The sequence below is a fragment of the Rutidosis leptorrhynchoides genome, chromosome 1 (assembly GCF_046630445.1).
Source record: "Rutidosis leptorrhynchoides isolate AG116_Rl617_1_P2 chromosome 1, CSIRO_AGI_Rlap_v1, whole genome shotgun sequence".
Lineage (NCBI taxonomy): Eukaryota > Viridiplantae > Streptophyta > Magnoliopsida > Asterales > Asteraceae > Rutidosis > Rutidosis leptorrhynchoides.
In genome coordinates, this window is record NC_092333.1 from 545,217,691 (window position 1) to 545,289,779 (window position 72,089).

A 72,089-nucleotide genomic window follows, 5' to 3' on the forward strand; every position below is an offset into this window, starting at 1 on the left:
AATCGAATAAGCAAGAGACATAAGAATTGTTGAGAAGAAACGTACCCGTGACTAGTTCAGTGTCATCCCGGACTTCCTCGGTGTTTATGTTGAAAGCTCGGCCGCGCGTATTGGGGTTATCTTTCTTCTTTGGGCATGCATTTCTAAAATGACCCGTTTGGCCACATTCGTAACAAGTGCCCGTCTTTGGTGCATTGGGCCACTTTCGAGCGACGGGAGTGGCACTTTTACAATCGTTGGCCTTATGACCAACTCCTTGGCACCGGTGGCAAATTAACTTACTACATTCGCCAAAGTGATGTTTGTTGCATTTGTTGCAAAGAGGTAGGTTCCCGGCATAACCTTTCTTGCCGTCGGAGGTGTAAGGCTTCTTAGCAAAGTTGTTGTTGCTTGATTGGGAGGGTTCCCACTTTCTTTTGTTGCCGCCCGATTTATCCTCGGCCTTAGGTGCCGGAACTACGATTTCGTCAACCGTTTCAATTAGTTGGCGAGCCATGTTCATAGCGGCTTGATGAGTAGTGGGTTTGGATGACATCACCCCTTGTTTGATGCTTTTTGGGAGACCGAGCATGTAGAGCTCAATCCTTTGAGATTCGGGGTTAACAAGATTAGGACACATCAAGGATAGTTCGGCGAAGCGTTGATTATAAGCTTTAAGATCGTTTCCGACCGCTTTCAAAGCTCTTAATTCTTCCTCAAGCTTTCGGGTTTCTTCGCGCGGAAAATATTCAACAATCATCTTTTCCTTTAGATCGGCCCAAGAGAGGGCATGAGCTTCATCGGTACCCACCGATTGAACATAGGTGTTCCACCATGTTAGAGCGATTCCGGAGAAAGTGTGAGTGGAGTATTTGACCTTGTCTTGATCCCGGCAACCGCTTATGCTAAAGACGGCCTCGGTTTGTTCAAACCAACGAGTAAGCACAACCGGTCCCCCGGTTCCATCATAAGTGTGGGGTTTGCACCCCATGAAAGCTTTGTAGGAGCACCCTTCGCTAGAGTTACCGGCTCCTTGGTTGTTGTTGTTGTTGTTGTTGTTGTTGTTGTTGTGGTTGTTATTATTATTGTTGTTGGATGAGTGACCGGCCATGGCCGCATCTACGGCGGTGGCTATCATCCGTTCGAGAGCTTGTTCGGGAGTTTCATTGCGGCGTACACGACGAGGAGCCATTGTTCCTTCAAGACACAAGAATATCATTGATTAGTATTCTCAATAATACTAACCGTGATATAGAATAAAGATAAAGAGAAGTTTTTCCTCGACTCGCCTTAAATTCTTTATGTCATAATGTCGAAACGTTCATATGAGTCACCGTAATATAATCCCGGAAATTATATTACCCTGATTCATATGTGCATTCGACATCATTTCATATAGTCAAGGTGGCGTGTCAATCAAATTAAACAACGTGAGATTAAGATGAACTAAGAGTAGATATGAGTAGAAGCGTTCGAGTATAAATGCACAAGTAGTCAAGTAATTCCTACTTCAAGTCTATATGCCGGTTGTAGTCTAGACTCATCAATGTACCCTATGACTCGAGGTTGACACCAATGAACTCTAAATCCCTACAACCAACACTCTGATACCATCTGTAGCGACCCGACCAAATCATCATTGACGGCGCCGTCTACTTAGGTCCCGTTACGTGGTCATAAGTCTTTAAAACAACGTTTGACCAAAAGATATGTCGCATTCATTTCAAATGTAAAGGTTGTTCAAGTTTTACAAGAATAGTTCCACCACAAGTTACGATACAATGTTTTAAGTACAAATGAAACTTATGCGACACAATTTAAAAGTATCCAAAAGACGCTCCATGTATGCATATATACTCGACATCCAATGCAAGTATCAAAATAATGAGCGGAAGCATGTATCATGTATCGTTCAAGGACCTGAGAAAAACATAGAAATCTGTCAACGAAAACGTTGGTGAAATCATAGGTTTAAGTAAGTAAGTACAAGTGAACCACAAGATTTGCATCAATGAAATAATAGTAATACATTCCAAAAGTTTATTTCACGAGCACCCAATTATCAATGCTTAACATTTCCTTCCATTGAACCCCATCACTTAGTGCTAGAATATACACTGTTTCTCGAAAATATATTTCATTCGTAAACGGTAGCGAACCGTTTGAATGAGGGTTTGTCAAACCCATATGGATCCATACAACATAAGTTCTCGCTTACACCCGGCAAGTGTAACTAATGATGATCGAATTGAGGATTTGGTTCTAAACTCGTATGTAGAATGTTTGTTTTCCTGTACTTGTGTTCACTTAGTTAAAGAAATGTTTATGTTTTCTCATCCCAAATGTAAGTTCAAAAAGAGTAAAAGTGGGACTATGATCTCACCTTGAGTGCACGTATGAAAAGTACTTCACAAAGTAACGTGTGCGAAGGATAGTGCTAGTCTTGACCTAAACAAATAGGTCGTATCAATAACGGTAAACACGATAAGTCAAGGATGTTCAATTAGTCCTATGGCTCGTTACGACTCGATTATTTAACATGTGAAATCAAATTGTCAAGTTTCATGCAAGATACAAGTATATAAACAAGTTAGGAAGGTTACATAATCATTTGGTTAAGTTTGACAAAAAGTCAAACTTTGGTCGGTCAAAGTCAACGAAAAAGTCAACACGTTCGGGTCGTGTCCCGAACTATTTTTCTGAGGTTTTTAATCATGTATGAGCATGTTAGGACAAGTTACATGTGAATCGGAGGTGCGTAGCATAGCAAACATTATTCAAAAATTGACCAAGTTGGACAGACCCAAATGGCGCGCCGCGCGGGTATATGGCGCGCCGCGCCATTACCTGTGCAGAGAAATCTGACAGTTTTTAAGTTTTATGCACGAACCTAACTTCAAACAATCACCATTTATGATCCGCAAACAATCAATACAAGTATCTTATACCGTTGGGAAGGTAATTTGACGAGGAAAACAACTAAACACATTTCATCAATCAATCTACCTATTACAACAACCAAAACCGCATCTAATGCTTAACATTAACCGCATACAAGTTCATAAATGCAATTCAATGATTCGGGCAACCAATTTACATGAATGATATGCCGTTTCGAAGGTAATCAAGCATACAATCCAACTAAACACTTACCAATAATAATCCATGGCATTCAATGCATCAAAAGTCCATTTCAAATTCATCAAACCCTAACCCAAATTCACCAAAATCAATCATCAAGTTCATGAAGTTTTCTAAGGCAACCTACACATCAAATTGAAGCTAGTGATACAAGGAACACAATTAGAACATGAACTTTTAACATCTAACAACATATGATCATCCAAAATTCAAGAACAACACACCAAAATTCAAGTTCATGCTAGTTACACTAAAACAACGAGATCGAGCATATAAATCATATATTCATGTTAGACTTGAGCCATAGACACTAATTAACACTTTTATAAGTTAAAAAACATCAAGAACACAAAATCTAGTGATTTTAGAAAGTTACCCAAATGAGATGAAGTTGGTACCAAAATGAAGAGGATGAAGAGAGGATCACGAATATGTAATTTATTTGGTTGCTAGCCCCTTAATCCGGATTTAGATGATGAATGAATGAATTTGGAAATTGGGTGTGTTCTTGCTAGAGAGAAAGAGAGAGAGAGTGAGAGATGGTTGAATGGTGGTAATTGGGGTAGACTAGGTGACCTAGTCAACTAGTTTGCCCCGTGTCAATTTTAGTCCCTCGAGTTTGTAGTCGGGTGCGGAAAATACCTAAACGGAATATTTTAAAACGCGTATTAACGGGAGATGTTGTAAACATATAACGGAGTTTAAATTAGTATAACGGAAAAGTAAATGGAAAAAGGCGGGATGTTACATCACCCACCTACTTTTGAGGGCGAAAGAGACCCGTTAAAGAGTGCCCGGTGGATCTCCGACATGGAGGGGGCCTTTCGAACTTGCGAATGCCCTCTTGATAAAAAGACGAGGTATGGTTGTAGCATGTTAAGAGGTGATGCTAAGCTATGGTGGGATGCGAAAATCCAAGTTTATGATGAAGAACAATGCATGGATTTTACTTGGAATGAATTCAAGGTGGAGTTTTTTGATGAGTACCGAACTTCGGCCGATCTTACTAGGCTCAAGGACGAGTTACGTTCCTTGAGGCAAGGGTCGATGGATTTGAACACTCTCAAATCCGTGTTTTTGTCCAAGACCCAATTTTGCCTGGAGTATGTCGGGAATGATAAGATGTTGAAGGAAGATTTCTATCGAATCTTGAATGATAGTTATCAAGAGAAGATAACTGTGAATGTGGTGAAGAGCTTTGACGAGTTGTTCAATATGGCCAAAGGTTTTGAGGCGCTCGTGTTAAGAAAGAGTAGTTTTACTTTTGGAAAGAGGAAGTTCGAGAATTCGAGTCAACCGAGCTTTTCCAACAAAAAGAACAAGAAGGGCTCCGAAAGTGCTAATAGTGTGAAGAAAGGTGGCTCCGGTGGTCATGTAACCACTTGCTATACTTGTGGGCAAAAAGGTTACATCTCTCGTGATTGCCCCAACTCACCTTCCTCACCCAAATTTACTTGTTTCAATTGTGGTAAAGAAGGGCACAAGAGGCCTGAGTGTCCCGAGTTGCGCAATGATAATGTTAAGCGGCTAGAGAAGGTGGTGGGTACGGCTAGGGGTCGAAATTATTTGATGACCAATGATGAAGCCAAGCTATCGAACGAAGTTGTCTCAGGTACCTTCATGGTTAACTCTAATCTAGCAAGGATATTATTTGATAGCGGTGCTAACTTGTCGTTTGTGTCTCCAAGATTTGTGCCTAAGTTGAATAAACCGCTAGCTAAATTAAGTCATCCGGTAGAAGTCGAAATAGCGGATGGTAAAACGGTGCTAGGGGTTGTTGTTTGTAAAAATTGTAATGTTGTGTTTGGTACCGAAAACTTTAAAATTGATCTCATCCCTATGACTTTGGGCGATTTTGATATCGTTGTTGGTATGGATTGGCTCGATCGAAATAGAGCCGATATCGCATGCCATGAAAAATCTATTCGAGTGAAGACCTCAAGTGGGGGAGAGTTAATTATTCACGGTGATAAGCGTAGGAGACTTGTGCCGATATGCACTTTTGCACGGGCATGTCGTTCTTTTGTTAGTGGTGGCATGGCTTTTCTTGCCCATGTTGTTGATACTCGTGATGAGCCACCACCTATACGTGAAATTCCGGTGGTGAGTGAGTTCGAAGATGTTTTTCCGAATGAGTTACCGGGGGTTCCGGAGGAAAGACAAGTAGAATTTCGCATTGAGTTGGTTCCGGGAGCTACTCCCATTGCTAAAACTCCTTATCGTTTAGCGCCAACGAAAATGCAAGAGTTGTTAAATCAAACCCAAGAGTTGCTTGAAAAGGGTTTCATTCGACCGAGTTCCTCGCCATGGGGTGCTCCGGTTTTGTTTGTGAAAAAGAAATATGGAAGTATGCGGATGTGCATCGATTATAGGGAGTTGAATAAAGTGACGATCAAGAATCGTTATCCATTGCCTCGTATTGACGATTTGTTTGATCAACTCCAAGGTGCGACGTATTTTTCTAAGATCGACTTACGGTCCGGCTATCATCAAGTGCAGGTCCGTGAGGAAGACATAGAGAAAATGGCTTTTCGAACGCGTTATGGGCATTTTGAGTTTGTAGTTATGCCTTTTGGTCTTACAAATGCACCGGCGGCATTCATGGATCTTATGAACCGAGTGTGCCAACCTATGTTGGACAAGTCGGTAATTGTGTTCATTGACGACATACTTGTTTATTCTAAGAGTATGAAGGAACATGAACACCATTTGCGTGAAGTGTTGAAGACGTTGCGAAAGGAGAAATTGTATGCTAAGTTCTCCAAATGTGAATTCTGGCTAAGGGGAGTTCAATTCCTTTACCATATTGTGAATCAAGAAGGTATTCAAGTAGATCCGGGGAAGATTGAGACGGTAAAGAGTTGGAGACAACCGAATACGCCTACGAAAATCCGAAGTTTTCTCGGATTGGCCGGTTATTATCGTCGGTTTATCCAAGACTTTTCTAAGATCGCTTCTTCATTGACGAAATTGACGAGAAAGAACGCGAGGTTTGTTTGGGAGAACGAACAAGAAATTGCTTTTCAATTATTAAAGGAGAAGTTGTGTCAAGCTCCGGTGTTGGTGTTGCCGGAAGGTGTGGAAGACATGACGGTTTATTGTGATGCTTCTCTAAATGGGCTCGGGTGTGTTCTTATGCAAAGGGGTAAAGTCATCGCTTATGCCTCTCGACAATTAAAGGAACACGAGACGAGATATCCGACTCACGATCTTGAGTTGGTGGCAGTTGTACATGCGTTGAAAATTTGGCGCCATTACTTGTATGGTGTCAAAAGTAAGATTTATTCGGATCATAAGAGTTTGAAACATCCCTTTAATCAACGAGATTTGAATTATCGTCAACGTAGGTGGATGGATGTGGTAAAAGACTATGATTGTGAGATACTTTATCATCCGGGCAAGGCAAATGTGGTAGCGGATGCGTTAAGTCAAAAGAGTCATCACCCGCATTATGATTGGGATTGTTACGTATGATTATTACTAACGATTTTCTTGAAAAATTTGGTGTGATTCAAATAGAGGCTTATGTTCACAAAAAGCATGCGGAACGAATTGTGGGGCAATCGGAATTCATTATTATGGGTTCGCGTGGGTTGTTGTCTTTTCAAGGAAGAGTGTGGGTGCCTAGGATGGGTGATTATCGACAAGTGCTACTTGATGAAGCACATAAGTCAAAGTATTCCATTCATCCGGGCGTGACGAAAATCTATCATGATTTAAGGAAAGATTATTGGTGGTCGGGCATGAAACGTGATGTTGTGAAGTATGTGGAGCAATGTGTCACGTGTTTGCAAGTTAAGGCCGAGCACCAAAAGCCGTATGGTAAGTTACAACCGTTAGAAATCCCGAAATGGAAATGGGAGCACATTACCATGGATTTCATTACAAAGTTACCTAAAACGGCGAGAACCTAATTTGATTTAATTTGGGTGATTGTTGATCGATTGACGAAAAGTGCTTTGTTTCTTCCCATTCGGGAAGCGATATCGTCAGAGACCTTGGCTAAGTTGTTTATCAAGGAAGTCATCTCTCGACACGGTGTTCCTATATCTATTATTTCGGATCGGGATACCCGTTTTACATCTCAGTTTTGGGATAAATTTCATGAAGATATGGGTACGCAATTAAAATTAAGCACGGCGTATCATCCTCAAACGGACAGTCAAACCGAACGTACAAATCAAACTTTGGAAAATATGTTACGAGCGTGCATTATTGATTTCGGTGGTAGTTGGGATGAGCATTTGCCTTTGGTGGAATTCTCGTACAATAATAGTTATCACACTAGTATCGGGATGCCACCATATGAGATGCTTTATGGGCGTAGGTGTCGAACCCCGATTTGTCGGGGTGAAGTGGGACAAAAGGAGATCGGGAGTACCGATTTGGTTTTAGAGACGAATAGCAAGATCGATACGATTCGAGAGCATTTGAAAAAGGCTCAAGATAGGCAAAAGTCATATGCCGACAAACGTAGATGAACGATCGAATTTCAAGAAGGCGACATGGTGATGCTTAAGGTTTCGCCATGGAAAGGTATTATTCGATTTCGAAAACGGGGAAAGTTAGCTCCTCGGTTTATTGGACCATTTAAAGTTGTAGCTCGTGTTGGTGAAGTCGCGTATCGTTTGGAATTACCCGAAGAGCTTGCGGGGATCCATAATACATTTCATGTTTCCCATCTCCGTAAGTGTCTTACGGATGATTCATCTTGGGTGCCATTAGACGAGATCGAGCTAAACAATAAGTTAGAGTATATTGAGGAGCCGATTGCTATACTCGATAAGAAGGTCAAAAGGTTGAGACATAAAGAGGTAAGGACTTTTAAAGTCCAATGGCATCGTAGTAAAGGTTCCGAGTTTACTTGGGAGCCCGAAGAATTCGTGTTGGTTTATCTTCCTTCTTGTCATGAGGCTTGGATCGCGAGGACATGCTCCGATTCAAGTGGGGGAGAGTTGTAACATCCCGTTTCCCCGTACACGTCTAAAGGTACATACTTAATCATTTGTACATTTATAACTCGTTAGCTTATGCGTAAATGTATGAATATATGTGTATATATATATATATATATATATATATATATATATATATATATATATATATATATATATATATATATATATATATATATATATATATATATATATATATATGTATGTATATATATATATATATATACATATATGGATACTTGACAATGTGTGCATGTATAAGTTTATACATGAGTTTTGATAGCGTTAAGTCTTGTGAGACTATTGTTGAGGGTTAGGCGAATATATGAAGCGGGAATGGAGTGTACAATTAAATAAAATCGAAATTTGTTTAAGTTGGTCGAGCTGTTCAGATACAGCCTTAGGCCGCGCCGCGACAATTGGGTTCGCGCCGCGGCATATCAAACAAATCTGGATCAGAAGTTGGGTTAAAAGGGGTCATTTTTCCTTCGATAAGTCGCGCCGCGACAAATTGGCCGCGCCTCGGCATCTCTGCTGTTCTGACTCCGATTTCTACTCAATTTAAAAGGGTTTTAGGGGTAATTTGGTCTTTTTGCTTGTAGATCAGATTGGGGCATTAAATCACAGCCACTTGTTCATTTAATTCATTTCCTTTTCTATTTTCTTTCATTTTCTCTCCCAAAACTTAAAACTCATTTGAATTAAAAGTGAGATTAGAGAGTGAAGGATTGAGGGTTGATCTTTGGAGCAAGAATTAAAGTTGTTCCTTGTGTCTTTAGCTACACGTTGATAGTCTCGGTAAGTTCTAACTTTATGTTTTAAGTTTTAATTGGTTAATGGCTAGGGTTTTGGTTACTAGAGACTTGTATGACCCATTTGAGGGTAAAATGGGTGAATTTGGGTTATGTTATTGTAATGAAACCCTAATGGCCACAAACTAGGGTTTTGGTCTTGTGATTTGAGGTTGTAAGTGTCAAATGGTATTGCTAGTCACTAATACACTTTTGGATTTATGAAAGAAGTGTTAATGGGTAAGTTTGACTTGATTGTGTGGCTAAGTATTTAAAATGGGTCAAATGGGTACTAGTTGACCTAATTGGGTGAAATGGGTATGAATTACCCTAAGTTATGTTAATTAATGTTAGTAGACTTTAAATCACTAGCCTTACTGATTTAATATGAGTCTTGGCCATTTATGGGCGGTTGTGGTGTAATTGAGTCATTTAATGCAAATTGGGTCATTAAATGCTCAAGTGTAAGTATTGTGGTTAATTCCACTAGTTGTGTGATTGAATGTGTACTTAATGAACTAGGTACATTGCCTTGAAGTTCGGACGTGCATAATCATCATCCTTGTGTCAAGGTGAGTGGAATAAGTATACTTGTACGTATATGATGTGCTATGTGTTGTCCTAGTTAGTGATATATGTGTTGTACACTAACGATTTATGAACGGATATGTGTTGTCTAATTTTAGCAATAAATGTGTTGTACGCTAACGGTTTATTAAATGGATATGTGTTGTCCAAGTTGGTGATATATGTGTTGTACACTAACGATCTTATGAACGGATATGTGTTGTCCAAGGGTTGGTGATATATGTGTTGTGCACTAACGGTTGTTATAAACACCGATGGGAAATTTGAGTACCATTCCTTTTTGCTATTGGTTAACCATGGTTGTGTGAAATTGGTATTAGCATATCTAATATTGAACTATATGCTATTGGTATTGCTAGCTTCTTATAAATTGTGGATAGTAGTTTATGCATGAGGTTTGCATGGTTGTTGTATTGCTAGCTTGTATGCGGTGTTATGTAAGTGTTTGTAAATGAGTAGGTTATATATGAACATCTATAATTATTACACTCACTAAGCATTAGCTTACCCCTCTCGTTGTTTATCTTTTTAGTTGCAGGTGTGGATAAGGGCAAAGGGGTTATCGGGCATTAGGTGGCCTTTGATGATGTTTTGTTGAAGTTTGAAAGTTGGCCTAACGTTTTGGGTAGCTTAGTCCCAAATCATGCTCAAAGTGTCGTTTGGATTATAAACTATCGTTGTAGTGGATCAAACTTGTATTGAACTTAATTAATGGCCTTCGTGCCTTTTGTAAACATTTAAATTGTTGTACGTTTAAATGGAACTTGTGGAACAGTTTACATATTTAATTGGCTCGTAAATGTGTATTAATAAAAAAAAAATTATCGTATGGAATACGGGTTGGGTTGTTTCAAAGCAGTAGCATGCAGTAGTAGTAAGCAGTGACAAGTAAACGAGCAAGTTTTAGATTAGTCCTATTAGCGAATCCTACTCGGCTCAGTCAAGACTCACTAATGCAACCTAATTCCCTACAACCGATGCTCTGATACCAAATGTGACGCCCCGTACAAAACCATCATGTACGAATCGTCAACAACAGGTCCATTACACGGTATAATACTACATGCTATTTTAAAACAAGTTTTGTATTCAAAAAGGATAACATTTTACAAGAGATAACGTGACACAAAGGTCGTTACAAGCCATTATTCAAATAACATAAGTTGTGAATACAAGATAAAAGTTCCATGATTGAGACATCTCTAAGTAATGCAGCGGAAGTCTAACACAGCGAGTCTGAAACAACAAGTCTAAAACACCAAGACAGCAAGTCTAACAGCGAAAGCAACAACGTATAAGCACCTGAGAAATACACGCTTAAAAGTCAACACGAATGTTGGTGAGCTATAGTTTGTATTCAGTAATGTAATGTAGACCACGAGATTTCGTATTTCAAAATAGTATGAAAAGTAAATGCTTATTCGTGGGCACCCGGTAACTAACTTAACGTAATAGTAATACCCCCTAAAAGTACACTTGGCGAGTGTGTATGTCCTTGAAGTATCAAACACCCGTTAAATGCTAGCGCGACTAGCCCGAATGGGGATGTCAAACCCTATGGATCCATATCTAATATTCGCGTTCACCGGTTCAAAAACCAATGATTAAACGTTACCGTGCTAAGGGGAATCTTTGTGCTGTTATATCACCCACACATATATAAAGTTTAAGTACTCGTGTCTAGTATGTAAAACATAAAAAGCGCATGTATTCTCAGTCCCAAAAATAGTAAAGTAAAAAGGGAAGCTATAACTCACAGTGAATAAGCAGTAAAAGTCGATATGAAAAGTATGCAGGTAGTAAGTCGGTCCGAAAGGTCGTCAACCTAATTTAAAGGTCACTAAGTCAGTATATTGTCCCAAAAGGTTTAAAAGTATGTAAGTAAAGTCCTAGTCATCATCATTCGCAAAAGATAAAGTAAGTTTTCAAAAAGAAAAGAGATCAAAACAAGAGGCTGATTTCGGACAGCTGCTACGACCTCTATACAAAAAGAAAAGACATGTGGTTAGTGTCCAAGGCTCTGTATGTGAGTCCTCTAATAGCTCTCCAATTTTCAGAACCTAACTCGTCTTCTTTTGACCATGGCGACAGTTTAAGTGCGAGTAGGTCAGAATTTTTCAGCACGTCTTTACAAAGGCGTAGTGACTTTCGGAAGGCTATATATCCTAAACCATATATCGGATTTAGGCGAGGCCTAAATGAAAATTTATCTACTCGAAACGAACTATCTGAAAATCAATTTTCCAGAAGTCTAGGAGTCTGAACAGACCCCAAAAAACAGCAAACAAGTGCTCCGGTGGGTTTCTTGGTGCTTGATGCTCATCACGGTTCTCATCCTTGATGCGTGTAAGCTTCAAGTGTACAACTCTTTGATGTTTTAGCATCACTTTGACCAAGTTTCAACCATCAACACACAACGAAGAGTAAAATCTATCATTCTACAAGTTTTGAACATCAAGATTGCCTCTTTATTGCATAAATACAATAAAGCTTCAACCTTTGTCCTTTTTACACAAGTTTATGCATCTTCATTTTATGTGATGATGAAGACTTGATCTTTATCATCACAACAAACACAAAAAGGTTCCAAGTAAGTGAGATCTACAATAATAAATTAGATTTCAAGTATTAAGAAAATCCTAAGCTAGAAAGTTTGGATCTTTACAAGATTAATGAGACCATAAGCTAGAAAGCTAAGATCTAATGAAAGTAATGAGACCATAAGCTAAAAAGCTAAGATCTTTAACAAAATAATGAAATCCTAAGCTAGAAAGCTTGGATCTTTAGTGTTCTTGAAGATCCTTAAAGCAAAAGACTAGATCTTCAAGTTACATGAAGATCATAAACACAAGTTTTGATCTTTATAATCAAATAAAGAAATCATAAGCTAGATCTAACAAGTAAATGAAGATTCAAAGCTAGAAAGCTTGAATCTTTCATGTTCTTGAAGGATTCAAACCCAAGTTTGAATCTACAAGATATAACAAGATCAAAAGCTAAAAAGCTAGATCCTTTAAATGATGATGATGATGTCGTGGATATGAAGGGAAGAAGAAGAGAAAGAAAATTTAAAACTTACACTTTTTAGAGTGAGAAAGACTAGAGAGAGAATTAGAGAGTAGGTGTGTGTAATTTGTGAATGAAATCAAGTGTGAAATGTGAGGAATTAGCATGGTATTTATAGGAGGTGATGGGGTGGTATGGTGGTGGTGGCCGTGGGGTTTAGGGGAGACAAGGGGGACAAACTTTTGCTTTTTGGTTAATGGTTGTCTAAAGTTGGTGCTTATCTTGGGATCCCATGCAACAATTGTGATTATGGTTAACAAAAATGCTAGTATGTTCCCTCTAATAAATGGGCATTTGTCTCACATTTATATGGGTCATAAACTTATTAAAATTGGGCTAATTAAATAGTCCATTAGCTAGAGTAGGGTGGGCTTAAGTCCAACAAGGTGGAAAGTCCAACAAGACTAACTAGTGAGCATAAATAAATTACTAAGCATAATTAAGCAACCAAAAGCCCTAGTAATTGTTATTAGAAAATAACAATTAGTATTTCCTAGTCGTAATATTCCAATTACGACCAAAGTTAAACGTGTACCAAAATACATATAGCTCGTTCTCAACGTCAAGTGACACTAACGGTCGTAAAAGCATTTGAGGATCAAGTAAAGTAACTAAGTACTTAATGGCACGTTGTATGGTATAAACGAAGGTAATTAATCATGAAATAAGATCCCAAAATATAATATAGCTCAGTACGCACAAATACGCAGTTTCGCAGAAAGTAACAAGTACAAAAGCAAGTCGAAAAAGTCGGGTCATTACATTAACCTTTTTGCTTCGACAAAAGGTGAAGAAATATGGATACAAGTGATTGTTAACACTTGCGTATTTATGGCAAAATATCTCTCATCACTTGTATGTTTGTCATCATCAAAAAGGGGAAGAATGTTGGTTGAATGTTGGTTAATGGACTAACCGATAATGTTAAGTATGATGTTTAACCAAAGAATATGTTTTGATGATGACACATACATATGCATAAGTAATGATCGACATCTTAACATAAAACACGCAAGGTCACTAATCCATACTTGATCATGCAAATGACCAAGTCAAACAAAACTTAAAGAATGAAAATAAAGGTCAGCAAAGTACAAGGTCAAAGTACGGTCGACCGCATACCCAGCCGTAGAAGCCCAGACTGAATTGCAACAGTTTTGTGAAAACAATTTGCACGGTCGCCACCACGGTCAACCGCAGTGCGACCGCAGTTTTCTCTGTCACCATTTTTGACCAAATTTAGTTTGACTAGTTCCCAACATCTATAATTCATGAAACCTTTCTCAACACGCTTAGAATAGATGCCCTCTCCATACTCAATTGAGTTTTGGTCATAAAAACACTAATCTTGATTAATTACGCTTAATTACATTTTAATGACAAATTAACCATGATTAGGCATAACACCTAAGTGTTAATCAACAACTTGTGATCTTAAAACTTATCTAGATATCCTTAGTATGATCATCAAGTACCAACACACTTAAGCTAATGTCACTAGAAAGTTAATTATAATTAAAGATGACTTAGTGACTAATTAAGGCTAAATGAAGAACAATGCTCTCAAGTGTAACTATTAAAGACTTGTAATCCAAAACACACTTAGATACATTTAGGATGGTCACCAAGTCCCAACTAGAGATTGTTCTTTCCTTGTGCATGTGTTGGACATTAATGTGTGCTTACACATTAATCATGCAATATGTTACATTGCAAGTAAGCTTGCTAAAAGCTTAAACTATAGTGTTGTGCAAATATCTATATGATTGATTTTAGAATAACTATCTCTTGCTATGTGTGAGTATTACTTGCTACTTGCTAATATGTTTAATACTCATCAATTTGTCAACTTGATTAATATGCTTGCTATGAGCTCACTAGTTAGAATACTAGGATTTAAGTAATTAGTCTACTCCAATGAATTAAGTGTAAAATAGTTCATTAAGGAATAATGGTCAATAATCTATTTGGTCTTGTCTAAGTAACACATTGTGATTACTTGTCAAAATATGACTTAACATTAATGTCTTTACATACTCAATGTTTATTTTAGAAAGACATCATTCAATTAATCTTCGCTAAATCTTAAAATGAATATGACTTGTGATTAATTGAAACTAGGAAGTTAATGACATGTTGACTAGTCTTTAGGATTGAACCAAATGCATTAATGAGCCTAACTAATTCTTGACCAAAACTGAGATTACCCAAAATGTCAATCAAGACACTTCTCCAAGAATGTTGGGTTTACCACATTTGGAGTGTTATGTCATTTTCACTCAATAAGACCAAATCTCACACACTTAATTCATGTAGTACTTGTATAGGATATTGGATTTCTTTTGCAGGTGCTAGAGGGAGTAAAGATTCCAAAATGTGGTGTTCAAATCTGAGTCAAACGGCTATACAACGGATACACATTTTTGGACTGGAGCACGCACGGTCGAACCACGGTATACCGTGTCAGCAACCGTGTGATAACGGCTATTTTTTGAATTTCACTATAAAAGTCAAACATTGAAGAGCATTTGAAGTTGACCCTCTTGCATATTTCAAAAGCTTATTTCCAGAGATCACAAGAGCTCAAATTACTACTCAAATGTGATCAAGCAAGAGAAGATTCTATGATCTTATAAATATAGAATTTGGTTGTTGTAAACTTACTAATTTAAAATCATTTATCTTGTGAGTTTACTTAGTGTAATGTATGTCCTAGTATTGTCTTAGGATCATCATTGCAAAGTGTATAAGTCTTGTAAACTTCAATTAGTAGAAGCATTGGCTAGCTTAGTGATCTACTTCCTTAAAGGGACTTAGGAAGTTGATTAATCTTATTTGGAGATTAATACTTGTCCAAGGTGAAGAAAAGTTGATCTAAGCTGGAGTTGATCTTTCAAAGGGATAGAAAGATTAGGTTTGTTGTCTACCAAAGAAGTTGAAAACTTGTAAATCGGATCTCCACCGGGTTTAGAGAAAAGTGCTTAGTGAAGCAAGAAATCCCGATTAGTGTAATCGGGGAGTGGATTAAGGTGGATTAGCTAACATCCACCCGAACCACTATAAATCCTTGTATTTATGTTCTTTACATTACTTTATTCATCATTTTGAACATATACACCACAGACATCAAGTTTGGGTTGAATTGGTTGATCATAGTTAATCGAATTTGGCGATCAATCGAAAAAGTGTTAAAAACGTATCAAGTAACTATTCACCCCCTCTAGTTATTTACAGGATACAATAGTATATATAAAAAAGGAGAAATCAATTCCTTCCCATGCGGTTCCATCTCCAAGTTAGGAAAAATTCAATCTTTTTTTCGTTTTGGGTTTCAATTTTAGGATTTCTTGATTTTTTGCTTACCTTGATTGTGTTGTGCGTTTCAGAAGGAAATGATGGGTGACGATGAATACGGGAATAATTTTGATCTTTTTTTTTCAATCTATGTATAACTTTTTTTAATTCTAATTGTTTTGCTATTGCTGATTTTTTGATTCTGAATTGTAATTTTGTGTTTTAATAGTTATTTTGAATTTTGAATGAGCTAAGATGGGTGAAGTATTTAATGGTTTTGTACAGTAGTGCTTATTCAAACTGGATCTATCGATTGGATGGCACTTCCTTTTTGCTTGCCATTGTTAGTTATAACACTAATTGAACACATCGTCTATAATGATTTGTATCACCAACTGGTATTGGTTATTAAACTTTGAATATAACAGCTCATGCATCGATATAGTTTATTAAAAGTTACGATTGTGATTCGTTGCATATCATTTTCACATATATTGAATAAAAATTCGATTAACAGCTCTTAAATCGTTATTTCTTTCTCTCTTTCTATTCTTGATTAATTCAGTGTAGATTAACAGAGCGAATCTCTTGCCATTGCTAGTGATATCACAGCCAAAGTGATTAGGTCAGCCAATGCAGAGGTACTTATTATACATAGATGACTGATGGAGAGAAGTCATGCTAATGGGTTTTACTCAGACCATTCACAGTGGTGACGGGTGATGGGGGCGTGATGGAGTGTTTTTGTGGGGTATAGTACTGATTTGGCAAAGGTGATGGCGTGATGGCGTGATGGAGTTTGTAGTGGTGGGCGTGATGGTTATGTGATGAGTTAATTTTAATTTAATTTTTCATTTTATTATTATTATTATTATTATTATTATTATTATTATTATTATTATTATTATTATTGTTGATTAAAATTGTTATATTTATTATTATTATTACAAATATAAATATAAATCACTAATTTTTTTTAAACGGCACTTTTATTATCACAAATTCACGGTTACAATTTTTTAAAACTTAAGATTAAACACAATAACAACGATAATAAAACTAAACAACGATAATACAACAAAACATTTAGAAATCATTGAGATCAGGAGAATCGGACGAATAGAATTTGCCATCCGTGTCGTACTGTGGCCTGGACGGCACGTAGTCCTCCTCATCAGACACAATGTTTTCGCTCTCATCCCTATATACAACTTGATGAATCCAAGATTAACCAAATATAATGAAAATAAAAATCACACCATTTATTAAAATTCAAGATTACACAATTTATTATATACCTATATCTAAAAGGCAAAGTCCAAATGAATAGTGCTATTCTCTTTTCTACTTTTCGCAAACTTAACCCTCCAACTTTTATTAAAATACCAATCGCACCCCCACTTTATACTCTTATTAAAATACAAATCGCACCCCCACTTTATACATACATTTTTCCCCAAATTTCACAAACTTAACCCCCTAACTTTTATTAAAATACAAATCGAACCCCCATTTTACTAACTTTTTTTTTTACTAATATTCAATTTTCACAAACTTAACCCCCTAACTTTTATTAAAATAGAAATCGAACTCCCACTTTATACGTATATTTTTTTCAAATTTCACAAACTTAACCCCCTAATTTTTATTAAAATACAAATCGAACCCCCACTTTACTAACTTTTTTTTTTAATAAAACCCGAACGCTAAAAGAAGCAACTTTCACAAAAGGAACACCCCTTCAATGTTAGATGTCGAAAAAAATTCTTTTTTACAAAATAGATCAAGACTTTTTTTTTTAACTCGCATTCAAAACGGAGCCCCCGGCGCGAAGCGAGGGCTCCACAACTAGTGTATATCTAAAAGCAAAGGCCAAATGAATAGTACTACTTCTTTTTCCACTTTTCGCAAACTTAATCCCACAACTTTTATTACAATACAAATCGCACCCCCACTTTATACTCTTATTAAAATACAAATCGCACCCCCACTTTATACGTATATTTTTCCCTAAATTTCACAAACTTAACCCCCTAACTTTTATTAAAATACAAATCGAACCCCCACTTTACTAATTTTTTTTTTTACTAATATTCAATTCAATCTATATCTAAAACTAAAAGGCAAAGGCAAATGAACAGTAATATTCATTTTTCACTTTTTCGCAAACTTAACCCTCCAACTTTTATTAAAATACAAATCGCACCCCCACTTTATACTCTTATTAAAATACAAATCACACCCCCACTTTATACGTATATTTTTTCCCAAATTTCACAAACTTAACCCCCTAACTTTTATTAAAATACAAATCGAACCCCCACTTTACTAATTTTTTTTTTATACTAATATTCAATTTTCACAAACTTAACCCCTAACTTTTATTAAAATAGAAATCGAACTCCCACTTTATACGTATATTTTTTTCAAATTTCACAAACTTAACCCCCTAACTTTTATTAAAATACAAATCGCACCCCCACTTTACTAACTTTTTTTTTTTTTTTAAATAAAACCCGAACGCTAAAAGAAGTAACTTTCACAAAAGGAACAACCCTTCAATGTTAGATGTCGAAAAAAATTCTTTTTTACAAAATAGATCAAGACTTTTTTTTAACTCGCATTCAAAACGGAGCCCCCGGCGCGAAGCGAGGGCTCCACAACTAGTTATATATATAAGGGTAATAAGGGTAATAATAAAGGGGATGATTCTAACACACCCTTTTTGATCCTCACACACCTATTTTAACCTTTTACTCTTCTAATAATACTACATTTCTTTAAATTGGTGTGTGAGGATCAAAAAATTGTGTGTGAGAATCATCCCCCGATAATAAATGTGCAGCTTTGATTTTTTAAAAATCCCAATTACTAAAATATTCATTAGTTTCACTCATCTCTCTTACAAGCACTATGTCCCTCAAAATTAATCATTTTCACTCCTAAAAAATAACCCTAATTGTTTCCTACTGACGATGTCGGCCTTACACGTTTGCTATTTCGACTCACCCTACTGTTGTACACCAACCATAACCGTCGTCTTTCTCCCACATTGTCGTTAATAGTGATCATCATGTCTCTCATACACAGCCGCTATCTGCTTCTTTTTCGGACGACGGTCCTACACTAACCATCCTTCTATTTTTTTACGGTTTTACTCAGATCTGTGATGTTGCTAGTCGTAGGCGTCGGTGTCAGCTTTTTTCGCCGACCTGTTCTAGTTATAATTCAAAATACAACAATTTATTAAACATAATACATAATGAAAATTAAGCGTTTAAACTTCTAAAGTTCGATGGAAGGGCCCAGATGTGTTCAGCGAGATCATTTCGAAGTTGGTCGTGAATGTTTCTATCTCTTATTTCTTGTTCTCTTACTTCACGACTTCTAGATCGATTCCTTACATAGTTAGGATTAGCTTCATCAGTCCTAAGTAATTCTTCCTCTAACCATGAAATGTTGAAGCCATTATCCTCGACTATCATGTTGTGCAAGAGCACACAACAATACAATATCCGCCTCAACTTGTTGACGGTGTGTGGTCGTCCAGCCATTTGTAAAATATGGAATCTACCTTGAAGAATACCGAATGTTCTTTCGACATCTTTACGTGCACTTTCTTGAAATCTTTTAAATTTTGCACGTGGCTCGTCGGTTGGGGTCGAATATGCCTTCATCAATGTTGACCAATCTGGATAAATACCGTCCGCTAAATAATAACCATTTGTGTATTCATTTCCATTACAGTAAATGGAGCAAATGGTGCATTTCCATTCTTAATGTCATCAAACAACGAAGATTGATTCAAAACATTAACATCGTTGTCTGTACCTGCGGTACCGAAGAATGCATGCCAAATCCATGTATCATATGAAGCAACTGCTTCAAAAACTATGGTCGGATGATCTTGATGGCCACTAGTATATTGCCCTTTCCAAGCATTTGGATAATTCTTCCATTTCCTATGCACGCAATCAATGCTTCCAAGCATTCCCTTAAACCCATGTTTTTCTTCTTGCGCGCTATACAAACGAGCTATATCGCTACTCGTTGGTTTCCTCAAATATTCATCAACATATAGTTCTAACACACATTTACAAAAGCTATTGAGACAGAGAATTGATGTACCTTCAGCCATTTGTAAATATTCGTCAAACATGTCCGCTGTTGTACCGTAAGCCAATTGACGAATCGCGGATGTACATTTCTGTATCGTAGTAAAACCTTGTCGACCAATAGCATCATTTTTTTTGTTTAAAATATTCAAAATGAAGTGGTAATGGATCGACATCGTAATTGATTATATCATTCACGATACGCTTAAATAATCTACTACTCATTCTAAAACGTCTCTTAAATCTAGTTTCAGGATAAACTTGATTATCTTAGAAATAGTGTTTGTATAGATCGACATTTTTTTGTACTTTGTTTGCAGCCTCTTCTGCTGCAGCCTCTTCTGCGTCTAATTCTTCGGCCAATTCTCGTAAAATCATCAAATCATCTTCATCATCCGAATCTCATAAATCAAAAAGTTTAAACAAAGCTTTTGTCATTGAATTTTTTGTTAAGTGTATAAAGTGATATATTGATAAAATTGTGTGAATAATTAAAATGGGAAGAGTGGATATATATATATATATATAAAGAAAAAAAGAAAAGAAAAAAAAACCCGTATTATTCAAACGGCTATATAGCCATTACATCCACGTGTCAGACTCCCATTCGATGTTCGCGTTTTCTTCTCTGGTGATGGAATCATGCGCCGAGCAAAAAATCACTCCATCACGCCGCACAGGGGCGCGATGGAGGCGGGATCAAGGCAAACACGGTTCGATCACGCTGCGATGTAAATGGTCTTAGAGGTTGTGGACCCAAAGGTTGATTGTTGGTTCCACCGACTACACAAAACTGATTTAGTAGGTACAAGCTTATGGTTCACTCTTCGATAATTTATACTATCGGGCAATATCCATATCCATAGACTCCATATTATTTCAAGCTTAAAAGATGAATACTACATTATACAGTATTTTATAATGAATTTATATATTTATATATATATATAAATCGTGGTAAATGGTGTCAAACTATGATTGGTTGACACCATCTGTGAATAGTAATTTTTTTTTTTTCAAAACATGATTCCCCAAACCACTAACCTAATACCATCAGGATCTCCTGACCCGCTCCACCAACCCGACCCGCATATCCGCTACTGTAGCTACAGTACCTTTTTTATTTATTTTTATTTTTCGAAACCAACCCGCAACGATAGCGCGGGCCAAAAAACTAGTTAGTATTCATAATTTATGTTGCATATTTGGTTGCAAATGGTGGGGAAATAATAAAAGAATTTACGAAAATTACTCCATTAAAACAATTACAACGAAGCAAACCAACAGTTAGGACCATTTGCAACCACCAAAGGAGGTTTTTTTATTTTTTTATTTTTTTAATAGCGATTGGAATCACACGAGGGGGACTTTAACAACCCGTTGCGATCATCTCCCGTTTCGACTATGCCGATGCAGTGATAAACCCCGCCCCCATCGGTGCCCGGGAGAAAACCTTGAAACCGATCCAAGGGCACGACCAAGTAAAACTCCCCTCCCCTTTACCGATCCAATGTGCTATGGGTGGATACTTCATGACATGGATGAAATTGTATTTTTAATATGTAGCCAACGAGGGTCGAACTTCTTATGATCATCAACTTATATGCTCTTCTCAGGTGAGTTAATTCATTATTTTGCTAAATGGATATTGCACGACAACGATTATAAATGAACATTTTTAACGTTACATAGTCAATAGGAAGTTAAAGCTATGAATTTTAAAAAAGATGTAGATAGTTTGCTTAATGTTAATGTAGATTTTGGTGTATTGTTTTTGTATGTTAATTAAAAAGACCTATAATCCTTTTTCTTTTGTACCTATGCCAGTGAAGAACATATGTAACATATGGCCAACATATTCAATGGGATTTTGGGTTAATTAGGTGATTTTCTAATAAGTTAGCCTCGTATTTATCTATAACTAGTGATAATTAGGTGTGTTTATCATGGTCTATAAATACAAGTGAATTCGAAGTTTTCTAAGGGGATAGAAAACAATTTAAACTACCAATTTCTTTTTAGTTGTATTCATCCATTAAAGCACCCATTCATGAGTAAATGGGTCTTTGTTGTATTCGTCCGTTAAAACACCCATTCAGAAGTAAATGGGTCTAAATTAGATACCTTCAATATACCCTTTTTTCGACAAGAAATATATTAATTCAGATGGATAGACTTTATATATGAATGCATATGCTTAGTGTGACTCATTAGAGGAATGTAAATATTACTAGTGAAATGACCCGTGGAATCACGGGTTTGTATAAACAAAACAGTTTAATAATATGTTTTAGGTATTAAGTGAATGTAAATGCTAAAGTCATTTAGTTTAATAACCCGTGAAAGCACGAATTCCGACTAAAAAACTTCTCGTTGCTTTTAAAAACATATTAACGTACTTAACTAAATCAGAATAAAATAACTACATTTATTCTCCCACCACCCTCTATCAATTTTCATCATAATTACTATTTTTGTTGTCATAAAAGCATACACTACATCTTTTATTAAGACATGTATTTTGCATATAAATGTCATTAATCTCGTAAAGAGAACTCATACTTGAATAATAATAATAATAATAATAATAATAATAATAATAATAATAATAATAATAATAATAATAATAATAATAATAATAATAATAATAATATAATTATTATGGGATATTATGTAAAAGATTTTATAATTTGTTTTAAAGTTTGTACATATGGTCATAGAGTGTTTTATCATAAAGTTGTACATCATGCTTCAAATATTATAAATATGGTAATGATGGTGTTTTACCATAAAGTTGTACATAAATATCTCAAATATTATACATATGATCGTTGAGTGTTTTTCATAAGGTTGTACATAATGCTTCAAATATTTTACATATGGTCATGAAAGTGTTTTACCATAAAGTTGTACATAATGCCTCAAATATTGTACGTATGGTCATGAAGGTGTTTTATCATAAGATTGTACTTTATGTTTCATATATTAATTAACTTGTTAATATTTTTATTAAATACAATTAATTATTTTAATGACATTACTATGGGAGTTTAAAATTTTTCTCATTACTTTTTTTTTTTTAACTTGGATATCATTATTTATGAGTTCATCATTATAAAGATTTATTGGATACTATATATAGATTTCAACATCAAACTAAATAAATTTAGGAATATTTACATATGTTTATCTTCATTACTTTGTACAAAGTTAAGCATTATATGTTTCATTCGATGATACTATTCTCAGAAATTAAAGAGTTACTAAATGACATAACAAAACTAAATATTCAAACTTTATTCACTCGAGTGATAAAAATAACTAAATATTTAAGATATTTTTAATCAAATAAAATATAAAAAAGAAACATTTTTATATAATATTTACATCGAATAGAAGAGATTCAAACATGTAGCTTTAATAAAAAAAATATTGAATTGATGATTTGTGTGAAGAAGATGATTTAAGTTAATATTATAGGTAAGATTTGAGAACATGTTAAAAATAAGATATTTTTTTCAAAAGAATTATGAAAAATTAATAATTTAATGAAACAAATGGTGTATTTTTTATATAGTTTGATAAAACATTATAATTGGACGATTTGTGTATCCTTAATCCTTATTTGCCCTTTTTATTAAAATAAAGTACGTTCGTTTTTCTTTGTTCTTATTAAATGAACTATTAATGGCATGAATTAATTTTTTGGTAACTTTCTAATCACCATCAAAGTCGTATTTTATTTTTCCCTTTTTTGCATTTTTTTCATTTTTAATAATGTAATTATTAGTGATTTTATTAATTTGGAAAAAATATTTATTGTAAATAAAATATTTATGACATCATCTTATAGCTTAATATAATGACATGTGTCCAGCCTATTATATAAGGTGACATCATCAAGTTAGAGTTTTAATAGATATCTATATCTATATATAACTAAATATTGACTCCCACCTCCATTAATTAGTTTATTAACTCCATGAATTTAACTTTTTTTTACCCATCTTCACCACTTAACTCCATGGTAATTCAATTATATTAAAAAAAATCTATAATACAGGTGGTAAAAGTCACTCGGTAATTGTCAAATTATTTATAATATTAATCAATTTTTTTTATCTATATACAAGTACATCTATATTACTTCCGGAAGTCATTAAAGGTATTTGTACTTAGGTTTGTTTTTTAAAAATCAAAATCAATTGTCATAATCTATCACTGTATAACCGCCACGTTCATCTCCTACCTTCAATGACGTGTGCCGACGCCGGTAAATGGGCTCGCAACCTACATGCAATCGGCCGCCGGGTCTCCTCCTCTAAGGATGCAATTGTAGGTTACATTCCCTTCAATTCCGGTGACGGTCCGTTCGCCTTCCTCATAGATCTGACCCGCCATTATTAATTCCGGTAATTAATACGATTCTGTTTGTAGAATTAAATTTTGATTCGTAACTCCCTTAAATTAAGTTGGGAATTTGTTATGAAAGCCCTTTCAAATGCCTTTTCAATTATGATTTTCAGGTCTGATGCTGTTCATCGTGTTCCATCTAGGCCTATAAATTGTTATCATATATAGTAGTATTATCCCTTATCAAGCACAATCCATATTGCATTATTATACATTATTAAGCACAACCCATCTTCAAATGGCACTACCTACTGAAAACTCCATTGCCCAGGCCGTTCAGCGCACTTATGTTTACCTTGATGAATTGCAGGTAGGTCAGGACGCGGTCGTTAAGGTCATGATCTGTAGGACATGGGATACGCACACAGTCTACGGCAAATATCTCAGCACTGATTTTATAGCTTCTGATGAGAAGGTGCATTTTCCCAGTTACATTGTTTATTATTTTGTATATAATCATATTTATCTATATGTATAGAATAGTTATCCTCTGGCTGTTATCTCCATGTCCCCATGTATTTGTGTTGGTTAATTTTCAAAAGCACCATATACTACATTTATACAGGCTGGTGCTGTCCATTAGTAGTGTTTCATTTTTTGCCCGCTATATAATACATCAAACATGTTTTCATATATGTGTGTCTATATATATATATATATATATATATATATATATATATATATATATATATATATATATATATATATATATATGTATATATATATATGTATGTATATATATGTATATGTATGTATATATATATATATGTATATATATATATATGTATATATATATATATATGTGTATATATATATATATATTTGGGTAGGTTTCTTTGTTTATAAATACATATATGTGTGCACATATACATCAGAAGTAGATGATTATTTTAAGATACAATTGCCTGCCATTACATGTTTCACAATTCTTCCTGTTTCTAACAGTTTGTGGTTGTTGCCTATAAAAAAATATGTATTAGACAAACGCAGCTGCTAGAGTAGGTCTATCTTTATTTTGTCTTTATTTTGAAAAATGTGTCACTCTAGGCCCTCATTTTATATGTATAATGCTGACATGTATCCCATGTTGTTTAGGGGAATGTTGTTCAGTTGACTGCCAAAAACACTGTGGCCCATTGTTTTATTCCAAGGCTCAAAGAGGGCTCAGTGTATTTGTTAAAGAATTTTGAAGTGATTCCGAATAGAGACACTTACCGTATACTGAAGGACAACAAGTTCCTTATTCAGTTGCAGGGATCCACCTTTCTCGGGAGACAAGCAATCGAAGGTTTATCCGGGTTCATCCGCCATCCTTTCAAGTGCATTGCATTTGACGCCTTGGAACCTACCGAGGGAAAATACTTGATTGGTATGCCTTTTAAAGTTTCCTCACCTACTTCTGTTAAAAGTTTACTCCACAGATAGTAGACCCTAACTTATCAAATTTGACATAGATGCTGTTGGATGTGTTCTTAATGTGGGCTCACCCCAGACCCCTAAACAGGGCACCAGCGCTCTAGAATTCGAGCTTGCAAACGAACGGTACTTAACACATGCAGCTGGCTATTTGATTACTAAACATACTACTTACATATTATTCCCTAATTTGATGTTACCCCTTCTTTGGGTTTGCAGGGGTCAGCGAGTAAGGGTCACATTGTGGGGAAACCTTGGGAGTTCTTTCCTGCAGAAGAAGCCACCGTCACCCGGCCAATATTGCATCATTTTGAGCTCCGTTTCCGTGAAACAAAACCACTACGGTATTCTCCACTTCTAAGTCCATTCCTCGATGTACTATTACATTGCAAATACTCATCCATTGCCGGCCTACCTCTGCAGGTACTAAGGCACTCTCAAGCACATCGTCCACTATGATTCTAGATGACGCCGAAATACCAACCCTCACTGATTTCATCAACAAAATAAGGTTTATGTCGGTTCATTACGTAGCATAAACAAATCTAAAAATGCTACTAAACACAAGAAAATATTTTGTTCAGCGGAGTCCAGCTATGTGATGATGAGGAAGAACCACTTGCCGGGCGCCATTACCCGCCCCCCAAAGAGGGCACGCTTGCTGATCTCCTCGCGCTAGCCCGGAAAGGGAAACACAATTCCGTAAGCTTACCTACAAACGCCGTCTCCCCTTTTGTTATCAGCCACTTTTGTTTACCCACATATAATATAAGCAAGTTGACTTCTTAAATTGAAGGATGACGTTTTCAAGTGTAAAGTTGAACTCATGAATATTCGCATGAAGAACGGGTGGCATTACACCACTTGCAGTATTTGTCAGGCGAAAAAGGGCATAACGCGGCAGTTTGGTGGCTATTGGTGTGAATCATGCGCCAAGCTTGTCCCTGAGCCAATTACACGGTATTTAATATCTAAACCTATCCTCCTATCAACAACTCGAGCAACGCTTTCCCGCTGGTTAATTATTCAATGGTAAACGTTACATTCGGCTTCATGTAACATTTCCAGGTTCAGGGTACAATGCGAAGTCCGCGATGCGACTGCGGAAACTGTTATTGTTTTCTTCGATGAAACTGCTGAACAGTTGACTCAGACTACAGCACCATGTTTGATGGCTGAACAAGACGAAGTAAGAGCCTGCTTTTTCGCCTCTTATTTTTCTTTGTTACTAACCCCATCTTATTTTTGCATAAACATAGGAAACCCGCACAACCGTGTTACCAAATGCACTCGCAAATCTATTGGGCACCACACAGGTTGTATTGATAAAGACATGCTCCCATTATGAGCATGGGACGTTTGAAAGTTTCAATTGCATTAAGGTTTACTTGGATGAGCCGGTACCCGAAACCCTACCTACTTTGGATGTTACAGAGGATACCATACCTGCAGTTGCTGAATCCGTTGCTGAATCGAGCACTCCACTTCATTCAACCTCAAAGGGGGTTAAGCGTGAAATCGATGTGCCTACTCCACCCAAGGATTCGGAGCGTCCAAGCCGTCGAAGGTAACCAACTACTTAATTTGGTTATGCACACCCATACACACATCTACAGCCACACGTCAAAAATTGTGCATGTGCTTTCCCAGTGTCGGTCTCAGTGTTATACTAATCATTGTATTGACCTACAGGTTTATTGTAACGTCTGATTCGGAAGACGAGCATCCCCCCAAAACAGCAACCGGTGAAGATAAGGAGGTCCAGAAAAATGAATAAAAAGGGAGATGCACCCCTAAAATAAATGACTCCACAAACAGAGTTATAATTTGATGCTTTTACGTTTGTAAGCACAATTTCATTTTCCGTTATGTTCTTGGCGTGTTTCGCCTGCAACAAATAACATTATCCCCCCTGGTTTTGAATGTTTTCAATAAAGTTTGTATTGGTACAATTTTCCATTATGTTTGTGATGTTGTTTTTTATCTCTTTGCATTATGGTTACCTTTGTGTATCGCACGCTCATTGTTCAGTTGCCCAACTACTAATAATAAGTACCTATCTCTTTAGAATGCGAACGTGTATCCATGCATTGTACACATATTGATTTCACCATATATGGCATTTGTTCGTTTGCGGTTATTCTGATCCCGTTATCAACTCAAGGCCCTTATATAGCTGTGTATGCTCAGCTAGCTAATAAAGGCCGAAGTAAATATCAGATGTGAATCGAAACCAACTGGTTTTTATCCATGTATGCATGTTTTATAGGATTGGTTTGTTTGCGTTGGATTTAGCCATGTTTGTTTTGAACATGGTTAACTTAAATATATAAATGGCCGTGTCGAGGCAACGACCCACATAACCTGACCACACGGCATTCTCATACTTCAGTTTATGATGGGCTGAACCTTTAGGGTTTCGTGTAGCACATACATCGGCGCCACACTTGACAGATCACATGATCTCTCAGATTATTAAAGAGCTAAATCTCCACTTCTCCAGCTACCAATGGCTTACATTGCCCTATTCTTCCAAGGTATGCCCTCCAACCTATATATTCAGTTAACTCGGGGCTATTTTCTAAATCTATATATATAATTCCTGAAGTGATTAAATGTATTTGTATAATTCCTAAATGTATATGTATAATATTTTTACAAAGCAGCTGGCTAATTGTGGTTTCTATGCTTACAGTTACTTTACACAACTGGACGTGGGAAGATAATATGATGCCTCATGGTCCCCTTTTCCAACCCTTGGCATCCTTTTCACCCTTTGCATTAATAACCTCCCCTCCTATTAAATGTGAAAAGGAAAATGAAAGACCATATGGAAAGGAGAAGTCTCTACTCATATTTAATTCTCACTATATATAAGTCTAAGTTTGCAGAAGTATCACCCAATATCTCACATGGCAGGCAACCAATTTAGATCCTCCCACACACACATGACTTCAGGTACGATATACATTCCTCAAAAGGTTTAATCAATTTTCTCGCATTTGATACATATGAATTCATCATTTGTTGTTTCATTGTGATTATCAGGCTCTAGAACCCGTCTAACACACTCAGGATTTGCTAATTGCTCACTATCGATTTACTCATCGGAAACCAGAACAGGAGTAGGAAAAGCATAACCGTATTGCGTTCTCAAATTAACTGAACCATTCATTCTAGAATCAGGTTACTTCTAAACATTGTAAAAATATATTTTGATGGCATATAATATGGCTCTGGTCAGCCACCATTGCTTTCAAATTAACCATTTCCCGCGCAGGGAACCCCATAGCCACCGAAGAGCTCCTATCCTTCTCCAACATTCTAGACCATTCTATCAATATAGTATCCATCAGCACGCCTAAGCATGGTCACGTACAGAGTTTTGTTGGCCTTCGATATATTGACCCGGCGGTCCCTACGCACCCCGGTAAGTCTAAATGAAAGGAGTCCATATTCTGGGTATTTGTAAATCATGTCAAAGTATTTCAGCACACATTGTTCGCTTCTACTAACACGAACCCTGCATTTGATCTATGCATTTATCGCGTAGGACAACTAAAAGCCAACGACAGATTACTATCGTTCTCTGATTTCCTTCACCATAACCTCATTATAGAATCATCCAACACGAGGATGCATGGCCATATTCAGAGTTTTGTTGGTCTGAAAATTATTGACCGCCCTGTTCCGCCTTACGCTGGTGATTCTATATTCTAGGCTACAACTTTTAAAGTTAAAAAGTTTACACATATTGTGCATATAGGAATTATAGATATTCGGCCTTTTTATAAATGATGTTAACGTATTCCAACACACAGCATTCACTTACAACAACGCAAGCCCTACATTTGATCTGCGTATTACTCCTGCAGGAAAACTTAAGACCAACGAAAGCTTGCTATCTTTTTCCGATATCCTTCACCATAGCCTCATTATAGAAGCAGCCAACACAAAGATGCATGGTCAAATTCAGAGTTTTGTCGGTCTGAGGATTATTGAGCGTCCCGCTCCACCTATCACTGGTAATTCTGCATTTTACAATACAAGTTGTCATGCAAAACAGTTTATATGTATTGTTCAAAAGTGCACATATATTGTCTATTTAGGAATTATAACCATCCCTCATGCTGAACATAATTCAACAGGCACACCCCACCCATCAGGCCCTCAAAAGACACCCTCCACAGTAACAGGTTGCTTCCATCTTTAAATTGTACCCTTTCCCCCGATCCCGATTATCATCATCTAAAATCCACTTTCTCTTAAACAGGAATAAAACATGGCGATCCCACCGCTCATCAAAGGGGCACTATAAAGCGTGCGGCTATGTCTTCAGGTAATTTGTTTTATGTTATCACCACTACTTGCCACACTAGCTTTAAAATTAAATTACATTCGTCAAACACACCCACCCGTTATTGGCGATTACCAACACCACTGCTCAGCTTATAATACTTATTAAGCCATCTAAAAAAGTACTTAATTTATATGGCAGGTTCACAAGTGTCTTACTATAACCACGGACCACATACGTTTAAATGCATACATTGCAATGCAACAATGTGGTATGAAGAGAGGAGTAATAAACCCAAAAAAACCGCCAACCCGACTTTCTCCCTTTGTTGTCAAAATGGAAAACTGCTTCTACCCAAGCTCAAGGACCCTCCTATGTTGTTGAAGACATTGCTGGACTACACAGCCACTTCGACAGCAAAATTTAGAGAGCAAATACGCATTTACAACAGCATGTTCTCTTTTACATCGTTCGGTGCACGAATTGACCATTCAGTCAATCATGGGCGAGGCCCTTATACATTTAGAATAAGCGATCAAACATATCATAAAATTGGGTCCCTTTTGCCCGCAGAAGGAGGACATCCACGATATGCACAACTATATTTTTTGATACAGAACGCGAGGCGAGGAACCGGATGTCTGCCTTTGTAAGTTCCGAGACCCGACACTCGCTTGACAAAAACATAACCAACAACCTAATCAACATGCTGAATCAATACAGTGCTGTTGCTCAAGCATTTCGGATGGCACGCGATTGGTCTACTAACAATAGATCATCGGAATTTCAGCTACGGTTGCTTGCTAAGGTGACACACTCACGGCAATATAACACCCCTACCGTAGCTGAGGTGGCCGCATTGATAACAAGTGACTTTGGGCAGTGTACGGCTTCAAGGGATATCATTGTGCAGGAAAAAAATTGCCCGCCGAAAAGGATATCAGAACTGCACCAACTATATATGGCGTTGCATTACCCTTTATTATTTCCATACGGCGTAACAGGGTATCATGAAGAAATCCCCTATCGTAAAAACAATGGATGACGGAAAACTAATAGAGAGTTTGTCACCATGCGCGAGTTCTATTGCTATATGCAGCAACGTGAAAATGAAGGCACCACCCTACTTAGAGGTGGACGTTTATTTCAACAATATTTAGTCGATGCATACACAGCTGTAGAAGAACAAAGACTTAAATGGCTAAGGAATCGCCAAAATGAGCTACGCCTCGACCTATATAATAATGTGTGTGACGCTGTTACACGCGGCGACACGAAGGCGACGTCAATAGGAAAAAGAATCATTCTACCAGCTTCACATACCAGTAGCCCACGATATATGGTTCAAAACTACCAAGACGCAATGGCACTTTGTCGAGAGTTTGATAATCCAGATTTGTTCATCACCTTTACATCTAACCCTAAATGGCCAGAAATTGAAGGCATGCTGTCTTATTTAGAAGGTCAGCGACCACCGGATCGGCCAGACATTGTTGCAAGAATGTTCAAGCAAAAGCTTGACCCGCTCATGAATGATATAATGAAATCTCATATATTTGGCACAACAGAAGCAGGTATCACCTCTAGATCCTTACGTACACAATTAAATCTTTTTACCTTTTAAACTCCCCGTTACAACGACATTTTGTTTACATACCCTGCTTCACAGACCTGCCATGAGCCTGTATTTAATTTAGAAGGCCTGCTAATTATTAAACATATTACAATTTTCCCCTTTATTCTTAGTTTCTGGTAAGCAGCAAAACCATCATGAAAAAATAAACTCACGAATTAACAAAACTTCTAAATAATGGAGACATTAACCAAATTGCCCTACACTTTAGTAAACGTCTGACCACCTACTATTAGCACGAAAATATACACCATACACAGTTTCTTTAACTACCTTCATTCTAATACTATTTGAGCTCATGTTCGTTTAAAAAAGAATGCGATCATAATATCCCATGAATTATTTTGTTGCAGGTATATACATTATTGAATTTCAAAAATGCGGATTGCCCCATGTCCACATGTTAATTTGGCTAACCCATGATTGCAAATGCAAGAGCCCATTAGACATTGACGATATCATATCCGCTGAAATTCCATCTCAGACTCATGACCCAGAAGCATACAAAGCTGTTACCGAGTACATGTTACATGGGCCTTGCGGAGGAAAAAATACAGACGCACCTTGCATGGTTGACAGAAAATGCTCGAAAAATTTTCCTAAGCCCTATTATGCGGAAACGACAATAGATGAGGATGGATACGCAAACTACAGGCGGAGGAACAATGGAGAAAAAGTAAGCAAAGGCAAAAATATGCTTGACAATAGCTTCGTTGTGCCTTACAACAGATTCCTCCTCCTCAAATACAATGCACATATTAATGTGGAATGGTGTAATAGATCTCGGGCTATCAAGTACTTATTTAAATACTTAAACAAAGGGCCCGACCGAGCAACAATAGTGATACAAGAAAATCTAACTCCTATAGAAAACTCCTCTGTTGAAAAAGTAACCGAAGTTGATGAAATTCAAAATTACTTAGATTGTGGCTATCTATCACCATGCGAGGCTGTTTGGAGAATGTTTTCCTTTGACATCCACTTTTCACAGCCATCAGTTATCAAATTGTCCTACCATTTACCAAATCAGCAGGCTATCACCGTACACGATTCAGAAAACCTGCCAGCACTGTTACATAGGGAAAGCATCAAGGAAACCATGTTCACGCAGTGGTTTGAACTAAACAACCGAGACCAGAAAGCAAGAAACTTGACATACGCAAAAATTCCTATACATTACGTATGGAATCAGGACGCAAAAGAATGGGCCCCTCGAAAACAAAGAAGGTGTATTGGACGTATTGTGTACTCAAATCCTGCGTCTGGCGAGCGTTATTATCTCAGGATGTTGTTAAATATAGTCAAAGGTCCCCGATCATTTGAAGATATTCGTAGAGTCGACGGAACATTACATCCCACATTTAAAGACGCTTGCTTTGCCTACGGGTTGATAAATGATGATAAAGAATGGACAGAGGCAATATCCGAGGCAACATTGTGGGCATCTGGTTCACAACTTCACGATTTGTTTGTCACCATTTTGCTTTTTTGCAACGTTAGTAAACCGCTCAACCTATGGGAAAAGCACTGGGAAGCGTTAGCAGATGACATTTTGCGTAAAAAAAGAAAGTTGTACAACTACCCAGAATTAATCCTAAGTGAGGCCCAGGTCAGAAATTATTGCTTGGTGGAAATACAAGCAATCTTAAATAAAAATGGTAAATCTTTATCGGATTACCCGGATCTCCCACAGCCCAACCAATCCCTCCTGAACCACTTGGACAACCGTCTTATACGAGAAGAATTAAACTACAATCTTAAATAAATGGAAACCCTTCATAACAACCTGTATACCTCCCTCAACCCGGAACAACTTATTATTTATCAGGCGGTACTTGCAGCTGTAACAGAAAAAAAGGGAGGTCTATTTTTCCTCTATGGCCCTGGGGGTACAGGAAAAACCTTCGTTTACAACACCATTCTGACCAAACTAAGATCCGAGAAGATGATCGTTCTTGCAGTGGCTTCGTCAGGTACACTTCCTCTTAAAAATTACTATCTATACACATATACATCATGTTCATATTAAATCTATACAACACAACCTCAGCAGGCCAAATTTCCTACTGTCATCCTGAAACGATTTTACATGCCTCTTATATTACTGTCTAATTTACTCTCAAAGATTAAATAATTTTTCCCATTTTTAATTGTAATAATTATGGAATTGGCTATCACATATGCATCAGATCTTATTGTCAACAGTGAAACTATTAGTAGTTTAGGAAGAATTTTCCATTTTCATCATATCAGTTATATATACTATTAACATAAAAGTTAAAGATTCATGCACTATTATTTATTTTCAGTCTATATACTTTAGCAAACATGGTATTTTATTTTTAGTATTATTTTTATCCTTAAAACTTTCTTCATTATTATTTTTTAGGTTACCAGATAGTTGAGAACCCTAACGTGCCAAAAACTATTATCATATACTTATATCATTATATTTATTTCATGGAAACTGATAGGGGCAGTTTGTCACCAGCAAACATAACACAACAACCGAATACCCTTTTAAATAAATTTAACTACCCTAACAATCTTAATATGCAGGAATTGCTTCATTGCTTTTGCCAGAGGGTCGGACTGCCCACAGTCGATTTGTCATCCCGTTAGAACTCATGGAAAATAGCACATGTGGTATAAAACAAAAGACACACCTTGCAGACCTGATGCAACAAGCAAGGTTAATAATATGGGATGAAGCTCCCATGACTCAACGATTCGCATTTGAGGCGTTAGATAAAACATTGCGGGATATTTTAGCCGCAAAGGACGAGGCAAACAGAGGCAGGCTCTTTGGAGGTATGCCTATTCTACTAAGAGGTGATTTCAGGCAGATATTACCAGTGATACCAAAGGGCAAAAGACAGGAGGTGATCCAGGCTTGCATTAACTGATCAGATTTATGGAACCATCGTCAACTACACAGGTTGTCGCGAATCATGCGGGTAAATGAATACACTGTAGATGGCCGCGTTGATGCTCGGAAACGGGAATTCAATAAATGGGTCCTAGAAATTGGAGATGGCAAAGTCCCCGCCTTATGTCAAGATGGAGAAGATGAACCAACATGGATAAACATTCTAGAAGAGTTTATTGTTAAATCTGAGAAGCCCCCCATTGAGGCTATCGTAGACACCGTTTTTCCATATTTCATTCAAAGACATAGAGATAAAGACTATTTACGTGAGAGGGCAATTTTGACCCCAAGAAATGATGACGCTGACCAGATTAATAAACATATGTTTAAGAAGCTAGAATCTCAAACAATGACCTTTCAAAGCTCGGATGAAATATGCAAGGGATCAACAGATGCGCTTGACCAACAACAATCATACCCAATTGAATTTTTAAATAAGCTCAATTTTCCCGGTGTGCCTCCTCACAAGTTGAAGCTATAAATAGGCCAACCAATAATGTTGCTACGCAATTTGAACCCCAGCAAAGGCATGTGTAATGGAACCCGGCTTATCATAACGGACTTTCAAAAATTCGTTATTCAGGCTCGCATCATTACTGGCTCCCATATTAGCAACATGGTTATAATACACCGAATAATCCTAACGTCTACCCAATCCAAGTGGCCTTTTGTTATGCAACGCACTCAATTTCCCGTGAAACCATGTTACGCGATGACGATCAACAAAAGCCAGGGGCAATCACTCGAATTGGTCGGCCTATACGCGAAAACCAGTATTCAGTCACGGGCAACTATACGTCGCAATGTCGAGAGTAACCGACCCCGCCGGTCTGAAAATAGTCATGGTCAACGAAAACAAGGACGGATTGCATAACCATACAAGGAACGTGGTTTACAAGGAAATTTTCACAAACCTAAATTAGATTATATCGAGGTACATCTTCCGTCTACCTAATCCCATATTTATTTCATGTTTGTACTTATTTTAAAGTTACACCATTTTACTGTTACCTGTAATGAACACATACTTTGTGGCCCCACGTTCACCGTTGGCCGCCGATAGCAGTTTTGTAAATTGCAGAAACGTATTATTCGTCCAGTGTTTTATGCAAAAAAAAATAAATCTTTATTTCTCACTGTATTGTCACTTTTATAAATTGATCTTCCTTATTGTCACACTTTCTGGGCCTGGCATTTTGAAATAAATTTAAGGGGTAAACTATTTTCTCCATGTTTTGGCGTACATGCACTTTCAGTCATTTAAACTCGACCTGACATGGATTTGTAGCCAGCTTATATCACACAAGTTTCTTTAACTGTCTTTCAGGTTTACAAGCAAATTTTGAGCCTGTTATGATGGAAGGCAATAGGGCTCAGCCTCTAAGTTCCTCAGCACCAGGACATTCCTGCAGCGAACATTTATTTTGATTACAAAACACATAGACATATTCAATTGTTTTATCATGTGTTCAAGAAGTTTGTAATTGTCAGCAACTTTTCTGTATTGAGATAACAAATGACGAAAATTACAAATCTGTTATTATGGGGAAATCATGATTCACATGTATTGTAGTCTTTAAACTGGATTCTGCAAATGCCTAGGAGAATAGCCATCTATTTGATCTAAATGTGTTCAACCACAAACACAAACCGTGCTTTACTGAAACAAACACCCCGACCGACCTACAACTGAGGCCAACGTTCACGTGCAACACACGGGCATTGACCACTAGTTATTATAGATAGATAGATAACAGTGTTTTTTTAACGCTGTACTAACCTTAATGGTAGTTCTATAAGGGTATATTTTATCTCTGTTGTTACAAACGGAAACAAAAAATGTTATACCTGAAAACATGTAAAATAACTATTAAGGGTGACCAGAGTGTATGCACAAAATCTCCTAAATTATTTTATTTAAAACATTTGTAACATTAATGATTTATATTGTTCCTATAAGGATCCATTTACCCTATAAGGATGATGTTGTAGAATTCTAAATAGCCAGTTACTGAATGGTAGCGCAGTAAGACTATTAGTAGCTAATGTGCCTTCATTCTCTGAGACTCAGTTAGATCTAAACTTTCTGCTGCTACAGCCGGATATGCAAAACCTGAGTACTGATAGATAAACCTTCATTTATTTTTATTTTTGATACATGAGTACTAATGGAGTGGATTTGACTAACGTAAGAACTTGTTTCCGTGTGTTTATACGCTACAATATCAATTTATTTTCTGATGAAGGTTATTTGTGTTTTATCACAGGGTGTATACGGTGATGGTTACAGTTTGTATGGCAAATATTTTCTTGCGGCTACACCTGTGCCAGCAGTTGGTCAGGATGGTCCGTTTTGTGGTACCCAACCTTACTAATACCCTTCGTATTTCAATCAACTCCAACCGGTGCTTCTTACCATGCTACGTCAGCACCCAGGGCGCAACCAGTGGTTCGCTGGTGAAATCCACACTGATCGTTTTCATGAACGGTGATAACTAGCAACGTTGTACAATACCCATATTACATCATAAGAAAGTGATCTGAAGTTGACCTGTAGTTTTGTTCAGTCATCTTGATTACTCTAGGAACTGGGTGTTGTTAATGTGGAACTGATGGTTATGTTAGTTTTCATAGGGTGTTTCCAGGAGCCCACTTTCTTAACTTAGACAATTGGCGTTATCAGAATGCGCCCTGTGGGCTACTTCTTAATCCAAAAACTGGAGCTATTGGCGTAGTCAGAAAACCACCACTTTCCTTATTGCGGCGTTTGGGGGATATAGGGCTTCTTGCTTTGGGGTGCAAATCATGCTGGCAACTACTTATATAATACATAATACACTAACAAGTTAATCAACTACATGATACGCTATATTAAAATTGTTTACAACATGAGCAGCCTTAGACATATTTCGTTACGTCAATCAAACCAATTACATAAATTTTCATATAAAATCCCGCGAAATCGCGGGTTATAAACTTGTATATATATATATATAGTGGTAGGATCAAGAGGGAAGTAACCAATCGGGAGGAAGCGGGGGGAAGCAAAAACTTTTTTTTTTTGTTTTTTGAAAAAACTTTGTTCACGAACATTATAGATGGGATGAAAATATGAACATTTAGTAGAGACACTTTGTGATAAATGTTTTTATTTTGGCAAGAAAATGCTCGAAGAAGTAATATATAACAATTGTCGTGTTTTTCGAGCGTATGTTGAGGTTTTAGCTATTGGGGTTTAGATATTAGGGTTTAGATATTAGGGTTTAGAAATTTAGGGTTTAGGGTTTAGATTTAGGGTTTAGATTTAGGATTTAGATTGAGTTTTTAACACGAACGGTTTAGAATTTAGGGTTTAGGATTTAGGGCTTAGGGTTTAGGGTTTGGTGTTTTGGGTTTATGGAATAAACCCAAAACACCAAACCCTAAACCCTAAGCCCTAAACCCTAAACCCTAAACCCTAAACTCTAAATCGGGCTAAATATTACTTCACAAAACATGGAAAAAAATCTTTCATATTCTTCACGAACAATATTATCTTGAATGTTATTTTTGTCGATCGTTTTTCCGTCTAAATAATAACATTCATCACGAAGTGTCTCTTCTAAATGTTCATATTTTCGTGTGATCTTGATGCCAGAAAAAAAAATTCCAAAAAAAACGAAAAAAAAAAAAAATTTGCTTCCCCCCGCTTCCCCCCGATTGGTTACTTCCCCATTGATCCTGCCCCTATATATATATATATATATATATATATATATATATATATGTGTGTGTGTGTGTGTGTGTGTGTGTGTGTGTGTGTGTGTGTGTGTGTGTGTATAGTCAAAAGTTCAAACGAGAACCACAAAAAAAGCAAAAACTGCGAGAACTTTTAATTTACAAAAATTTTCACATGTGAGTAGATTGAATCACCCATCATTGTTGATGGAGAGTAGAAATGAACATAAAATAGTTCAAAAAAAATTAAATTTTACCTGTGTAATCAAATATATAGTTTCCTGTTCACAAGTGCATATTTCTTTGTGTAACATGTGAACATTTCATATAATTAACAATTTAACATGTAATTTGTGGTAATGAACATATGTTTGTTAATAATATGAGCATTAATTAAAATTTGCATGTAATTTGTTGCATTTAGATGCATAAAAGCTACGAAATCAAAAGTTTCTCGCAGTTCTCACCCTTTTTGTGATTATCGTTTGAACCGGCCCATGTGTGTATATATACATATATATACATATATATACATATATATATATATATATACATATATATATATATATACATATATATATATATATACATATATATATATATATATATATATATATATATATATATATATATATATATATATATATATATGATAACTTTACTACGTGTTCTTATTTATTTTTTATATAAAAAAGGAGAATGATTGTCTATATCTCACCTCTCCCATACATCGCATATGCGAGATTGAGTTTTGTTGTTGTTGTAAATAACTGATAACTTTAGTATTTAAAATCAAAACATGTTTTAGTCCCCAAATAAATAACTATATAATTTAATACTGTATCAAATCATGTTTAAGTCCCGTGAAACTACGATTTCTAAATAACTATACAATTAATATCAAATCATATTTTAGTCATAAAAAGTCGTGAAGTATAAATAACTATACAATTCAATAATGAAACATGTTTTAATCTCACGAAATCGTGGGTTATAAACTAACACTTTTTTGATCGAAAATTCATTTAATTTTTTTTATTTTTTTAATTTTTTAACCCGGATATCCGACCAGCTTTCCATGTCGATATTTTCAGAGTGACCACTCATTTTGCGTGAAACTCGAGTCGACACGGGTGAGCATCCGTGGCCACAATTTTTTTAAACTGAATAAATACTATAATCATGATTTTTTTCGAATTCGTTTAATGATGAAGATGATGATGATGATGATGATGACGATGACGACGACGACGACTATAACAATACTTTATATTTAGTTATATCTATATATAAATCTCTAAAATAATGATGTCATAAATAAAGATTATTCAAGCTTTAAAAAAAATTAAAAATAAAGAAAATAATTCTAAGCCCTCATGATGATGTCATTAAAATAATTAGTTAGTTTTAATAAAAATATTAACATGTTAATTGTAGAAAAAATTACGTCGATAGTACCTGTGGTTTGTATAGTTTTTCACCACCGCACCTAAAGTTTATTTTTTTCTTCGATGGTACCTGTGGTTTGATTTTATATCGCAGATGGTACCTGTTACTAAACACTGTGAATATTCTAACGGCAAGCCCTCACATGTGCAACGCATGTGAGGGCATATTCGTCAATCAACTCATCAAAAGCTACTACATACCCTACAACCGATTAAAATTTAATATAGCAGAAGGCATAACTGTATTTCTACGTAAGTTCACCATCGCATATTCGTCAATCAACCCTACTGTTTTTTTCAATCGATTATAATGGAAACAAGGTTATACCAGATGCGAAGCGAATTCAACACAGTTGATCTGAACCTGGTTTATGGTACGTTTTGCTTTTTTTTTTTTTTTTTTTTTTTTTTTTTCAATTACTGTTGTATTCATTAAGTAGTAACTGTTTCATTAAACTAATTCTCATCGAATTTTTATCTTGTTAATCTATTTGCAGAACATTATCAAGGAATATTTACAATCAAATTACATCATGGTGGGCATTTCACTTCTCCTCCACGTAGAGATTATGTTTTGACTATAGTTGACTTTTGGGTCAAAATAACCAATTATTAAATGTTATTGTGTTTTGGCAAAAAAACAGTCTAAATATAGGGTTTTAGGGTTTTGGGTCAAAAAAACAGTCAAAACCAACTGTTAAAGGTCATAGGTTTTGGTAATAAAAATAGTTTAGTCTTTTGGTGTTGTCACTTTGAGTCAAAAAAAAAAAAACCAACTTTATAGTGTATAAAACTAAAATGGAACCAGTTAAGGTTGTATCAGCAAGGTTGTATCATAAAATTGTCAAACTGCATTGGTTACAAGTTAAGGTTGTATCAGCAAGCTCATTTTTACAAAATTAATGTAATTCGAACAATAAACAAAATAAGAAACAACATAGACATGAAGTTAAAAGACAATTCATTATAACCATTGAACATTACATCAAGTCACTTGACATGGAATTACAAACTGAACCAAAGTGACAATTGCAATCAAGTAGCTAAATAACCAAAACACAAATCATCACAAACTGAAAAATAATGATAAACATAAGCAGCTTCATCATAGGATCTCGACATTTAAGGCTTTTGACGTCTGCTTCAATCTTGTTCTTCGACTTCAACAGACCTCGTATAACAATTACTGCTCGATCACCCATCGGTGGATCATACCAAGCAATAAAAGGGCAATTCGACCACTGTGAGGAAAAAAAATTGTATTTTACATTAGCAAGCAGTAAATATGATAACAAGACATATGATCTTATGGTTACACAAGTCAGACGGGTCAAAATGCATTTCAATGGAAATAATAATCTCAAATAGTGTATTCAAAAATCAAAACAGAATACTATTGCAGTATTCTAATTCTTGTAATCATACCTTACACCTATTATTACTAAGAAATATATTGCAAAATTTAGAAGATTTTCGGGTAAATCCACGTCAACCTGTTTTGACACATAATCCAACAATCCAACCCCTGCAAACTGCCCATTTTCTCACCTGCTAAAAACATAGAATCCTCCAAAATGAATCAGGTATTCAGGTCAGTTCTCATTTACACGAAGATAGAGACAACAAATACAACCATGATGATAATGGTAGAACATTACCTTAATAGGGCAACCATATCCGTCCAAGCACATCGAATTACAGCACCTTTACCACACCTACACACAACCATGATGAGTTGAAAAAAAATGTTTAATTTGGAATCGATTTGGAACACAGGTAAATTAGGGTTTATAATTGGGTTTTCTTAATCGTCGAACAAAGGATCTGGTGCTTGGTTTTTATATTGACAACAAATATTATTAAAGGACAAAATTACCCTCACATGTGCCACGCATGTGAGGGGTTAGACGGTGAATGTTGACGGACGTTAGAGCTAGATACTATTTCAGTAACAAACTGAAACCCTGGGTACCATTGAAGATAAAATAAAACTTTAGGTGCTGTGGTAATAAATTGAACAAAGCACAGGTACTATGGACGTAATTTTTTCTTAATTGTATATATATGAAGCATTATGTATATAATCTTATGATAAAATACCCCCATGACTATAATGTACAATATTTGAATAATTATGTACAACTTTATGGTAAAACTATCACATGACCATATGTACAATAATTGAAACATTATGTACAACATTATGATAAAACATTCTCATGACCATATGTACAAACTTTAAAACAAATTGTATAATCTTTTACAAAACACCCTATGAACACATGTAAAAAAATTTTAAGCATATTGTACAACCTTCATATAATAATTGTATTTTAATTTAAAAAAAATTAAAGAGACATTTGTTATTACTAATAATTATTATTAAAAATATAAATACTCAAGAGCAAACTTTGTTATTATTATATTATTATTATTATTATTCAAATATGTGTTATGTTTTCGGAATTATTTACGTTACATATGTATGCGAAATACATGTCTCAATAAAATGTTGTAATGTAGCTTTTATGACAAGAAAAAAAAAATTGTGATGAAAATGAGAAGAAAGTGGTGGAAAAATAAATGTTGTTCATTTATTCTAACCAAATTAAGCGTATCAATATGTTTGTAAAAACGACAAGTTTCTTAGTTGGAATTTGTGGTTCCACGAGTTACTAAACTAAATGACTTTAGCATTTACGTTCACTTAATACCTATAACATATCATTAACTTTCGTTTAAACAAACTCGTTGTTCCATTGATCATTTCACTAGTTTATTATTATAGCTATAGGTAGTTATTATTAATTACTACAATATAATCAAAACGTAATCAAATATTAGTTTTGTTATATTTATTCTTGAAACTATATAAATAATGAATTTGACTTGATCAATTAAATTTTAATTTATTCGTAAGTTCACTATATGATCCGTTGAAGAAAATTCCTACGATTATAGTAATTTCTTCGAATATTATACTCCGTTGTTGTGGACCAGAAGATAAATATTACCACCAAAAACACGTAAGTATCTGATTAAACCTGCAAGAAAGTAACAATAGAGAAACTATATATGGTATATCGATACAAAGGTTGGGAATTATGGATCTAACAAGAAATGTGATTTAAACCAATCACCACATCCACAACGACAATGACAAATGATTAATATAAAGCATGAAACGATAAATAATGCATAAACGACACGTGATTTAATTTGATTATATTCCAACTCCAAAACACGGAGAAGTGTTTACTCCACATGCGCAAACCAGAGACTTTCTTCTTATAATTTCGTGCACAGAATTACAGGTTACATGGGTATGTATTTATAGAAGAAAACAAACAAGAAAATAAATTTGGGAGCAAGTTAACATGTTCTAGAAAATTCTTGCCACCCAGACCTTTTTTCGCGATCGCGACTTTCCTTCCTCTAAAAATCTCGTGATCGCGAGTCTTCACCAGACAACAATCAAACTTTTACTTCGAACACGTGACTCGTTTGATTTCTTGTTTAATCTTCTTTGCACTCAACAATCTCCCACTCGAATGAGACATTAAACAACCTAAACCTTCGCCACCCGTCAAATATGTTTATTCAAACCCCACAATAACTCTATACTAGCCGATTACCAACTCCTTTTGGTATCGTCGGATGAGACACCCGAATCACGTCGCACTTCACTCGTTAACCTACGAGCAAATGAAGTCTTTCGATGTGAAGACCCGTCCTAATCCATCCGGATGAATACATTACATTTGGTTACATCGCGAGGTACTAGACCTCTATATGATATATTTTACAAACATTGCATTCGTTTTTAAAAGACAAACTTTCATTACTTCAAAAGTTGACAGCATGCATACCATTTCCTAATTTATCCAACTATAAATGACTTGATAATAATCTTGATGAACTCAATGACTCGAATACAACGTCTTTTGAAATATGTCATGAATGACTCCAAGTAATATCTCTAAAATGAGCAAATGCACAGCGGAAGATTTCTTTCATACCTGAGAATAAACATGCTTTCAAGTGTCAACCAAAAGGTTGGTGAGTTCATTAGTTTAACATAAATAATCATTTCATAAATTTAATAGACCACAAGATTTCATATTTCCATTTCTCATAAACATACGTCCCATACATAGAGACAAAAATATCATTCATATGGTTTGAACACCTGGTAACCGACATTCACAATATGCATATAAGAATATCCCCATCATTCCGGGATCCTCCTTAGGACATGATATAAATTTCGAAGTACTAAAGCATCCGGTACTTTGGATGGGGCTTGTTGGGCCCGATAGATCTATCTTTAGAGTTCGCGTCAATTAGGGTGTCTGTTCCCTAATTCTTAGATTACCAGACTTAATAAAAAGGGCATATTCGATTAGATAATCCAACCATAGAATGTAGTTTCAATTACTTGTGTCTATTTCGTAAAGCATTTATAAAAGCAGCGCATGTATTCTCAGTCCCAAAAATATATATTGCAAAAGCATTTAAAAAGGGAGCAAATGAAACTCACCTAATGTATTTTGTAGTAAAAATACATATGACGACATTATATAAACTGAACAATGCGGGGTTGGCCTCGGATTCACGAACCTATATCATTCATATATATATTAACACTTATAATTGTATCTGAACAAATTTATATATTATATCTTAAGTTTTATATCTTATATATTGAATAAATAATATTTTTATAGTTTTATATATAATTAATATTATATTAAAAATTAATGATTTGTTATATGTAAATTTTTATATAAACAATTTTTAATATATATAATTATATGTAATATTATGGTAGTTGTAATAAGTATACTTTTATATAGGAAATATTTAATTGTAATAATACTATTGTTAATATGAAAATATTAATAATAATGATAATAATAATAATAATATTGATAATAATAATAATCTTAATAATAATTTTAATGATAATGATAACTTTGATAATCCTTAATAATAATGATAATTTTAGTAAAAGTGATAATGATAATAGTAATAATAATTTTTAATAACAATATCATTATTATCGTTAATACTTATAATAATCGTGTTAATAATGATACTAATATCAATATTAATGACAATTCTACTAATGATATTAATATTAATATTGGTAATGATAATAATAATTTTACTGATATAATGTTAATAATAATACTAGTAACTATGGTAATAATTTTTATTAATAACGATAATAGGAATAATAATAATAATGTTAATAATTAATACTAATTACATTAATAGTAACTCTTAATTTAATAATAATTATAGTAATTATAAATATAATAACAATAACAATGACAATAATAATAACAATAGAAATAGAATAGAAGAGTATACCCTTGTAAAAGGGTCTCTAAAAAGAAACGTCCCAGACCGGACTCGAACCCAAGACCTCTCGCTAACCCAAAAACTCCCCTAACCAATCGACCAATTCTGTTATTCTGTATGATTTCGTAACCCAATCCTATATAACTCGGCATTCAGCATTGTAAAACCATCACATGAGCCCAAGAAACCCAAATATAATTAATCAGCCCAACATTTATTATGGTCCATAAATTGGTTCGTGACTAATCAGGTATACTAGTAGCTAGCCGTTGTAGTGACCCGAACTTTTTCATGTTTATATATATTAATTGAGATTGATATTTACATGATTAAATGTTTCCAACATGTTAAGCAATCAAACTTGTTAAGACTTGATTAATTGAAATAGGTTTCATATAGACAATTGACCACCCAAGTTGACCGGTGATTCACGAACGTTAAAACTTGTAAAAACTATATGATGACATATATATGGTTATATATATAGTTAACATGATATTATGATATGTAAACATATCATTAAGTATATTAACAATGAACTACATATGTAAAAACAAGACTACTAACTTAATGATTTTGAAACGAGACATATATGTAACGATTATCGTTGTAACGACATTTAATGTATATATATCATATTAAGAGATATTCGTACATCATAATATCATGATAATATAATAATTTAAAATCTCTTTTGATATTATAAACATTGGGTTAACAACATTTAACAAGATCGTTAACCTAAAGGTTTCAAAACAACATTTACATGTAACGACTAACGATGACTTAACGACTCAGTTAAAATGTATATACATGTAGTGTTTTAATATGTATTCATACACTTTTGAAAGACTTCAAGACACTTATCAAAATACTTCTACTTAACAAAAATGCTTACAATTACATCCTCGTTCAGTTTCATCAACAATTCTACTCGTATGCACCCGTATTCGTACTCGTACAATACACAGCTTTTAGATGTATGTACTATTGGTATATACACTCCAATGATCAGCTCTTAGCAGCCCATGTGAGTCACCTAACACATGTGGGAACCATCATTTGGCAACTAGCATGAAATATCTCATAAAATTACAAAAATATGAGTAATCATTCATGACTTATTTACATGAAAACAAAATTACATATCCTTTATATCTAATCCATACACCAACGACCAAAAACACCTATAAACACTTTCATTCTTCAATTTTCTTCATCTAATTGATCTCTCTCAAGTTCTATCTTCAAGTTCTAAGTGTTCTTCATAAATTTCAAAAGTTCTAGTTTCATAAAATCAAGAATACTTTCAAGATTGCTAGCTCACTTCCAATCTTGTAAGGTGATCATCCAACCTCAAGAAATCTTTGTTTCTTACAGTAGGTTATCATTCTAATACAAGGTAATAATCATATTCAAACTTTGGTTCAATTTCTATAACTATAACAATCTTATTTCAAGTGATGATCTTACTTGAACTTGTTTTCGTGTCATGATTTTGCTTCAAGAACTTTGAGCCATCCAAGGATCCATTGAAGCTAGATCCATTTTTCTCTTTTCCAGTAGGTTCATCCAAGGAACTTAAGGTAGTAATGATGTTCATAACATCATTCGATTCATACATATAAAGCTATCTTATTCGAAGGTTTAAACTTGTAATCACTAGAACATAGTTTAGTTAATTCTAAACTTGTTCGCAAACAAAAGTTAATCCTTCTAACTTGACTTTTAAAATCAACTAAACACATGTTCTATATCTATATGATATGCTAACTTAATGATTTAAAACCTGGAAACACGAAAAACACCGTAAAACCGGATTTACGCCGTCGTAGTAACACTGCGGGCTGTTTTGGGTTAGTTAATTAAAAACTATGATAAACTTTGATTTAAAAGTTGTTATTCTGAGAAAATGATTTTTATTATGAACATGAAACTATATCCAAAAATTATGGTTAAACTCAAAGTGGAAGTATGTTTTCTAAAATGGTCATCTAGACGTCGTTCTTTCGACTGAAATGACTACCTTTACAAAAACGACTTGTAACTTATTTTTCCGACTATAAACCTATAATTTTTCTGTTTAGATTCATAAAATAGAGTTCAATATGAAACCATAGCAATTTGATTCACTCAAAACGGATTTAAAATGAAGAAGTTATGGGTAAAACAAGATTGGATAATTTTTCTCATTTTAGCTACGTGAAAATTGGTAACAAATCTATTCCAACCATAACTTAATCAACTTGTATTGTATATTATGTAATCTTGAGATACCATAGACACGTATACAATGTTTCGACCTATCATGTCGACACATCTATATATATTTCGGAACAACCATAGACACTCTATATGTGAATGTTGGAGTTAGCTATACAGGGTTGAGGTTGATTCCAAAATATATATAGTTTGAGTTGTGATCAATACTGAGATACGTATACACTGGGTCGTGGATTGATTCAAGATAATATTTATCGATTTATTTCTGTACATCTAACTGTGGACAACTAGTTGTAGGTTACTAACGAGGACAGCTGACTTAATAAACTTAAAACATCAAAATATATTAAAAGTGTTGTAAATATATTTTGAACATACTTTGATATATATGTATATATTGTTATAGGTTCGTGAATCAACCAGTGGCCAAGTCTTACTTCCCGACGAAGTAAAAATCTGTGAAAGTGAGTTATAGTCCCACTTTTAAAATCTAATATTTTTGGGATGAGAATACATGCAGGTTTTATAAATGATTTACAAAATAGACACAAGTACGTGAAACTACATTCTATGGTTGAATTATCGAAATCGAATATGCCCCTTTTTATTAAGTCTGGTAATCTGAGAATTAGGGAACAGACACCCTAATTGACGCGAATCCTAAAGATAGATCTATTGGGCCTAACAAACCCCATCCAAAGTACCGGATGCTTTAGTACTTCGAAATTTATATCATATCCGAAGGGTGTCCCGGAATGATGGGGATATTCTTATATATGCATCTTGTTAATGTCGGTTACCAGGTGTTCACCATATGAATGATTTTTATCTCTATGTATGGGATGTGTATTGAAATATGAAATCTTGTGGTCTATTATTATGATTTGATATATATAGGTTAAACCTATAACTCACCAACATTTTTATTGACGTTTTAAGCATGTTTATTCTCAGGTGATTATTAAGAGCTTCCGCTGTCGCATACTTAAATAAGGACGAGATTTGGAGTCCATGCTTGTATGATATTGTGTAAAAACTGCATTCAAGAAACTTATTTTGTTGTAACATATTTGTATTGTAAACCATTATGTAATGGTCGTGTGTAAACAGGATATTTTAGATTATCATTATTTGATAATCTACTTAAAGCTTTTTAAACCTTTATTGATGAAATAAAGGTTATGGTTTGTTTAAAAATGAATGCAGTCTTTGAAAAACGTCTCATATAGAGGTCAAAACCTCGCAACGAAATCAATTAATATGGAACGCTTTTAATCAATAAGAACGGGACATTTCAGTAATGTAACACCCTAGGCAAATCCTACATCACCCACGGACATGAGTGATCATGGGATTATAATGTAATACCCACGCTTAAATGACACAACGCGTTTTGGGACCATAGACAGAGCAGATATGTGAGTACGCTGTAGTTAATCGTGCTCAGGCGAGAGCACTACCAGGATGGGTGACCTCCTGGGAAAGTGCTTCTCGTGTGTGGTCGCCAAGAAAAAGCCGTGCGCCTGCGGGCAAAGCGGACAATATTGTGGTCATGTTAAGCTGGGGTGTTACAGAATGGTATCAGAGCCACTCATGTGTCGTTGGGGGTGGTGGGGCAAACCTCATCGAGGACGATGAGTCTCTAAGGGGGGGTGAATGTAACACCCTAGGCAAATCCTACATCACCCACGGACATGAGTGATCATGGGATTATAATGTAATACCCACGCTTAAATGACACAACGCGTTTTGGGACCATAGACAGAGCAGATATGTGAGTACGCTGTAGTTAAGCGTGCTCAGGCGAGAGCACTACCAGGATGGGTGACCTCCTGGGAAAGTGCTTCTCGTGTGTGGTCGCCAAGAAAAAGCCGTGCGCCTGCGGGAAAAGCGGACAATATTGTGGTCATGTTAAGCTGGGGTGTTACAGTCGTAAACCATAAATAACATATGGGTTCATCTGCACAGCCTCATCTTCTCCAATCATGTTGTCTTCATCATCTCTGCACGCCACCATCCTCATCATCATACATATATGGCATCATAGCATCTTAATCATACATCATCGTTATCATCATCATAATAATTGTCACCATTTAGCTTAATTATCAACTTCCTCATCGTAATTATTTTGTACCACCTTCATCATTCGTTAACTTAACCTACTCATCATAGTCCATTATTTTCTATCATTTATCAACGTCTGGTTTTTGACCGGAAAAGAAGCCCGATATGAAGGAGTTGATTTTAAATAATGTATTACGGTTACAAGTGGGGAATAGGGTCCCCGTTCAAGTGGTATTTGTTTAATAGTTGTGGTCCAAAAGAGAACCAAAAAGGGTAACGTATAATGAAACTTGGAGCCATTAATTTAGAAATAGGAACACAAGTGGCACAAGTGATTATTTCTTTTGATACCTGTCGGCCAAGAAGAAAAAGGGAAGAAAAGAAACATCTTCATCATAATTGTACCCATCCTCACTGTTGTTGCTGCTCGTCGTAACAGTAGATGAAAACAAGGCGGCAGTTACAGCAGGTACGACTATGGTGTGGCGGTTTTGAGGGTGGTTAACAAAGAGATGTAACAGTGATATAGCAATAGCAGTAAACAGAACTGTAGCAGTAACCGGTGCTGGTCTTGTGGTGTTTCTAGTGAGTGAAAATGTAAATAAATAACAGCAGAAAGCTACAACCAGAAGTTGCAGCAGAAACGAAATAGATGGGGTTGGTTGTGGTTCGTCAATAACAAGTAGCAGGGAAGATAAGTAAAGGTGGTATTGTTGGTAGGTTTCAATGGGTGTGGTGGTGTTTTGTTTGAAACTCAGGCATAGAACAAATAGAAACAGGAAGATACTCATAGTAGCAGCGAAATATAAGGTGGTTGATGTGGGTTCGTGGTATTGGCTGCACAAAAACATTTGAGCTGCAGCAGCAGGAAAAATAGCAGTGGGCGTCGATCATTACTGGGCTTGTGATGGTGATATAAGGCGGTGATGGAAGGTGGTTGTGGCTGCGGTGGGGTGAAGTGTTGGTGATGGTTCACGAATAAGGTGATGGTTGTATGGGTGCCAGTGTGGAAGAAGGAAGAAAAGTGTTTCAACTGTTAGGTGATGTTTATGTATAATATATATAGATAGATATTTAGATGTTGATTGAAAGAAGACAGTGTATTTGTAATTTCAATAGTGTAGTTGAATTCACTTAGTAATTCTAATAGTGTAGTTGAATTGATTGAAAACAGAAAGTGATTTAAATCACGGATGAGTTAGCATGTGGGGTAATCAAGCATGAAATATAAGGTAGTCAATGTTGGTGATGTTTGATGATGAGCAAAAACAAGAAACGTCTATATAAGGGTGATAATGTGGTTTTAAGATGGAAAATAGAGAAGATGGTTTAATATCTCCCTCACTCATTGTATATGTAGGTATTTATATATAAATAAAGATATGAATTACTTAGTGGATATCAATTTAAAATAGTAAGATGTAAAATAAGGAATCAAATAGAATGAAAAAGTGGTGATTGTGTTTTGTCAGTATATTATAATTTATGATAGTGGAGATGTTAATGAAATTAAATAAGGACAGATTGATGAAGCACATATCCTACAATAATCAATAATATTATATATTAATTATAATTATAATATAATATATAAATTTTTTTTTTAATTGAATCAAACATAAACAGTATAGCAGTCGAATAAATTGAAAACACTCTGCCGATGGATTTATTAGGATTAGAAATTTGTACTCCTTTATTAATCAGTGGAGGATAAAAGTATTTAAAAAAATTTCAAATTTTTAAATTAAGTTCATATAATCATTATTTCAGTCATAAAATGTGCGAAACATGATTGAGTAGGCTCATCTTTTATATATTCTATTACACTAACAAGCTCGCAACTTATTTAATATCAATTGAAATAATGGGCGTGTGTTATTATCGTTTTCTAATTAAATTTGAAACAAAATATGTATATTCGATATACTTTACATATATATATATATATATATACATAATTATTTACAAACAATTGTTCGTGAATCGTCGGAAAATAGTCAAAGGTCAATGAATATATTAAACACAGTTCAAAGTTTTTAAGATTTCAACATTACAGACTCTGCTTATCGTGTCGGAAACATATAAAGATCAAGTTTAAATTTGGTCGGAAATTCCCGGGTCATCACAGTACCTACCCGTTAAAGAAATTTCGTCCCGAAATTTGAGTGAGGTGGTCATGGTTAACAATAAAAATGTTTTCATGACGAATATGAGTTGATAGATAGATTTTTATCATTATTGAGTAATATGGATAAAACAACTCGATTATTCAAAGAGCACGAATGAAAGCTATCATAAAAGAGTGAAATGAGTATATGCAGGTTTGTCCTAACTGGTGACGTAGTCACTGTTGATTTTAGAAAATAAGGTGCGTCTTAACTTTTGACGTTGTCTTGGTTGAATTTAGAAAATAAGATGCTTCTTAGCTTTTGACATTGTTTTGCTTGAATTCCGGAATTCAAGGGATTTAAAGAAAATCTTCGAAATCTAAAAGATTTGATTCTTCGGCGAATCAGGAAATTAGGATTTTCTAATTAAATGCGGAGATCTGCATTGATTTCACTATCAAATATTTCTCTATAAATTAACGTCTTCCGTTTCGTATATGTTACCATTCCTATACTTAATTTCCAAATTCAAAGGATTATGAAAATGCTTAATCCAGTTCTAATACTTGATATTTTCCTAATTATCATTTCCATCATCCTTCTTTCCAATCTTCCACCAGAAAAATTTGTTTCCTTCTATTATTACTTTGGGGTGATTCTATTCTTAATTATACCGTGTCTTTATATTGCTATTCGTATTAATATCCATGATTTGTAACCTCCGTGTGGTTATTGAGCTTTATATTTTCTCTTATATTTTGGAGCTCCTTGCCTTTTTATTCTCTTCTCGACCTCTAGTAAAGCGAGTAATGGTCCAGAATTCGTAAGTATGGAGTTTCGAATGGACTTAATGTTCTAAACAAGAAAGAACGTAATAGCACAATTTGAGTTGTCAAATTACCAAAATCACTGAGAATAGAACTATCAAAAATATACTTTCTTGATATGTTCAGATGTTAAGCAGAATGAAAGAGTTATGTAACATGGCACATGATGACGTTAGGATCTGTGAATCATCACATCCCATTAGAAACTCAGCATGACTTACTGTAATATAATCACGTTGATCAAGTGTCATTATATTATACTAATTCATGCATCAATTTCTTTACATTTCTCTAGAATTCATTCATAAATTAAACTTAGATTTTTTTTTTCCAGAAGTTTCCAATATAATGAAACACAGGAAGCACGAAGAGGTGTATAATTTCGGATGAGAATATTTATGAAAATATTCTCGGAAATATCGAAGATATTTATGATGATATTTTGGAATTTCCAAGTTCAAAGGTTGATGAAGAAAAATTTTCCGCAATATTTTAACATGACTTTGGAGCAAGATATTCTCTAAAGATTTTAACGGATCCGAAATTACTTGGATTTTTTTTTTTTTTTGATTATAGGGTATGGTCCTTGTATTTATCCTTGGTCTCCTTCGTGGTTAGCTCAATCCGTTTTCCAGTTCCAACTTTTCTGAGCTTTTCCAACATACTATTCTTTATCATCAACTTCCGATGATTAAGGTCGTTTACGGTTGTCTACGGTTTCTGCTGCTTCATTCAGCTTTTTCAACATTCAGAGTATTGATTTGTAGACTGAGTGCTTTTCAGAATTTCAGAATGAAAGATCATAGTTCTAAGAGATGAATGTCATACATATAACTGTTGATGTAGATATGCTGTGAGTTTTCAAAGTACTGATTGCTGATTCCCGGTAATTGGTATGACAGTTCTTGTTACAAGACGCGGATGAGTATATGATAGGGTTTCAATGAATAAACATAATGATTTATCAGAGAGATTTAAGCCAAGAAGCATCGAGGTTGTTGGTACGTCTGTTGGTAATATGGTGGAATAGAAAAGAATTCTCCGGTATCAAAAGGGTAATCGTATATATTAGAATTATAGTAAGACTACTTCGAATGAAAAGTCGAAGTTGACTTGCTGGAGCTGTGACAAAATTGGCTATATTGAAAAGGGATTGCAAGTTATTTTTGCTAATAAATGCCAAAGGATCTGACGCAGCTACGTGTTAAACTTTTACTCAGTTGCCGAGAGTTTCTCAGGTGCATAACTCTATGCATAAATCTTTCCCTCCGTAGATGAAGTGCGGTTGGTTCATTCTCTTGATTGAGGCTTTTTCAGAATTATGAAAGGTTTGAACGCAGATTGTAATCGTCAAAATACCAATGATGTTTAAGATGAAATCAAGTGGCAACCTTGAAAAAATGTTTAGTTTCATATGTTATAATCAATATTTTAATTCATTTTAATTGTTCAATGTTATCAGTCCACAGTCGATAGTCCACAGTAACAGTCCAATAATTCATATAGTTTAATATATAATATTCGAATTAATTAATACGTGTCGTGACCCGTATACGTCTCAGAGTCGATCACAACTCAAAGTATATATATTATTTGAGAATCAACCTCAACCCTGTATAGAGAACTCGATCATTACTGCATATAGAGTGTCTAGGGTGATTCCAAATAATATATATAGATGTGTCGATATGATATGTCAAAACCTTGTATACGTGTCCCGATATTTAAAGTGCGTAAAATAAATAACAGGAATTAAATGACGATAAATAAAGTGCTTAAAGTAAATAACAGAAATTAAATGACGATAAATAAAATTGCGAGAATGTAAATTGCGATAAATAAACTGCGATAAATAAATTGCGATAATTAAATGGTAATACGGAATTAACAGTTAGCTAGGAACAGTTAGCTAGGATTTTGTTAGCGTGAATTCTTAATAGAATTTCATATTGTTAATTAATCTGTTTCTAATCAATTTTTATTGTGTCCATTATTTCTTCATTATGCCACTTGTTGGATTCTGATAGGTCAAAATCCAAATATGTAATTGGATGAATATGGTTATTCTGTGGTGAACGGATTTGTATATCGGTGGATGTAAGTAGGATAGTATATGACTGTTGAAACAGATTCGAAGAACGTACAATGTAACTTATTAATGTGAAATTTAAATAGTCCTCGGGTATTACCTACCCGTTAAAATATTTTCACCATTAACAGTTTGTACAAGAGAATTTTTGATTACAATCTTTATGAAAACATATATACATATATATTTTCTTCAGATGTATTCATGGATTTAATGAGTTAATATAATATTAAACCCATTTGTTTTTCGGTTGGAACTAGAATAAATAATCTTTAAAACTTTAGAGATTACATATTCGACATGTCGAACGAAGATCGTACTCAAAGTACAGATGATGATATTGAAGCATGGATTGTTGATGGTACTGGTGCTGTTATTGATTGTACTGTTGGTGCCGGTGATGTTGCTGAAGCTGGTACATTTTGCACCATATTCTCCTAATTGATTATTCGAGCGCGAAGTTCGTTGACTTCTTCGATTACTCTGGAATGATTATCGGTCAGAACGAGCGGATGAATAAGGTTTAGAATCTAAGTTATGATATATTCGTGGCGAGATATTCGAGAAATGAGGGTGAAGATGGAGTTACGAACAGGTTCACCGGTAAGTGCTTCAAGTTCTTCGCCAAAAGGTGAATTCGGTTAGTGGAAGGGATCGCCTTCTGCGCGTCTCCATTGATTAAGTCGACTACGAATCCATCATATGAATTGGGGATGGATGATTGGTTGATTCATTCTGGTGACGTTGCTTCTGGAGCTTAGATGACTATCCATTCGGAATAACTGTCGAGATAACTATCGAAATAGCTGTCGGAATCCGAGGGACTCGAACTAGTTGAAGGATTCATCTCGTACGATCAGATGAAGGATTTTCGATAAGAAATAGATTATAGGATGTAGATTAGTATCCTGCAATACATAATTTATATATGCATATGTAATACTAAAATCTCATAAGTTACGGAGGAATCTACGGAAGCTGTCAGGTAGAGATAACAATAACAGATACGCTAAGATATGAATTAGCAGATACGCTAAGATATGAATTTTGTCTATACACTATTCATGCAGTCAATGCAATAAGATGTGTCTAGACTAAGAATAATAAGCAGGTAATTTACTAAGGATGATAAGCAAATGATTTCTGACAAAAATGATAAGCAAAACTTTTGACATGTAGACACGGTCGAAGTCCAGACTCACTAATGCATCCTAACGACTTATCAGTTAGACACACTAATGCAGACCCGGTTCACTAAGACCACCGCTCTGATACCAACTGTGAAGACCCGTCCTAATCCATCCGGACGAATACATTACATTTGGTTACATCGCGAGGTACTAGACCTCTATATGATATATTTTACAAACATTGCATTCGTTTTTAAAAGACAAACTTTCATTACTTCAAAAGTTGATAGCATGAATACCATTTCCTAATTTATCCAACTATAAATGACTTGATAATAATCTTGATGAACTCAATGACTCAAATACAACGTTTTTTGAAATATGTCATGAATGACTCCAAGTAATATCTCTAAAATGAGCAAATGCACAGCGGAAGATTTCTTTCATACCTGAGAATAAACATGCTTTCAAGTGTCAACCAAAAGGTTGGTGAGTTCATTAGTTTAACATAAATAATCATTTCATAAATTTAATAGACCACAAGATTTCATATTTCCATTTCTCATAAACATACATCCCATGCATAGAGACAAAAATATCATTCATATGGTTTGAACACCTGGTAACCGACATTCACAATATGCATATAAGAATATCCCCATCATTCCGGGATCCTCCTTCGGACATGATATAAATTTCGAAGTACTAAAGCATCCGGTACTTTGGATGGGGCTTGTTGGGCCCGATAGATCTATCTTTAGAGTTCGCGTCAATTAGGGTGTCTGTTCCCTAATTCTTAGATTACCAGACTTAATAAAAAGGGCATATTCGATTAGATAATCCAACCATAGAATGTAGTTTCAATTACTTGTGTCTATTTCGTAAAGCATTTATAAAAGCAGCGCATGTATTCTCAGTCCCAAAAATATATATTGCAAAAGCATTTAAAAAGGGAGCAAATGAAACTCACCTAATGTATTTTGTAGTAAAAATACATATGACGACATTATATAAACTGAACAATGCAGGGTTGGCCTCGGATTCACGAACCTATATCATTCATATATATATTAGCACTTATAATTGTATCTGAACAAATTTATATATTATATCTTAAGTTTTATATCTTATATATTGAATAAATAATATTTTTATAGTTTTATATATAATTAATATTATATTAAAAATTAATGATTTGTTATATGTAAATTTTTATATAAACAATTTTTAATATATATAATTATATGTAATATTATGGTAGTTGTAATAAGTATACTTTTATATAGGAAATATTTAATTGTAATAATACTATTGTTAATATGAAAATATTAATAATAATGATGATAATAATAATAATAATATTGATAATAATAATAATCTTAATAATAATTTTAATGATAATGATAACTTTGATAATCCTTAATAATAATGATAATTTTAGTAAAAGTGATAATGATAATAGTAATAATAATTTTTAATAACAATATCATTATTATCGTTAATACTTATAATAATCGTGTTAATAATGATACTAATATCAATATTAATGACAATTCTACTAATGATATTAATATTAATATTGGTAATGATAATAATAATTTTACTGATATAATGTTAATAATAATACTAGTAACTATGGTAATAATTTTTATTAATAACGATAATAGGAATAATAATAATAATGTTAATAATTAATACTAATTACATTAATAGTAACTCTTAATTTAATAATAATTATAGTAATTATAAATATAATAACAATAACAATGACAATAATAATAACAATAGAAATAGAATAGAAGAGTATACCCTTGTAAAAGGGTCTCTAAAAAGAAACGTCCCGGACCGGACTCGAACCCAAGACCTCTCGCTAACCCGAAAACTCCCCTAACCAATCGACCAATTCTGTTATTCTGTATGATTTCGTAACCCAATCCTATATAACTCGGCATTCAGCATTGTAAAACCATCACATGAGCCCAAGAAACCCAAATATAATTAATCAGCCCAACATTTATTATGGTCCATAAATTGGTTCGTGACTAATCAGGTATACTAGTAGCTAGCCGTAAACCATAAATAACATATGGGTTCATCTGCACAGCCTCATCTTCTCCAATCATGTTGTCTTCATCATCTCTACACGCCACCATCCTCATCATCATACATATATGGCATCATAGCATCTTAATCATACATCATCGTTATCATCATCATAATAATTGTCACCATTTAGCTTAATTATCAACTTCCTCATCATAATTATTTTGTACCACCTTCATCATTCGTTAACTTAACCTACTCATCATAGTCCATTATTTTCTATCATTTATCAACGTCTGGTTTTTGACCGGAAAAGAAGCCCGATATGAAGGAGTTGATTTTAAATAATGTATTACGGTTACAAGTGGGGAATAGGGTCCCCGTTCAAGTGGTATTTGTTTAATAGTTGTGGTCCAAAAGAGAACCAAAAAGGGTAACGTATAATGAAACTTGGAGCCATTAATTTAGAAATAGGAACACAAGTGGCACAAGTGATTATTTCTTTTGATACCTGTCGGCCAAGAAGAAAAAGGGAAGAAAAGAAACATCTTCATCATAATTGTACCCATCCTCACTGTTGTTGCTGCTCGTCGTAACAGTAGATGAAAATAAGGCGGCAGTTACAGCAGGTACGACTATGGTGTGGCGGTTTTGAGGGTGGTTAACAAAGAGATGTAACAGTGATATAGCAATAGCAGTAAACAGAACTGTAGTAGTAACCGGTGCTGGTCTTGTGGTGTTTCTAGTGAGTGAAAATGTAAATAAATAACAGCAGAAAGCTACAACCAGAAGTTGCAGCAGAATCGAAATAGATGGGGTTGGTTATGGTTCGTCAATAACAAGTAGCAGGGAAGATAAGTAAAGGTGGTATTGTTGGTAGGTTTCAATGGGTGTGGTGGTGTTTTGTTTGAAACTCAGGCATAGAACAAATAGAAACAGGAAGATACTCATAGTAGCAGTGAAATATAAGGTGGTTGATGTGGGTTCGTGGTATTGGCTGCACAAAAACATTTGAGCTGCAGCAGCAGGAAAAATAGCAGTGGGCGTCGATCATTACTGGGCTTGTGATGGTGATATAAGGCGGTGATGGAAGGTGGTTGTGGCTGCGGTGGGGTGAAGTGTTGGTGATGGTTCACGAACAAGGTGATGGTTGTATGGGTGCCAGTGTGGAAGAAGGAAGAAAAGTGTTTCAACTGTTAGGTGATGTTTATGTATAATATATATAGATAGATATTTAGATGTTGATTGAAAGAAGACAGTGTATTTGTAATTTCAATAGTGTAGTTGAATTCACTTAGTAATTCTAATAGTGTAGTTGAATTGATTGAAAACAGAAAGTGATTTAAATCACGGATGAGTTAGCATGTGGGGTAATCAAGCATGAAATATAAGGTAGTCAATGTTGGTGATGTTTGATGATGAGCAAAAACAAGAAACGTCTATATAAGGGTGATAATGTGGTTTTAAGATGGAAAATAGAGAAGATGGTTTAATATCTCCCTCACTCATTGTGTATGTAGGTATTTATATATAAATAAAGATATGAATTACTTAGTGGATATCAATTTAAAATAGTAAGATGTAAAATAAGGAATCAAATAGAATGAAAAAGTGGTGATTGTGTTTTGTCAGTATATTATAATTTATGATAGTGGAGATGTTAATGAAATTAAATAAGGACAGATTGATGAAGCACATATCCTACAATAATCAATAATATTATATATTAATTATAATTATAATATAATATATAAAAAAAAAAAATTTTTTAATTGAATCAAACATAAACAGTATAGCAGTCGAATAAATTGAAAACACTCTGCCGATGGTTTTATTAGGATTAGAAATTTGTACTCCTTTATTAATCAGTGGAGGATAAAAGTATTTAAAAAAATTTCAAATTTTTAAATTAAGTTCATATAATCATTATTTCAGTCATAAAATGTGCGAAACATGATTGAGTAGGCTCATCTTTTATATATTCTATTACACTAACAAGCTCGCAACTTATTTAATATCAATCGAAATAATGGGCGTGTGTTATTATCGTTTTCTAATTAAATTTGAAACAAAATATGTATATTCGATATACTTTACATATATATATATATATATATATACATAATTATTTACAAACAATTGTTCGTGAATCGTCGGGAAATAGTCAAAGGTCAATGAATATATTAAACACAGTTCAAAGTTTTTAAGATTTCAACATTACAGACTCTGCTTATCGTGTCGGAAACATATAAAGATCAAGTTTAAATTTGGTCGGAAATTCCCGGGTCATCACAGTACCTACCCGTTAAAGAAATTTCGTCCCGAAATTTGAGTGAGGTGGTCATGGTTAACAATAAAAATGTTTTCATGACGAATATGAGTTGATAGATAGAGTTTTATCATTATTGAGTAATATGGATAAAACAACTCGATTATTCAAAGAGCACGAATGAAAGCTATCATAAAAGAGTGAAATGAGTATATGCAGGTTTGTCCTAACTGGTGACGTAGTCACTGTTGATTTTAGAAAATAAGGTGCGTCTTAACTTTTGACGTTGTCTTGGTTGAATTTAGAAAATAAGATGCTTCTTAGCTTTTGACATTGTTTTGCTTGAATTCCGGAATTCAATGGATTTAAAGAAAATCTTCGAAATCTAAAAGATTTGATTCTTCGGCGAATCAGGAAATTAGGATTTTCTAATTAAATGCGGAGATCTGCATTGATTTCACTATCAAATATTTCTCTATAAATTAACTTCTTCCGTTACGTATATGTTACCATTCCTATACTTAATTTCCAAATTCAAAGAATTATGAAAATGCTTAATCCAGTTCTAATACTTGATATTTTCCTAATTATCATTTCCATCATCCTTCTTTCCAATCTTCCACCAGAAAAATTTGTTTCCTTCTATTATTACTTTGGGGTGATTCTATTCTTAATTATACCGTGTCTTTATATTGCTATTCGTATTAATATCCATGATTTGTAACCTCCGTGTGGTTATTGAGCTTTATATTTTCTCTTATATTTTGGAGCTCCTTGCCTTTTTATTCTCTTCTCGACCTCTAGTAAAGCGAGTAATGGTCCAGAATTCGTAAGTATGGAGTTTCGAATGGACTTAATGTTCTAAACAAGAAAGAACGTAATAGCTCGATTTGAGTTGTCAAATTACCAAAATCACTGAGAATAGAACTATCAAGAATATACTTTCTTGATATGTTCAGATGTTAAGCAGAATGAAAGAGTTATGTAACATGGCACATGATGACGTTAGGATCTGTGAATCATCACATCCCATTAGAAACTCAGCATGACTTACTGTAATATAATCACGTTGATCAAGTGTCATTATATTATACTAATTCATGCATCAATTTCTTTACATTTCTCTAGAATTCTTTCATAAATTAAACTTAGATTTTTTTTTTCAGAAGTTTCCAATATAATGAAACACAGGAAGCACGAAGAGGTGTATAATTTCGGATGAGAATATTTATGAAAATATTCTCGAAAATATCGAAGATATTTATGATGATATTTTGGAATTTCCAAGTTCAAAGGTTGATGAAGAAAAATTTTCCGCAATATTTTAACATGACTTTGGAGCAAGATATTCTCTAAAGATTTCAACGGATCCGAAATTACTTGGATTTTTTTTTTTTTTTGATTATAGGGTATGGTCCTTGTATTTATCCTTGGTCTCCTTCGTGGTTAGCTCAATTCGTTTTCCAGTTGTAACTTTTCTGAGCTTTTCCAACATACTATTCTTTATCATCAACTTCCGATGATTAAGGTCGTTTACGGTTGTCTACGGTTTCTGCTGCTTCATTCAGCTTTTTCAACATTCAGAGTATTGATTTGTAGACTGAGTGCTTTTCAGAATTTCAGAATGAAAGATCATAGTTCTAAGAGATGAATGTCATACATATAACTATTGATGTAGATATGCTGTGAGTTTTCAAAGTACTGATTGCTGATTCCCGGTAATTGGTATGACAGTTCTTGTTACAAGACGCGGATGAGTATATGATAGGGTTTCAATGAATAAACATAATGATTTATCAGAGAGATTTAAGCCAAGAAGCATCGAGGTTGTTGGTACGTCTGTTGGTAATATGGTGGAATAGAAAAGAATTCTCCGGTATCAAAAGGGTAATCGTATATATTAGAATTATAGTAAGACTACTTCGAATGAAAAGTCGAAGTTGACTTGCTGGAGCTGTGACAAAATTGGCTATATTGAAAAGGGATTGCAAGTTATTTTTGCTAATAAATGCCAAAGGATCTGACGCAGCTACGTGTTAAACTTTTACTCAGTTGCCGAGAGTTTCTCAGGTGCATAACTCTATGCATAAATCTTTCCCTCCGTAGATGAAGTGCGGTTGGTTCATTCTCTTGATTGAGGCTTTTTCAGAATTATGAAAGGTTTGAACGCAGATTGTAATCGTCAAAATACCAATGATGTTTAAGATGAAATCAAGTGGCAACCTTGAAAAAATGTTTAGTTTCATATGTTATAATCAATATTTTAATTCATTTTAATTGTTCAATGTTATCAGTCCACAGTCGATAGTCCACAGTAACAGTCCAATAATTCATATAGTTTAATATATAATATTCGAATTAATTAATACGTGTCGTGACCCGTATACGTCTCAGAGTCGATCACAACTCAAAGTATATATATTATTTGAGAATCAACCTCAACCCTGTATAGAGAACTCGATCATTACTGCATATAGAGTGTCTAGGGTGATTCCAAATAATATATATAGATGTGTCGATATGATATGTCAAAACCTTGTATACGTGTCCCGATATTTAAAGTGCGTAAAATAAATAACAGGAATTAAATGACGATAAATAAAGTGCGTAAAGTAAATAACAGAAATTAAATGACGATAAATAAAATTGCGAGAATGTAAATTGCGATAAATAAACTGCGATAAATAAATTGCGATAATTAAATGGTAATACGGAATTAACAGTTAGCTAGGAACAGTTAGCTAGGATTTTGTTAGCGTGAATTCTTAATAGAATTTCATATTGTTAATTAATCTGTTTCTAATCAATTTTTATTGTGTCCATTATTTCTTCATTATGCCACTTGTTGGATTCTGATAGGTCAAAATCCAAATATGTAATTGGATGAATATGGTTATTCTGTGGTGAACGGATTTGTATATCGGTGAATGTAAGTAGGATAGTATATGACTGTTGAAACAGATTCGAAGAACGTACAATGTAACTTATTAATGTGAAATTTAAATAGTCCTCGGGTATTACCTACCCGTTAAAATATTTTCACCATTAACAGTTTGTACAAGAGAATTTTTGATTACAATCTTTATGAAAACATATATACATATATATTTTCTTCAGATGTATTCATGGATTTAATGAGTTAATATAATATTAAACCCTTTTCGGTTGGAACTAGAATAAATAATCTTTAAAACTTTAGAGATTACATATTCAACATGTCGAACGAAGATCGTACTCAAAGTACAGATGATGATATTGAAGCATGGATTGTTGATGGTACTGGTGCTGTTATTGATTGTACTGTTGGTGCCGGTGATGTTGCTGAAGCTGGTACATTTTGCACCATATTCTCCGAATTGATTATTCGAGCGCGAAGTTCGTTGACTTCTTCGATTACTCTGGAATGATTATCGGTCAGAACGAGCGGATGAATAAGGTTTAGAATCTAAGTTATGATATATTCGTGGCGAGATATTCGAGAAATGAGGGTGAAGATGGTGTTACGAACAGGTTCACCGGTAAGTGCTTCAAGTTCTTCGCCAAAAGGTGAATTCGGTTAGTGGAAGGGATCGCCTTCTGCTCGTCTCCATTGATTAAGTCGACTACGAATCCATCATATGAATTGGGGATGGATGATTGGTTGATTCATTCTGGTGACGTTGCTTCTGGAGCTTAGATGACTATCCATTCGGAATAACTATCGAGATAACTATCGGAATAGCTGTCGGAATCCAAGGGACTCGAACTAGTTGAAGGATTCATCTCGTACGATCAGATGAAGGATTTTCGATAAGAAATAGATTATAGGATGTAGATTAGTATCCTGCAATACATAATTTATATATGCATATGTAATACTAAAATCTCATAAGTTACGGAGGAATCTACGGAAGCTGTCAGGTAGAGATAACATTAACAGATACGCTAAGATATGAATTAGCAGATACGCTAAGATATGAATTTTGTCTATACACTATTCATGCAGTCAATGCAATAAGATGTGTCTAGACTAAGAATAATAAGCAGGTAATTTACTAAGGATGATAAGCAAATGATTTCTGACAAAAATGATAAGCAAAACTTTTGACATGTAGACACGGTCGAAGTCCAGACTCACTAATGCATCCTAACGACTTATCAGTTAGACACACTAATGCAGACCCGGTTCACTAAGACCACCGCTCTGATACCAACTGTGAAGACCCGTCCTAATCCATCCAGACGAATACATTACATTTGGTTACATCGTGAGGTACTAGACCTCTATATGATATATTTTACAAACATTGCATTCGTTTTTAAAAGACAAACTTTCATTACTTCAAAAGTTGACAGCATGCATACCATTTCCTAATTTATCCAACTATAAATGACTTGATAATAATCTTGATGAACTCAATGACTCGAATACAACGTCTTTTGAAATATGTCATGAATGACTCCAAGTAATATCTCTAAAATGAGCAAATGCACAGCGGAAGATTTCTTTCATACCTGAGAATAAACATGCTTTCAAGTGTCAACCAAAAGGTTGGTGAGTTCATTAGTTTAACATAAATAATCATTTCATAAATTTAATAGACCACAAGATTTCATATTTCCATTTCTCATAAACATACGTCCCATGCATAGAGACAAAAATATCATTCATATGGTTTGAACACCTGGTAACCGACATTCACAATATGCATATAAGAATATCCCCATCATTCCGGGATCCTCCTTCAGACATGATATAAATTTTGAAGTACTAAAGCATCCGGTACTTTGGATGGGGCTTGTTGGGCCCGATAGATCTATCTTTAGAGTTCGCGTCAATTATGGTGTCTGTTCCCTAATTCTTAGATTACCAGACTTAATAAAAAGGGCATATTCGATTAGATAATCCAACCATAGAATGTAGTTTCAATTACTTGTGTCTATTTCGTAAAGCATTTATAAAAGCAGCGCATGTATTCTCAGTCCCAAAAATATATATTGCAAAAGCATTTAAAAAGGGAGCAAATGAAACTCACCTAATGTATTTTGTAGTAAAAATACATATGACGACATTATATAAACTGAACAATGAAGGGTTGGCCTCGGATTCACGAACCTATATCATTCATATATATATTAGCACTTATAATTGTATCTGAACAAATTTATATATTATATCTTAAGTTTTATATCTTATATATTGAATAAATAATATTTTTATAGTTTTATATATAATTAATATTATATTAAAAATTAATGATTTGTTATATGTAAATTTTTATATAAACAATTTTTAATATATATAATTATATGTAATATTATGGTAGTTGTAATAAGTATACTTTTATATAGGAAATATTTAATTGTAATAATACTATTGTTAATATGAAAATATTAATAATAATGATGATAATAATAATAATATTGATAATAATAATAATCTTAATAATAATTTTAATGATAATGATAACTTTGATAATCCTTAATAATAATGATAATTTTAGTAAAAGTGATAATGATAATAGTAATAATAATTTTTAATAACAATATCATTATTATCGTTAATACTTATAATAATCGTGTTAATAATGATACTAATATCAATATTAATGACAATTCTACTAATGATATTAATATTAATATTGGTAATGATAATAATAATTTTACTGATATAATGTTAATAATAATACTAGTAACTATGGTAATAATTTTTATTAATAACGATAATAGGAATAATAATAATAATAATGTTAATAATTAATACTAATTACATTAATAGTAACTCTTAATTTAATAATAATTATAGTAATTATAAATATAATAACAATAACAATGACAATAATAATAACAATAGAAATAGAATAGAAGAGTATACCCTTGTAAAAGGGTCTCTAAAAAGAAACGTCCCGGACCGGACTCGAACCCAAGACCTCTCGCTAACCCGAAAACTCCCCTAACCAATCGACCAATTCTGTTATTCTGTATGATTTCGTAACCCAATCCTATATAACTCGGCATTCAGCATTGTAAAACCATCACATGAGCCCAAGAAACCCAAATATAATTAATCAGCCCAACATTTATTATGGTCCATAAATTGGTTCGTGACTAATCAGGTATACTAGTAGCTAGCCGTAAACCATAAATAACATATGGGTTCATCTGCACAGCCTCATCTTCTCCAATCATGTTGTCTTCATCATCTCTGCACGCCACCATCCTCATCATCATACATATATGGCATCATAGCATCTTAATCATACATCATCGTTATCATCATCATAATAATTGTCACCATTTAGCTTAATTATCAACTTCCTCATCGTAATTATTTTGTACCACCTTCATCATTCGTTAACTTAACCTACTCATCATAGTCCATTATTTTCTATCATTTATCAACGTCTGGTTTTTGACCGGAAAAGAAGCCCGATATGAAGGAGTTGATTTTAAATAATGTATTACGGTTACAAGTGGGGAATAGGGTCCCCGTTCAAGTGGTATTTGTTTAATAGTTGTAGTCCAAAAGAGAACCAAAAAGGGTAACGTATAATGAAACTTGGAGCCATTAATTTAGAAATAGGAACACAAGTGGCACAAGTGATTATTTCTTTTGATACCTGTCGGCCAAGAAGAAAAAGGGAAGAAAAGAAACATCTTCATCATAATTGTACCCATCCTCACTGTTGTTGCTGCTCGTCATAATAGTAGATGAAAACAAGGCGGCAGTTACAGCAGGTACGACTATGGTGTGGCGGTTTTGAGGGTGGTTAACAAAGAGATGTAACAGTGATATAGCAATAGCAGTAAACAGAACTGTAGCAGTAACCGGTGCTGGTCTTGTGGTGTTTCTAGTGAGTGAAAATGTAAATAAATAACAGCAGAAAGCTACAACCAGAAGTTGCAGCAGAAACGAAATAGATGGGGTTGGTTGTGGTTCGTCAATAACAAGTAGCAGGGAAGATAAGTAAAGGTGGTATTGTTGGTAGGTTTCAATGGGTGTGGTGGTGTTTTGTTTGAAACTCAGGCATAGAACAAATAGAAACAGGAAGATACTCATAGTAGCAGCGAAATATAAGGTGGTTGATGTAGGTTCGTGGTATTGGCTGCACAAAAACATTTGAGCTGCAGCAGCAGGAAAAATAGCAGTGGGCGTCGATCATTACTGGGCTTGTGATGGTGATATAAGGCGGTGATGGAAGGTGGTTGTGGCTGCGGTGGGGTGAAGTGTTGGTGATGGTTCACGAACAAGGTGATGGTTGTATGGGTGCCAGTGTGGAAGAAGGAAGAAAAGTGTTTCAACTGTTAGGTGATGTTTATGTATAATATATATAGATAGATATTTAGATGTTGATTGAAAGAAGACAGTGTATTTGTAATTTCAATAGTGTAGTTGAATTCACTTAGTAATTCTAATAGTGTAGTTGAATTGATTGAAAACAGAAAGTGATTTAAATCACGGATGAGTTAGCATGTGGGGTAATCAAGCATGAAATATAAGGTAGTCAATGTTGGTGATGTTTGATGATGAGCAAAAACAAGAAACGTCTATATAAGGGTGATAATGTGGTTTTAAGATGGAAAATAGAGAAGATGGTTTAATATCTCCCTCACTCATTGTATATGTAGGTATTTATATATAAATAAAGATATGAATTACTTAGTGGATATCAATTTAAAATAGTAAGATGTAAAATAAGGAATCAAATAGAATGAAAAAGTGGTGATTGTGTTTTGTCAGTATATTATAATTTATGATAGTGGAGATGTTAATGAAATTAAATAAGGACAGATTGATGAAGCACATATCCTACAATAATCCATAATATTATATATTAATTATAATTATAATATAATATATAAAAAAAAAAATTTTTTTAATTGAATCAAACATAAACAGTATAGCAGTCGAATAAATTGAAAACACTCTGCCGATGGTTTTATTAGGATTAGAAATTTGTACTCCTTTATTAATCAGTGGAGGATAAAAGTATTTAAAAAAGTTTCAAATTTTTAAATTAAGTTCATATAATCATTATTTCAGTCATAAAATGTGCGAAACATGATTGAGTAGGCTCATCTTTTATATATATTCTATTACACTAACAAGCTCGCAACTTATTTAATATCAATCGAAATAATGGGCGTGTGTTATTATCGTTTTCTAATTAAATTTGAAACAAAATATGTATATTCGATATACTTTACATATATATATATATATATATATATATATATATATATATATATATATATATATATATATATATATATATATTGATGATGTAGCGTGAGGGTACGAAATAGTATTATTTTTAATACAAAATACTACAAAATATGACACAAGTTTTATTAATTTACGGATGGGATATACCTAAACCTTGCTACAACATTATAGGCAGTGTACCTAATCGTAGAGTAGTGTAGTTTTTAGTAAGTCCGGTTCGTTCCACAGGGAGCTAGTGATTACGTACTATATTTTTATAAAACTATATTTATATAAATATATATATATATATATAAGTAGTAATATTATTATAAAAGGGGGTTTTTACCGTTTAATGACCGGTTGTCGATTCTATATTTTAAGCGCAAAGATAAATGACGATAATTAAAGTGCGTAAAATAATGACAATAAATAAAATGACAGTAAATAAAATTGCAAGTAATAAAATGACAGTAAATAAAGATACGATGAGAAATACAATAAAAGAATTATGCTTATTTAAACTTCCGTAATCATGATGTTTGATGTGTTGATTTTAATTTATTACCATGGGTTAATTGTCCTTTGTCCTGGTTTATTTGATACGTCTATCTGGTTTTTGTCCATAATAGTCCATCGGTCATAAATATAAAGTGCGAGTATCCTCGTCAAATTACCCTTATACCCGAAGTCAAATATTCCAACTAATTAAGGATTTAAACTGTGACGCAGTTATCACTTCTGTCAACAATTACACCAGTTATCACTGTATGTAATCCACCCCTGTTTTAATTAGTTTATGAATATTAATTCATCCACTTGATCAGAATGAATAATCAATTACCCAACCCAATTAATTAATTAAATGATTATAACAGATTCCATATGAACGTCACTAAATAGGACAACCATAATCATTATTAATTATTAGGTTAATTAATTTGAAGATAGGTTCGACAGACTCCAATGAGTTGTCACTCAATTAGACAATACCCCCAATCTATTAATAGTCAATAGTCCAATTTCCACAAGTGTCGGTCTTTTGCCCAAACCTTAATTATGGTCCAAAGTTCAATAACCCCATCTTAATATTTTAGCCTAACATCACGATTACTTCGGCTCAAATAAGCATAATAATAACTTAGTTACGAGACATTAAATTAAAAAGGAAGAACATAGCTTACAGTGGTGATTAATCGCGTAGCGTTGCACGGACAGAATTTCGACTTAAAACCCGTAAAACATTTCTTACAATAACCCAACTAAACCATAACTTTATGATTAAAATTAACTTATATTAAAATTATAATATAAATATATATTACATATTACAGAAGAGAGAAAGAAATATGAAGAAAGGTGTACATAAATCGATCAAATGAATTGCCTTTTATAGGCAAATATTGAATTGAAATTTTCACTTATGACCCCTTAACTATGCTCAATTAACAACTTTTTATTATTTATTATTATTCTTATTATGAATTATTTAAATATTATATTATATTCTTGTGCATAGTTGACTTGTACTTTCAGCTCCGTTGCGTCGAGCGTTGATAGTTGGCTCGGGTACCGGTTCCGGATTTTCGAACGTCCTTTCGTATAATTTAATATCTTGTACTTTGCATTTTTTAACTTGTACTCTTGTCATTTTTAGACGTTTCTCATCAATAAATTGAACCTTTTGAATTGTATCTTGTACATTTGAGCTTTTTGGACGTTTGTGTCTTCAAATCTTTGTTTTCGCCTTTTTTCTTCGCACTTATTTATTTAAACAATTACAATGAAAATATAATACAATTACATATGAAAACCTATTATTTAGAAGGGATATTGCTATGAAATATATGTTCCTTTTTATCCTTATCAAATATCCCCACACTTGAGCGTTGCTTGTCCTCAAGCAATACAGAACTTGAAATAAAAACATACATGAATCACTTTTTTATTCATCACACTTTGTACATCAGTGATTTTGATATGGTGGTATAAACAATGATAGTAACGATAGAACCATGGTTAAAGGTGGGTGTGTCATTCACAGTTGCCTCGGGTTTAGGTTAACGACACTTGCAATCAAATAGCCGATTTACTTTCGGTTTCCAAAGCAAAGTGCACATTTGAAAGGCGGTTTACAGTTCCACATGACTATGAAAATTTAGATTCGTTAGGAAATTGGATCTTTATGAAAACATTTGATCTTTTGAAAATTCAATCTAGCTTTTACCCTAGACAAGTTTTCCGGAATAACCCTTCACCGGTGTTTGCAAAATATTTTTGTGGGTTGTGTGGGTTTCAGATTTGAAAATTTTAGCTCAACACTTGTGGTTTTGTGTTACCCACTTGCTAACCTTGTATTAGGAAAGCAACACGTCCAGTTTACTTGTCCCGTATATTACCTTTCGGCAAACTACCGTCCGGTTGTAAAGGAAAGCGATGAACAAGAAACTGTTAAGGCAATGTCCCGTGACATGCTTTTAATTATGGTCCAAAAACGTGTCGGATGCTTTTACTATCCTTTGTAGGAACAATAGTAAAGTTCACCCTTATAATTTGTCGGTTTGGCACAAGGTCCTGTCTCCGACCATGCTATGCAACCACCGTTCTTACGGTTGACACCCGATTTGGTTCAGGTGACCTAATGAATTCCAATGAATTCTCAGGATTTTACGTTCAATGGTAATGAACGCATTGAAAATAGGTTTTCAGAAAACAAATCGGTTTGTATTTTGATCAAAATATTTTCTCGTTCAAGCTCGAGTTTAGATATCATCGAATTCCATGAGTTTGAATTCTCAATCTTTAAGGTCAATCTCAAGGATTGAGTAATATCAGTCTTAAAACCTGATTTTTAATCTTTAAGGAGATTATCCTTTCTGGGGATCTGATTCATTAGTCTTATCAAGCTAATTTGCACGGTGCCCCCCATTGTACGAGATAAATCCTTCTCATGGTTAGGATAAATCTGACCACTTGGCGACCCTGTTTGATGCTGAGGTCCGTGGATTTCCTGCTGATTTTAGAGATGACTTTTCTAGATTTTTCGTCAACCTACAGCTGGTCTGGACGACAACTTCTTGACCTAAATCAAGAAGCGCGTGTCTTTTTCGGAAGACTTTACTTCCTTTTAATGATGGAATTGATTCATCGTGTAGATCCATCTTTCTTTAAAATATATTACAGTAAACCTGGTAAAACTGATTAGTATCGTCCAAAGCAAAAGTACCTGCAATAATTCTTATACAAAAATGTGATAGATAGTTTTTAATTGAATAACTTGTTACATTCTCCCCACACTTAGCTTTTTTTATTCTTTTCTTTGCCTTTTTATTCTCTTCTATCCTATTTTAAATGAATTCAAGCGTTTTGGGTTGTTTCTCAATTTATGTCCTCGAGGTAACAATAATTTCGGCATTAACACCTAGTTTTATCGTTCATAAATATGTATAAACATGATTTTGAATTCATTTAGTTGAAATTTTTTCAAATTTTCACAAAATTTGGCAATTAAAACAAGTGTAAACCCGAAAGAATTTATAACCCTTCCCCACACTTGAGATCTTGCAATGCCCTCATTTACAAGAAATCAGTAAAAATTTAAATTCATGAGGGTGATTAGTGTAGAAAAATGATTAAAAATACCGAGTTTGCAAACATATTGTTGTTATTTCACATTTGATATTTTGTTTCTTGTCGTCAAAATTAGTACCTTTTTCTGAACTTAATGACAGTCTTTGAAAGTGCGTTGTTTTACCCTGTTTTGTATATAACATAAAATACAAACATACCTAATTTTGAAGTTGGGTATATTACCCCACGTTCAAAAATTTATAAAATCTAATATTTTTTTTGGCATACTTTAAATCAATTAAATTAAAAATAATGATAACAAAATTTCTCGTCCTGCCCTCGGTTAAAGTAATTTCGGTTCAACTACCTAATCTTCAACTCACGACGAATTTTAGAAATCATTTTTTTACTTAATGAAATAAAGTAAAT

The 72,089-nt window shown here is 34.3% G+C and overlaps 4 protein-coding genes across 4 annotated transcripts; 3 read left to right on the forward strand and 1 right to left on the reverse strand.

The window, feature by feature from the left end:
- Positions 1–19,083: 19,083 nt before the first annotated feature.
- Positions 19,084–24,330, reverse strand: LOC139843177 (uncharacterized). Its single transcript, XM_071833246.1, has 5 exons — positions 24,228–24,330; positions 20,239–20,330; positions 19,943–20,021; positions 19,646–19,897; positions 19,084–19,589 (listed from the first exon to the last, which is right to left on the reverse strand). Exons 1-5 carry the CDS (start codon positions 24,328–24,330, stop codon positions 19,084–19,086), a joined length of 1,032 nt encoding a protein of 343 aa, XP_071689347.1.
- Positions 24,331–24,580: 250 nt separating this feature from the next.
- On the forward strand, positions 24,581–27,535 carry LOC139843183 (replication protein A 70 kDa DNA-binding subunit B-like). Its single transcript, XM_071833251.1, has 10 exons — positions 24,581–24,757; positions 25,438–25,711; positions 25,797–25,884; positions 25,978–26,102; positions 26,182–26,269; positions 26,343–26,460; positions 26,555–26,718; positions 26,827–26,947; positions 27,018–27,325; positions 27,451–27,535. The coding sequence occupies exons 1-10, from the start codon at positions 24,581–24,583 to the stop codon at positions 27,533–27,535; spliced, it is 1,548 nt and encodes a 515-aa protein (XP_071689352.1).
- A 3,592-nt stretch (positions 27,536–31,127) lies between these two features.
- LOC139843190 (uncharacterized) lies at positions 31,128–34,594 on the forward strand. The gene is made up of 4 exons (XM_071833257.1): positions 31,128–31,629; positions 32,042–33,297; positions 33,517–33,661; positions 34,248–34,594. Exons 1-4 carry the CDS (start codon positions 31,128–31,130, stop codon positions 34,592–34,594), a joined length of 2,250 nt encoding a protein of 749 aa, XP_071689358.1.
- Positions 34,595–34,639: 45 nt separating this feature from the next.
- Positions 34,640–35,098, forward strand: LOC139843195 (uncharacterized). The gene has a single exon (XM_071833259.1). It carries the CDS (start codon positions 34,640–34,642, stop codon positions 35,096–35,098), a length of 459 nt encoding a protein of 152 aa, XP_071689360.1.
- Positions 35,099–72,089: the final 36,991 nt, after the last annotated feature.

Excerpts from the sequence above, each read along its gene's own strand:
- LOC139843177 (XM_071833246.1), bottom strand. The coding sequence starts at position 24,330 with ATGGCGGGTCAGATCTATGAGGAAGGCGAACGGACCGTCACCGGAATT. Across the intron at positions 20,331-24,227 it reads AGGAGACCCGGCGGCCGATT|ATTCGGATGATGAAGATGAT; the intron begins GCATGTAGGTTG and ends TTGATTTATGAG. Across the intron at positions 20,022-20,238 it reads CAGAAGAGGCTGCAAACAAA|AAATGTACATCCGCGATTCG; the intron begins GTACAAAAAAAT and ends ACTACGATACAG.
- LOC139843183 (XM_071833251.1), top strand. The coding sequence starts at position 24,581 with ATGGCACTACCTACTGAAAACTCCATTGCCCAGGCCGTTCAGCGCACT. Across the intron at positions 24,758-25,437 it reads TTATAGCTTCTGATGAGAAG|GGGAATGTTGTTCAGTTGAC; the intron begins GTGCATTTTCCC and ends CATGTTGTTTAG. Across the intron at positions 26,461-26,554 it reads GGAAAGGGAAACACAATTCC|GATGACGTTTTCAAGTGTAA; the intron begins GTAAGCTTACCT and ends CTTAAATTGAAG.
- LOC139843190 (XM_071833257.1), top strand. The coding sequence starts at position 31,128 with ATGCGCGAGTTCTATTGCTATATGCAGCAACGTGAAAATGAAGGCACC. Across the intron at positions 31,630-32,041 it reads ATTTGGCACAACAGAAGCAG|GTATATACATTATTGAATTT; the intron begins GTATCACCTCTA and ends ATTTTGTTGCAG. Across the intron at positions 33,298-33,516 it reads TAATCCTAAGTGAGGCCCAG|GCGGTACTTGCAGCTGTAAC; the intron begins GTCAGAAATTAT and ends ATTATTTATCAG.
- LOC139843195 (XM_071833259.1), top strand. The coding sequence starts at position 34,640 with ATGCGGGTAAATGAATACACTGTAGATGGCCGCGTTGATGCTCGGAAA.